General features: G+C 34.7%; 1 protein-coding gene across 2 annotated transcripts; it reads right to left on the bottom strand.

The window, feature by feature from the left end:
• Positions 1-15,060: 15,060 nt before the first annotated feature.
• On the bottom strand, positions 15,061-44,502 carry LOC100929873 (aromatase). Of its 2 annotated transcripts, XM_031955196.1 has the most exons (9): positions 44,149-44,501; positions 40,560-40,710; positions 34,198-34,352; positions 31,901-32,077; positions 29,862-29,976; positions 26,485-26,599; positions 24,326-24,488; positions 23,529-23,770; positions 15,062-21,935 (listed from the first exon to the last, which is right to left on the bottom strand). In XM_031955196.1, exons 1-9 carry the CDS (start codon positions 44,354-44,356, stop codon positions 21,687-21,689), a joined length of 1,575 nt encoding a protein of 524 aa, XP_031811056.1. In that variant the 5' UTR covers positions 44,357-44,501; the 3' UTR covers positions 15,062-21,686. The 2 variants fall into 2 exon arrangements, with proteins under 2 accessions (XP_031811057.1, XP_031811056.1); XM_031955197.1 differs by lacking the exon at positions 31,901-32,077 and having other exon boundaries at positions 15,061-21,935; positions 44,149-44,502.
• Positions 44,503-72,089: the final 27,587 nt, after the last annotated feature.

Here is a 72,089-nt window from a genome sequence, read left to right on the forward strand (position 1 = left end):
GTCATCATATAGTATTGTTGTTGAAGTATATAATGATCTCCTGGTCCTGCTCATTTCACTCAGCATCAGTTTGTGTAAGTCTCTCCAGGCCTTTCTGAAATTATCCTGTTGGTCATTTCTTACAGAACAGTAATATTCCATAATTTTCATATACCACAATTTATTGAACCATTCTCCAACTGATGGACATCCATTCAGTTTCCAGGTTTTAGCCACTAAAAAAGGGCTGCCACAAACATTCGTGCACATAAAGGTCCCTTTCCCTTCTTTATAATCTCTTTGGGATATAATCCCAGTAGTAACACTGCTGGATCAAAGGGTATGCACAGTTTGATAACTTTTTGAGCATAGTTCCAAACTACTCTCCAAAATGGTTGGATTCGTTCACAATTCCACCAACAATGCATCAATGTCCCAGTTTTCCCGCATCCCCTCCAACAATCATCATTATTTTTTCCTGTCATCTTAGCCAATCTGACAGGTGTGTAGTGGTATCTTAGAGTTGTCTTAATTTGCATTTCTCTGATTAATAATGACTTGGAGCATCTTTTCATATGACTAGAAATAGTTTCAATTTCTTCATCTGAGAATTGTCTGTTCATATCCTTTGACCATTTTTCAATTGGAGAATGGCTTGATTTTTTATAAATTAGAGTTAATTCTCTATATATTTTGGAAACCCACACAATGTTAAAAAAAAAAAAACAAACCCAAAACCAGGGAATAATTCTCAGCCTAGGATTTTGATCTGCACCACTTGATAGAGTACTAAAATAAATGAGATCAATCAGTTAATAAGTACTTATTAAACCTCAACTATGTGCCAGATATTGAAATCACAAAAATATCAAAATATTAAATGAATAAAAATAATCTAAGAAACTTAACATTTTATAGATAGAATGTATACTTCTTGAGGACAAGAATTGTTTAGTTTTTGTCTTTGTATTTCTCCCAACTACCAGTATCAGAGACACACTAGATACTTAATAAATATGTTTCTTGATTGATTATTTAATATTAATTCCAAGTTCATTTAAAATTTTTTAAGTTAATAAGCTTTTTAAAAAGAGAATTTGTGGCAATTTACTTAAGAATTAAAAAAAAAACTTCCAAGGATTACAAAAAAAGAGGATATTTTGTGCCTATAATTCTTACTGAAGTTAGAAATCTTCTATACTCTTCAGAATGCTATCAGAGTTATTGAGGTCCCTAAGATTCACCTTCAATGTCCTCTTCTCATCTTTTATTTTAGAGACACCAAGGTACTTCTATGCCTGATGGTGCACCTGGTAGTAGTTTCTCATGTGACTTGGTGCATCTTATCTCCCTTTCCCCAGCATTGGAGTAATTTATTTCCTCAAATAGATATGTCTTGAAACAGGAATGTATAACCCCTATGAGGGATAAGAAAGAAGGTATATAATGATTCTTGACATTTGATCATTGAATGAATGATGTTCCTTTGTAGTAATGTAGGATCATAGATTTAGATCTGGAAGGGACCTTAGAAGCTTCCTCATTTTACAAATAAGGAAACTGAGGCCTGGGGAGAGTATGATCCACTCAAAGTAGTGTCAGAAGTGGGATTTAATACCCAGTTCTCCGGCTTCTTTTTCTTCTGATCCATGCCATAGATAAAGAGTGCGATTGGGGGAAAAATTTAAGAGCAGTGTGGTGATTGAACAGTAACTGTACATGGGAAATAAATGTGTATTGGAAATCTGGAGTTGCCAGAAATGATAGTGTGAGCTGGGGTGAACAAAGAAATATTTCATACTCATTTACTTTTTCAATATCCTCATTCTAAAGTTTTTGGAATTAAATTCAATACAAACATTTATACAGCACCTACTCTGTTCCAGGGGCCAAGATGAAAACCAATGTAGTCTCTATTCTCAGAGAGTTTGTAAATTAATCTGACATATACATCATTATGATGAGAATAATGATGATGATGAAGATAACAACAACAATAATAACTAGTAAGCATTTATATAGTATCTATTACATGCCACACACTATGTTAAGTGCTTTACAAATATGTCATTTGCTGGCTGTGTGACCATAGGCAAGTCACTTAACTCCAATTGCCTCAGCAAAAAACCCTCACCAAAAATAAATATATCATTTGATCTCATTTGATATGAAGGGCTACGACATATATATATATATATATATATATATATATACACACACATTAGTATGGTTCAAGATGAAAAGGATAGGGGCAAAGGAGCTATCAAGGTGGGGTGTTCTAGGAAAATCTGAGAAAAGAGAGATCATTTATAGTTGTAGTTCATAGAGGAGCTGATACCGAGTTTGTGTCCAAGAGAAAGAAAAAGATTTCAACAAACTGACATGAAAAAGGAATAAATTCCAGGTATCACCACCAGGTGGTAATGTCTAGCAAGATTTGGAGATTTAGCAAAAACAAAAGCTAAAGAAAAATCATTCTCCTTTCCCCCCTCTCCCGTTGTCACCCCTTCCCTTTCTGAGTACAGTTTCCCAACTCCTACTTAATGTAGCCTAAAGTGTGCGATGCCTTCTTAGATCAACATCTTCAATCTGTCCTTGCGGAAAGCTTTTGAATTGTTAAAGAAAAGACAATGGAGAGGGCGTAATGAACTCTGAGTTATTTATCTTGAGGAAAAGTTAGAGGTCTTTATTATCTAAATCAAACCACTAGTGACCAAATACGATAAGATAAATATTTGTCTTGAGGAAAAGTTAGAGGCCTTTTACTATCTAAATCAAATCACTAGTGACCAAATACAATAGGGTAAATATTCCTAAATCAAGTGGTTCTGCTATTTAGAAACTTATGTTATTGATTAAAATAAAATTTTCATTTTCAGTTTAGCCTCCAGCTATGGGAAAAGGAAAACCTGTGGCATTTCATTTCTGTATACCAAAAACTATTCAGTGGTTCTCTTCATTGAAATTCTCTCTGTATGCAATTAATAGGAGACAAAAATTGCATAGAAGTTATGAACAAATGTAGTTTTATATGAAAACATTAAACTTAAGATGTTAAGAAACAGATAAATTCATTAGGAAATGATTGCCAGACTTCTGGCAGGGGAAGAGGAATTCAGTTAATAAACATTTATTAAGGGTCACTATTGTCCCAGGGGCTTTTCAAGGTATAGGGATACAAAGGTGGGTTTTTTAAAAAGTCCCTGTCCTCAAAGAGCTCATAGTCCAATGGTAGAGAAAACTGCAAACAACTATGAACAAACAAGATACATATGAGATAAATTGGAGGGAATTCAGAGGGAAGGCACTAAGATTAAGGAGGTAGAAAGGTTTCTTACAGAAAGTAAGATTTTAGCTGAGATTTGAAGGAAGCTAGGAAAACCAAAAGGCAGAAGTAAGAACGGAGAATATTTCATGTGTGTGGGACAGTTGGCAGAAACTTTGTATAAGGAATAGCAAGGAGACCAGAGCAAATGCATCATAGGGTATATGGAGAGGAGGATAGGATAGAAAACTGGAAAGGAAAAAAGATGATGCAGTGGATGGAGGCCCCTTCTGGTCCGGAAGACCTGAGTTTAAATCCAACTTCAGACACAAACTAATTGTGTGACCCTAAATAAGTGACTGAGACAAGTCACTTAATCCCATTTACCTCAGTTACTCCATCTATAAAATGACTGGTGAAGGAAAAGGCAAATCACTCCAGTATCACTTCAAGAACTCCATCCCTTTATGCTCCCCCTCCCCCAAAAAAGTCACAAAGATTCAGGCAGGACTGAAACAACTGAATAGCAACAACTACAGGAAGGGGCAAAGTTACCAGGTTATGAAGGACTTTAAATATCAAACAAAGAATATTTGAATATTTGACCTTGGAGATAATAGGGAGATACTGGATTTTACTGAGCATTTGGAGAGGGAGGGAGGGTAATTGAATGGAAAATGGAAGGGAATAAGTATTTATTAAGGGACCACTATGTGCCAGACACTATGCTAAGCATTTTACAAATATCTCATTTAATCCTTGCAATAACTCTATGGAGGCAGGTATTATTATTAATTCCATTTTACAGAAGAGGAAACTGAGGCAGACAGAAGTTAAATGTCTTGCCCAGGATCACACAAATATTAAATGCTTGAGTCTGGTTTAAAAAGTCAGTTCTTCCTGACTTCCTGACTTCAGTGCTCTAATTACTGTGCTACCCACTGGGGAGAGATTTGTGACAGATTATATCCACAATGAAATCACAGTAATCCTCTTGCTAAGTAATGGGATAGAACTACAATAGCCAAGAGTGTCCATCCATTCCAACCCAGTTCTTTGTAGAACTCTGAATAATGTGTGTGTGGGAGTGGGGGTGGGGGGCCCTGGTTGCATCAACATTCTCTGTTTAAATCTCTATTCAAAGCATACCCTATGACATTTCTGCCTTTCAGACTGTCAGACCAGAGCTCAACACTGCACTTCTGTGTTCATATATGCTTCTCTAGAAACTAGAACTGAATCTCCCCAGTACTGAGTTTCATCCTCAGCCTCCTCAATTCCACTTACTTTCCTTCAAATCTTTCAGGGAGTAAGAAAAAAGAAACACAGTTTTTCTTTACTATACTTCCCAGAAGCCTGTTGCACTGAGTTCCTTAGGCATTTTCTGCTCTTAGGAAAGTCATCCTGAAGACTTATTAAAATAGGTTTAGGAGCAAAATGACCTAGTTATGGGTATGTAACAGTGACTGACTACTCTCTCACTGTCTGAAAGCTAGCTGTATTATATTTTACTTAGGCCCCCAGGATTCTCCTATACTCTATTCTTTGTCTTTGCCTCAAACTTCTATAGATTGTGTAACCCTAATTTTAGCAATCCAAGCACTACAGTGTCATTTAGCTAATTTACACTCAGATTAGCTTTTACAAAGAAGTATTTACTTCAAATCTATAACAGAACAAATGGTTCCCTCCTCCCAAAATTTGGGGTGCATAATTCTTCCTTTCACCTTTCACCTTGTAAACTCCTTCAGTGTCTGGAGAAGGAAGGGGATTAGATTCACAGTTTAACTCAGTACATCAAGGCATTAATCCCACCAAATTCCTGGTTCTTGACTTGATTTTTCAGTTTCCTAGTTGAGCTAGCAACACCATCTCTCCTAGAATGCTGACTTCAGGGGCACCATAGCTCAAGTTCCCAAGACCTGAGGCTCTATCATCTAAGCTTAGAATTGAAAAGGGCAATTGAAACAACCCAACATTCTATTTCTTGGAGCCACAGGGCCTAAGGATGGACAAGCTGGTCCCTCCCCACACTGAGTTTAATTTACCCCAAATAGTCTATGATCAAACAAGACCTAACCCTTGGACATTGGACACTGGACATTGAACACTGTAGAGAGAGACTGAGACTCAGTCTAGTAATTTTAAAGACACAGCCTATTTATGACCAAAGAGCCTATGGAATGAGGCTACTTCCATTCATGTGATAGGAGAATATAGGATGTCTTCTGCCAAAAACCCATTCCCTGCAATCTCTCACATAAATGTCTCCATCTTATATGATCTAGATATATACTAAAGTTGGGGTAATATGGGTCATGAATGAGAAGAATACGAAATTGAGGAACAGCTATTATTTTGGGTAGGCTGAATACTCACCTTTAGGTGAATATTGTTGTTTGATCATTTTCAATTGTTGTCTGACTCTTTGTGATCCCATTTGGGGTTTTCTTGGCAAAGATACTAGAGAGGTCTGCCATTTCCTTCTCCAGCTCATTTGATAGATGAGGAAACTGAGGCAGACAGGTAAGTGCTTTGCCCAAAGTCACTCAGCTAGTGAGTATCTGAGGCCAGATTTGAATTCATGAAGATAAGTCTTTCTGATTCCAAGACCTGTGCTCTATCCCCTGTGCCACCTAACTGCCCCTGTAGGTGAATTAGAGTAAGATAAAACTGGAAAGGTAGGTCGGGGCCAGACATATACAGTGTTACATGCTAGGCTATGGAATGATCCCTGAAAGAATCTTGGTCTGGTGGTCAGTTAATCTGGTGGTTGTAAATAGAGACAGAAACAAAAAGAGAAAAAAAGAAAGACTGAAAGGGGAGAAGAGAAGACATTTATTGAATACCTACTATGTTCCAGTTACTGTGCTAAGTGCTTTGATGTACTATGTTAAAATCATTTGATCCTCATAATAACCTTGGGAGATAAAATACTATTATTTCAATCTCCATTTGATACTTTTGGAAACTGAGGCAGGGAGAGGTTAAGTGACTTGACCAAGATTACATAGCTAGTAAGTATCTGAGTAAGAAGAAAGGAAGAGGGGGAGGAAAGGAGAAAGAAGGAAAAAAGAAAGAAGAAAGAACAGGAGAAAGAAACAAGGAAAGAAGAAAAGGAAGAAGGAAGAAGAGGAGAAAGAAAAAGAAAGTTCCTTTAAATTCCATTGGAGGGAAATATCATTCACACATACATAGACACAAAAGTATATATGAAGTAAGTTTACAGTACAGAAGCAAGGGGGAGATGCTTGCAGTAGGAAGGATGAGAAAAAGAATCAGATAGGCAGGTAGCATTTAAGCTAAGATTTGAAAACAATTCAGGATTCTAAGAAGCACATCTGAGAAAGGAGCACATTCCGGGTATAGAAAAGAGCATCTTCAAAATCATGGAGATATAGGAGAGGGAGTTTCATGTGTGAAGAAGCAAGTGAATCAGGCAAGAGAATTGGGTTTTAGTCCTTTGCTTCCATTATCTATCTATGTGACAGTAAGCAAGTTCCCTTCATCTTTGTGGCCTTCAGTTTCCTCATCTATAAAAATGAAAGGCAGAATAATCTCAAAAGTTCCTGCCATCCTATAATTCTATGTTTGTTTGTGGGGTTTTTTTTTTTGTTTTGTTTTTTTGCTTTCTAGCAATAATTTTTCACCCAAGTGCTACTTGGTTTCCTTCCTGTTACCATCTGGCATTTGATACTGGTCTGAACTTCACTTTGAATTCAAGTTGTTGATTGAGTACTTAATGAGTGCAGAACACAACAAAGATAAGGAATGCTGAATTTCTGCCTTCAAGAACTTATACTCTAGTAAGGAGATGAAGGGAACACACAAACAATTATAATAATAGTATAGGGTTAGAGATAAATGCCATAAATACAAGAGGCATGCTGAGAGTTCAGAGAAGAGAAAGACTAAACCTAACTAGGGAATTAGGGAAATTTCATAGAAGAGGTGAAATTTAAAGGGAACTTTGAAATAGGGATGGAATTTTGATTGGCAGAGATGCAAAGATTGGACATTATGGGTGGAGGGAATAGTATGATGAAAGATGTGGAGGCTAGAAAATATTTGGCATATTTAGAGTCTAGGGAGTTCTCTGTTCTGTTCAGAATAGCCATAAAGGCTAACCAATTTGGTGAAGGTCATGTCATACAAAAATAGGTTAAAGGAACTAGGGTTCTGTGGCCTGAAGAAGAGAAGACCTTGACATCTGTCTTCAAGACAGAACTGTTCAGTGAGTTACTTGAGTTGGTACAGAGGGCTGAATTTGGAAAAATGAGTAAAAGGGGTAAAGAACTAAGTTTAGTTTTATTTAAAAACATTCTTCCAAACAATCAGAACTATCTCAAAGTGCATTGGGTGGACTTTGAAGGTAGTTGCTTCCCTCTAATGGGAGGTTTTCAAGCAAAGAGTGGAGGACCACTTGTCAGATATGTTGCAGATGGTATTTTTGTTCAGATGTGGTTTGAATTAGTTGGCCTCTGAAGTGCTTTATGAATCTGAGATTTTTTTTGAATCTTTAAGTATAGAGGGATTTGTAGGGGACTAGAAAAGAGTAAAAAACAAGGCATCTTTAATGAGAATGGAAGAGGCAAAGCCATAACCTTTTATTTGTCAATAGTTCATTACATCAGTCAAAATACATTCACAGAAAATATAATGGTCATGTACATTGATAATCACTGAACTCCAAAAAATGGCACTGATATTTTTAACATACTAAAACTACTATTTTTTCACTCCAAATTCAAACATTTTCATAATACTTAATAATAAAAGCACAGTAACTACAATAGAACACCATATTTTTAGGCAACCTATCTTGAATCTTCAAAACAATGTTAAACTATTTATAGACTGCTTAGGGGACCAAGAACACAAGTTTTTGTTGTTTGTTTTTTTTTATAAAAAGGAAACCGTCTGAGATTGGTTTATATTGTACAGATTAATGGTGAATCTTTGGGTTTGTCTATATAACAGCTTACCCCAGAGACACACCAGTCCATGAAAGTGTGAATCTCTTTGATACTGCTGCCTGTACAGAAATAGTCTTGGACCCAAAACACTCACACTCTCTCTCTCTCTCTCTCTCTCTCTCTCTCTCTCTCTCTCTCTTAATATATCGTTGTTTGGCACAAAATTCCTTTTTAGTAAAGCACCCAGTACAGAACAACACTATCAAAATACTAAAGGAAACATGAGTCTGATCTAGCTGCTTACCATAGTTAGGCCAGTTTCTCACCCAACTTTGATGACAATATGCATTTTCAATAGGTCTTTTCATTATTTGCTTATTTATGGCAAGGACTCAAATTCCCACCTCTTGAGACAAATAAAGTGAAAATAACTCTAATTTGAGAACCATACATGGAACACATTCAAACAAGGGTAAAATAAATTGTCTGGATTTGTGGTCTAAGAACCCTTAAAAGGTCCTATGACCCTTTCAAGGGGTTCACAAGGTCAAAAGCATTTTCATAATAGTACTAAGATATTTTAATTTCTAACATGGCAAAAAATATAACTTATGTAAACAAAAGGTCTCTTGGGAGGGAGTCCTCAAAAATTGTTAAGGGTGTAAAGTGCTGAAGCCAAAAAGTTTGAGAATCACTGTTTTGTAGAATTTAAATATTGTACCTGGATGACTCTGGTCATCACTGATTATAGTGCTTTGTCTAAACTGCTTGAAGTCTGGGCCTATGGATCTACAAGCTACTGATATCTGTAAATATCCTAAAATATCACTTTTCCTAATTTGTTCTTAAAAGAATTTTTAAAAAGTCTTAATGTGATTTCATTGGTTTAGGAAGCTCCAGATAGCTGAGGAAATTCTAACCAAGGTAAGTAAAGGTTTACTTACCTCAGGATGCTGGTAATATTAAACAATTTGTCTAGATTCATTTGGGAAGTATTTGTTAGAGACAGGTCTTCATGAACTCAGTTCTTCCTGAACTGAGGTAGTTTGCTATCCATTATTCAACATTGACTCCCAACAAGATATTGGAATAATTTATATGACTATCTCAACTTTTGGACTGATTTTGCCTGGGCAGACTCAAAATGAAATGTTTTTTGGGCTATCTATTATAAAATAAATGATATATTTTAGCTAGATGAGAAAATAATCATTTCATGAATAACCTTCCTGGTCTCAATTTCCTCATCAGCAAAATGAAGGGGCTGAACTAGATAGCCTATGGCATCTCTTCTCATCTTAGTTCTATGATCTTTTTTTTGATTTATGATTTTTTTTTTAAAAAGTACACAATGCTTTAGACCTTTAAGGAACATCTGAAAAAGAAACATTTCCATTGTAGATGTTAGTTCAACAACATCTGTCTGCTTTGTATAACAGTTGGGGATAGCAATGGCTGTGGGTTAAAAAAAAACCAGATATGTTTGAAGCATTAAAATGTCTTGACTAAAAGTGATGTGGGAAACTGCCTATATCTTTAGATCCGAGGAGGCCTGCAGAGGAAGACTGTGCTTTAGGTATAGAGGAAACAATGAAAAAAGTAACATCACAATGCTTTTTTTTTTTTTGATAGGAAAAAGTTGCCTAGCCTATTGGGCATACTCTGGGCATGATCACTGATAATCTGAGGAGAATTTATATAAATGGATCTATTTTGAAAGGTTCAGTTTTTTGTTTTGTTTTGTTTTTATCTAGATATAAACTCACTTATATCCCTACTCCAAAAGTTCTTATTCTCTATGAGGTTGTATAAAAAAGGAGGAAAATAAGACATGGAGATATCATCAGCAAAACCGTTGCACCTATAAAAAAAGAAAAAGGGAAGTGTGTGTGTGTGTGTGTGTGTGTGTGTTGGGGAGGAGGATTTAGAAGCTACTGGTATTAATGGAAGTAAGACTTAACTTTAGTTTCCAGATCCTTTCAGGTTTAGGTAGACCTATCCTTGCCCACATTGTTCCCTTCTTTACTTTTCTTTTCTCTCCCTTATCTTACTTTCCCCTTTCTCTACTTTATTCTTCTCTTCCTCCTCTTCTTCTCTTTCCTTTCTTCCTCATTTTATACTTCTCTTCCTTCCTTTTTTCTTCCAGAATCTCTTTTGGTTCACTGATAATTCGAGGAGAAATGCAAATGGATCTATTTTTAAAAGGTTCAGTTTTTGTTTTTATTTAGAGATAAACTCACTTAGGACCCTTGTGTAGTTCTCTCCTCTTGTAGGTGTGGCTCAAACATATGCATTTATAATGAAAGTGAAAGGCAGAAGTGAGGCAATAATGCAAAGATAACTCAGCAAAATCACCAGCTCCTGAAGAAAAGAGTGACTGGGAAAGGATCAGTACTTGAATTACCTGAATTAATGATATCTATACAATAGAATCCAATTTAGGAGAACTCAGATCTCCATTTTTCCTTTTCCTCTTAAACAAAGATTATGATTATGTTTCTAAGATGGAATTTTTTTGCGTGTGAATCCAACTGGAGAATATTGATTGAAATGGCATCTCTAATTCATCACTATTTAGCTACATGGTTTAGCTATGAAAATTATTATGATCATATAAAGTCCAGTAGAATGGATAGCAATTATTCAGAAACTCAAAGTGTTGTTTAAATCTTTGTTCATCATTTTTCCGTTATGAAAGAAATAGTTATATGAATATGTATATACCCCACACTCCCCCACAGACATATACACATATAAAAATAAACCAAGAGACTAAAGTTAAAACTACTTTAGTTAAAACTAGAACCTCCTTCCATATGCCAAGTCTAGACACAAATGATACTCTCCATTGAAATGAGGAACTGAATTAGTTGGATAATTCAGGAGTACAATCAAGTAAGAGACCATAATCCTTTCTCTTTACTTCATTTTGACTGAGTAGATAGTGTAAAATGTTAATTCTCCTATCTGGGCTCTGGAAGTTGATAAATCTGTCATTCTGGGCCCAGAGGGATGAGAAGTTGTTTTTTTTTTTTTAATCTGTGAATTTAGTGATCTGAGTAACTCTTTCTACCCATGTAGCTTTATACCTATATTGATAGATTATTACTAAAGTTGGAAGAAAGCTACTCCAACCATCTCATTTTAGGGATTAAAGAAATGGAGGGCAGAGAAATTAGGATAGACAGTGAGTTAATGGCAAAGTAGGGACTAACACCCAGTTGACTTTTCCAAAATAACTCACATTAATAGTTTAAAAATAATTTTTCTCACAACAACCCAATGAGGTAGGTAACACAAGTATTATTATTATTTTAGTGTTGAGGAAACTGAGGTTTAAAAAGATTAATCAGGGGTAAATGATAGTCAAAATTTGAACCCAGTTTGCTCTCATGATTCTAGGTCTAACATTCTATCCAGTATAATACAAAATGTATCACATCTAAGGTTCCTTCCCAACTCTAAAATTCTATTAACCATATCACTGCAACTAAAATTTATGAGAATGTTGATAGTAATAAAAAAAGACATTTGTTATATTTTAATTAAGTGTCTTTTATTTTACTTATAAGTCCTATTTCATGACTTATAAGTGAAATTATTTTGGAGGTGGAAATTGAAACATAATTTTTAAAAATGTATCCTCATTGATATCACTCTTTAAAAATTACTACACCCATTTTATTGATTTTGCTGGTATTTTATTGAATTGTGAATAAATATCATATATAACACACTATAACTTTAGAGAAATAAGGATTGATGATTCATCTCTATGACACAGAAAAAACCCAAAGTAAGTGATTCATTTCAGTCTGGCATTATTTAATGTAAGATCAGACTACTCCCTGCTCTGATGCTATTACTGACTGGCATGAGAGGTTTGACATGCTCTGTTTTCAACCTGGGCTAGTTTGTCTCTTTTTAGCCAAACTGTTGCCCCCTTTCCCAGTTCCAGGAGGCTCACTATATTAATGCCAAACTTCATGCAAAAGCCAGTCACTGTAGTTCGGAACTCCCAAACTCAAAAGATTCTCAGATAAAATCTCCCTGGTATTTGGTATACAGGCACAATTCACCAAGCCCAGCTATTAAACATTTTTAACCTTAGGTTACAACAACTCTTATTTGTGGAGTGCTTTAATGTTTGCAGGTCACCTTTTGAGGTAGATAATGACAGTATTATTATTCTCCTTGTATAGATGAGAAAATTGAGGCTCTCAGAAGATCTTTACAACTTCAGCAAAAGTTTAGGTAACATCTACAGGATCTGAAGATCAAGACAAAAGATCTGGTGGTTCAAATGTTCTCAGTCTCATTAAATTGATCATTCTACACCAATCCAGAAAACTCTGACCCTATGCCTTATAGGACCTCAGTAACAGCCTTCAAATGTTTCAAGGGACTTAGCATAACAGAGCAAGAAGAAACTGGAGAAGATATATTTCAGTTTAGGAGATTTACCTTTGAAGATTGTTGGTAAAGAATTCCCAGCTCTGAGCACTATGGAATGAATTAATGCAATGCTCAGAAAATTTGTAAAATCTCTTTTTGGAGATTTTAAAGGTGACTATAGCTATTTACAATTATGGGACAAGAAGAGTAGGTGATTATGAGAAAGCAAAGAAAATAACAAGATCTCTTAGTCCTCTAAGATCATGGTACATCATAGTGAAATGGACAGAGTAATTTGCCATATTGGATTCTGCTTATTTCAGAACCCATATTAGGCTAGAGGATTGGTAATTACACTAACCAACTAGGAGATTCAAGCTGGAAATCCCATTTTTTTCTATGTAACTAGAAAAAAAGATTTTATTAATTTCTCTTTTGAATCACATAAGTGTGTGGCTCAGGCTCATTGTGTGAAGATGAGTTAAACCTATTTTAATAATTCGAACTATCCAGATAATATCTAAATCATCAGAGGTTAATGTATTGTCAAGAAAAGTGTTCCATGTCTAAAGAATAAAGAAATAGAAGCATGGTTCCCAACCTGTTATACACTTACCCCTGAAGGATACAAGAAACTTGTCAAGGAGGCATGGGGAAACTTTGGCAAATAATGATAGTATCCTACTGAAATTTTATCAAAGTAGTACTATTAGTGACAAATGCTGTTATGTACCAAATACACTTTTTTCCTTTATGAAAAACATATTTATTTAATTTCCTATGTGCAGATGCATTGCAAACTTTAGAATTTTTTTTCTTTTCATAATAAATAGGAAGTATGGAAAGGTTCGACAAGGGAACAGATTCTGTAAAATCTTGGGAATTCTAGCCATAATTACTTCTTATAAAATTTGGACTCTGGGGAGAAAGCACATATCTGTGCAAAATTCCCACTGTTCTGTAATAATCAAAAGGAAAGAGGTAATATAATAATAATAATAATTAGCATTTTGTAGCATCTGCTTGTGTCAGGCCTTGTGCTAAGTACTTTACAAACTGATCTTATTTGGTACTTTTGGGTCAGCACAAAAACCAAAGATAAAAGACCAGCAGGATCCATCCAAAACACATAAGGAAAATCACCTGATGCTATAAGAAAGAATGATGAATGAGGACTTCTGAGAAGAAAAAGAGAAAGGTCTTATAGCCAGAAAGGACCAAAGAGGTCATCCTCTTTTTTTATAGATGAGGAATTTGAGACCCAGAGAGATTTAATGCGTAAGATCATGTAGGTAATAGCATAAAGATAGTTTCAATCTAATTCCAAAATTGACACTCTTGATTATATATATTATACTGTCCTTCATAGAAAAGATAGATTTCACTTTATGATAGGGAAAGAGGGGAGGAAATGACAGAAGGTCGTTAGAGTTGAATAACAAGTACAACAGAACAATATCAGGAGATGATCACTTTTGCTAAGGAGAGGACATAGAATAGACCTGTTTCAGAGGAAAAGGCCTTGCCTGAGATGCTATAATTCAGTGTAGATAGAGTTTGAAATTGAGGAGAGGATAAAGACCAAAGAGAAGTTTAAAATCTTATAGAAGGAAACCAAGAAAAATTATAAGAAGTAGAAATACACTAGGTGGGAAGTCAAGTCAGTCAAGTCAAAGCCAGGTACTGTGCTTGACGCTGGGATAGTTTAGACATAGAAACAAATGGAAGGAGAAAGAAAAATATTTTAATAAAATCTTGAAGAACTAATGATATAAAGCACAAATAGAAATAGTAACAAGTAATATGATTTGCATGAGAATATAGAAGGAAGCCTATAAAACTGGAAATAAAGAACTGGAAAAGTAGGAGAAGGGAAGGAAATTTTAAAGAAATTTGTGCATTGATAAGGATTGAAATGTGATTAAATATGAAAATTTTAAGACATTTATTTATTTTTAAGGGAAGAACAGTAAATATGTTGAGCAATGTCTATAGGGGAATAGAGAGTTGGCTTTAGAGCCAACTCTCTGGGTTCAAGATTTATGTCATTAATAGTTGTGAGGTCATGGGCAATTTATCTAATTTTTTAGTGCCTCTCAGCCTGATCTAGAAGACTTCAAATTACCTGGGAATCATTGAGCTACATCTTGGTTGAGATCTAGAACCCCTCCAAATATACATAATACACTTACACTCCTATAGCTTTGTAACCAAAAGCTACAGTGTTATACTATGGCCCTTAGCCTTAAACCCAGAATGAGTGTGACCTCAGGCAAACAGATCTATTGAAAACCTTAGCTTAAAAAGGCTAAGGCCTCTCATTGCATGTAGGGCCATCTCCAGTCTTCTAGCTCTACATCTGGCCACTGGAAATAGATGGCTCTGGAGGGCAAAATGAGGCAGGTGACCTCACATAGCCTTCCCTCACTTAAATCCAATTCACTTGCATGTCATGGAATCATCTCCTTGAAGTCATGGTCCTCTTTGAAAACGAAGGACAAACAACAATATCTTATTCAATTTTTAAAAAGTCTGTGAAGCTCATGAGCTTATGGAAGTACTTTGAAAAAATGTAAAATACCACATAAATTTCAGTCAATTAGTCAAAAAGCATTTATTAAGTGCTTACTATGTGCCAGGTACTGCAGGGATAATTGCTATGACATCGTGTTTACTAAAAGATGGCACTAGGATCAGAGATCTAGCAGGAGGTGTATATATGTGTGTGTCAAAAAAAATGGCTGAAGTTTGATTATAGAGTATGACAAATGGGCATTAAGACAGCCAAACCTAGGTTGTCAGTGTTTATATTTAGACTTGACTTAAAGAATTGCCAGATGACAAAATCAGATGTGTCTCCCCTATTCCCTAGTCAAGAACAGCTGATCTTGAGACTCTTCAGCATAGATGAATATGATTAGCTTAGTACCCACCTCCTGTTATACAGGATTTTAACCCCTTTCCTTTCAATACAATCTTTTCCCACTACATCAGGATTATTGTTTTCATGTAAGGTTAGCAAACTTGACTGAAGATGGGAGCCAGAATTCATCAATCTCTTCAATGGGGGCTGCAATCAGATTTTTTCAAAGTCTTCATTCTGATTCATTATGCTAAATAGAATAGACATATTTCTCAGGGGACTTTTGATCACAATGTGATATGAAGAGGTAGAAGGGAACTCAGTCATATTGTATAGACAAGAAAGTGGAGATCCAGAAAAATGAAATTAGCTCACCAAAGAACACAAAGGTAGTTGTAGTGTCAGAATTTGAATCCAAGTCCTCTGTCTCCCTGTTCAGTCTCCATTCTACTCTACTAGCATCACAACAATTGAAAATGGCATTTGTCTTTTTTTGCACTTGCTTTGGAATGTTGTCCGCAGTGCCAGACCTATGGATCCTCTATCCCTGTTGCCTTGACTTTTTTTTTCTAGAAGTCATGGCTTTTCACCACCTTGTGTGTAGGTTTTTGAAGAGTCTATAAGCATCTGTTCTAGAAGTAGGAAAGAGGATTTTGAAATGAAAACATCAAGAGGAGCCTGTTGGCAAGGGAATGCGTTAGTGTCAGTTTACAGAGGGGAGATTCACATCTTTGGTGATTTAGATGGTTTGACCATGGAAATGAGGGCCATCTGTATCATTCCTCATTTGCTCCAGATTAATTCAAACTATGTGATTGCTCCTTATCTTCCTCCTTCCCATTTTCCTTGCAATTAGGCACAAAAAAATACTTTTTTGAAGTACTATCTGAAATGTCTCATAAGCAAAATGTTTATATTATGTAAATCTGGCTAATGTCACTCAGCAGTAGCAAGTTAAGAGATATATAGAATTGTATAAATTATTGCTTTAACTTTCAGGCTTGGAATCAGAGAATATCAGATAATCTACTTCAACTCATAAATAAGCAAAAATTTCCTTTATAATATTTTTAAAGTGGTCATTTATTCTCTGCTTGAAGACTTCTAGTGCTCAGTACTTCCCTAAATAGCCTCAGGGAATTTCGCTTCTTCCCAGCTAATTCTTAAGACTATTGCTTTATATTTGGCTAAAACCTGTCCCTCTATAACTTTCACTCATTGCTCTTAATCTGCCCTTTGATGCCAAGCAGAAAAGCATAATTTGTCTCGACATGACGATTTTTCCCAATAATTGAAACCATCTAACTTATTCCTGATACCTTCCCTTCACCAGTCTAGGAGATTTTACTGTGGGCAAGCTACAGCTTGTCAGTCACTATCCTTCCTGATACTTGATGACTTCAATGAACATAATAATCAGGGAAGAATATAGTAATTTTAAAACTTCTCTCTTTTTCTAGACATTATACTTCTTGAATAAAACCTATGATCACATATGATTGCCATATATTACTGTTGTTTCATATTGAATTTATAATCTACTAAAATCCCTTTTTTTTTTTTGTTTTCATAGGAACTGTATCTTCAACAATTGATTTTTTTGAACTCAAAGATGGGAGAGGAAACATCAAAAGGAGAGATATTTTAGTGTCAATGAAGTTTTAATTAGTTTATTGATAACTGCTCTTAATTAGAGGGAGGGAAAAGCAACTTTGGTAATGTGAGTGATGACATAAAGGGTTATATACAAGGCAATGGAGTGAACAAATAAATGGTTTGTAAAGAGTGCATAAAGCAAATTTCCCAATTTTTGACCAAGATCTGAAACAATTAAATATCTTACCCTAATTTTCCAGCTTACTAGTAATAAAATACTACATAATGGAGATACATAAATCTGTAATTGGCCAACAAGCACTTATTTAAGTGTCAGTTCTGTGCCAGCACTCTATTAGCTGTTAGAGATATAAAATAGAAAGAAATAATCCGTACTCAGTTGCTTGTGCTCTTTTAATTTATTAATGTGTATAAAACTTCAAGAAATGGGTGTATAGATAGAAGTGATTTTAACATACAGTTTTACAGAAATAAAAAGTAGGTATGTGGTTGTGTTTACTTGATGGCAAATATCTGAATAACTGGAAAAATCTGTTTGTTTAACAACTGAACATTTTAGCTTTTACCAAGCTGTGTAGTGTCCTGGTGTCATTGTTGACCCAGTTATCTTGGCTATATTAACTACTGATATGATGGATTGCTCCGTCACAAGGGACTGCATTGTTTTGTGGCCTAGTTTGTTGACTAGATGTTGGGATATTAAAAGTACAATTTCCCCCCTATATTATGACTTCTAAAAATCATTAACAATTGGGAATGTCTGTAGTTGTTAGATTATGGATTTTACATAGATTACAGGATTTTAACCCCTGATAATTCACTCCTGAAAAAAGGTTTTTCCAAATTAATAAAATCACTAACATTGGCATAGCATTTTCACACATAAGATTTTATTTGAGATCCTTTGATCATCACAATGACTGTGTAGTGGTAAGAGAGAAATTATTATTTCTGTTTTACATATGAGAAAAATAGAACCACAGAACTTAAGATCAAAAAGCTAAGTATCAGCACTATACTAAAACTTGGGTCTTCTGAACTTTTAGTTCAGAGAAAACCCCCCAACTTTTAAAGGATTGATCAGAATGTGCCATATATCAATCATAGTATTGTTAAAGAAACTTCTGCTCACAATACACATGAAAACTTTTGATGAACATGAAGGAATTAGGATAAGGGTAATATTTGATTTTTAGGTTTAGTCATTGACTAAGTTTCTTTGAAATAAATCCAACTAAAAATACTATTTCAAAACCAAGCAATTCATTATTTGTATCAAATCTAATTTGGAGTTGCTCTCTGGAAACAACAAGAAGGTATGAAATACCATAGACTTAAGATATAGGTACAGTGGAAAGATTACTAATTCTGGAGGCGGGAGACATAGGCTTAAATGTGACTGTCATTTAATTCACCTCTTTACCTTTCTACTCTTTGAGCCTCAATTTTCTCATTTGTGATATGAAAGTACAGGACTAGAAAACCTTTCAACCTCTAAGACTGTGATCCCATACTGGAGGAGAGCCTATTTAGCACCCTCAGATTCTATAGAATAAAAGGAGGCAACAATGAAGAGGCATTGAACTAACTGTGAGAGGATCTGGATTCAACACATACCTCAGACTTAATAATTATGTGACCATGGGCAAGACACTATTTCACAGAATTATTGTGAAGAAAGTCCTATGTATCCTTTAATGTGCTATATATCCACGCTCTGTATTCTTACAAATGGATCAATCCCATGTGTCAAAGGTAGATAACAGGGCCATGAAATGTAAAGGTTATTTCTTAGAAAATGCTAGCAGGAATTTTACTTGAGTAAAGTAAATTTCTTCTGGGTAAAAGAACATGGGTTGGGCCTAAAGTGGGGATTTCTAGTAAATTATTAAATGAGAGAGAAAATCATTGCCCATATGTGCTATGTTGCACAGTACAATTAATGCATCCACCAACACCCTGGGCTTAGGGGACAAGGTCTGATGCAGAATAAAGCAAACTGACTACTCTGTAAGAGGTTCACCAGCTCATTTTCTCCCTGTGATCACGATATTTTGTGAGTTTTGTACGCTAGAGTGCTAGTGATGGCAGGAAACTAGAAGGGTGTGTTTGTGTGTATACATGCATGTACATGCATATGTGAATGTATGTTCTTCACTTCAGTCCTTACTGTTATGGAAAACAAGGAAGAAGAAATCTTCTTCTCTCTTCTGTGTCAAAGAGATAACACTATGAAACTCCTTGAGTGCCATACATGATGGAAGATTTATGGCATGCTCAGGAGACTTAATTTGACCCTAGAGAAAGCCCTTAGTTCATGCATTTCATTGATACCATACACATTCAGATGCTTATAGAATTATGATAAAATACAGTTCATAGCAAATTCAAAGATGGCCATTAAGCTTTTGAAAACATAAGGCAAAATTTATGGAGAAAATTGAATTTTCAAGTTTTTGACTCTCAACAGTCTTTTGAAAAATTAATGCTACTTCAAATACCTGGGGCCAGGCCGATACAACATACAAGTATTGTCTAGTTAGACAAAGTATAGCAAAGATCCGAACAGTCATTTCAGATTATTTGGTTTTTACAGAGTCAATGCTGATAAGATGGAAACTTCATACTTTTTTCCTCAGTAGGCTTTTGACTGCATTATCCATAAAGTTGCCTCAGCTTTCCATTATAAATGGATGTGTAAACATAAGCTCTTTCTAGATTGTAAAACATCAACACATCTGGTACATCTGATTTACCATGGCTGGCCTCTAAAGCTCTACTTTGTGGCAAGAAAACAGTAGTAATTTGGCTCCAAGCCTGCTCAGCCTGCATTATGTAGCTCTAGAGAAAAGCTAAGAAAAGATGAGGGCAGTAAGCACTGAGTGAATCTAAGCATGGCAACAATGAATAATGCAAACCTAAAACACCAATGCTCCTTTTGAAGGTTTGAATTATTTAGTTAACTGTGATTGTATGACTGGCTTCAGATATATCCATGTTCACACAGACATAAGTAAGTGAATGGTTGGGCAATTATCTAGTGAATCTGAGTCATGTAGACAATCTAAACAATTTAAGTTAATAAAATTTTCTTTTCTTAAGTAGCTGGTACTCATTCCCTGAATTCTCTGGATAATTGCCTCAACTCTGCACTTTTATTTGGCTCCTGGCATCAGTCAAAGATGCTGATTGAGTACTCAATGTGTGTACTAGATGCTGCATGAAGGATACAAAATAAAAATAGGCAGCATAGTCCCTGCTCTCTAGGAACTTACAATATTTTCCTTCACATACATTAGATCTGTACAATGCCAACCTTCAGGATAAAAACTCAAAATTCAGTCAAATATCAAAATGGTTGGTCTATTTGATGCCAAATATCTGGATATTTACAAATGTCTAGATAATAGTGAAAATTTTCGGTTTTATATTTTTGTTTGGTATTATTTAGCTGTAGCCACAATGTCTGCAGGGTAGGAATTCAAGTGGATTTTCAGTAATTACTCAGTTTGATTACTGTAGACAACTATTCTCTACATTCTAACTACAAATTTTGTTCGTGGCTATGCAGTGGAGAAATAAACCACATAACTGCCAAGTCTCTAGTTATTCTTTGATGAGGTAGAAAAAAAAAGACTGGAATAGTTTCCACTTTAATTCTGTTCCCCATTCATTTGCCACCTTAGATTTGGGGAGTATTGAGAGAAAGGATGAAGAAACTTGGGGGGAAAAGTGAGACATGAGGAAAAGGAGGATAAATGATGGTGGATGAAGAATATGGGAGACAGATTCTGGAATGATTTTATACTAACTCAAGAGCCAGGGTACTGAAGAATTAAAATTCATTTCTCCTGTCTCCCCTCCAACTTCAAGGAATGAGTATGGAGACATAAGCTAAGTGATTTCAATATAGTTACAATTTTAATATTTCATACTTAACTCTCCAAAATTCATACTAGTGCTATAAGATTTAGATAATTTTTAAGGTCTTCATATTCAACTTTGGATTGCTGCCCCCTTCTCCCAAATAGATTTACTTTCTACAATGGATAATCAAGAGTTAACTGTGTATAGTTTGTGGCTATTATACAAAGTCAAATGCTGCATTTCTAAGCATTTTCCCATTACATTTAATCTGTGTAGGAAAAGCTGGATGAGTCATGCCCCCAAATCTTTTTTTATCCACAACAGATTTCTTTTGCCCAAATTACTTGGATAGTTGTTTGAGTTCTCCAATTCATGCTGTTGGGTACATACAGCAGTACATACAGCCTTAAATAATATCTGCAATATCCCTTCAAAAGCTCTTAAAGATAGGTCACCAGAGATCCCATGACAATTCAGAACAGAGATTTACTGGGGGCCCATCCTTCACAAAATACATCTGTGGAACTGGGTCCTTAAAAAGGCTATAGTTTTTCTTGGTTAACAGTTTCGCCCCAAACAAAAAATGTCTTTTTCCTGCAGTCTGTTGTCCCTATTTGAAGATGATAGAATTCCAATTTGTTGATAACCTATAGTTTCTGGGCCTGCAAAACATTATAGGCAGCTAAATATTCATCATAAGAATGATACTACCTGGGAAGGGTGGTTGTTTGTCAGATGGACTACAGATGAGGAATGTTCTCAAGAAGATGCTGAATAATCATCTTTATTGTTCTTGGCATTTTTCTTTATTTCTTGGAATAAAAATCATTTCCAGAAAGTCCCTAGTTTCATCTGGATGCAAAGACAAGTCATTTTTTTTCTGAACACGTTCAAGACAGCATCCTGTCAATGTCTGCACACGAAACCTCTTCAGAACTGTAACAAGGATGACTTTCATCATTACCATGGCAATGTATTTTCCTGCACAGCCACGGGGCCCAAAACCAAATGGTTGAAAATAACGATGAGGAACCTGTGAGAATAAACAGAAAATTGAAGAAGTATGTGAAAGGCAAGTAGCATTTATCTAACACTAAAAATTTGGTTGGTCTGATTTGTTAATCAAATCTTAATACAAGCATCAAGACCACTGATTCGGGGTTCCAGTCATTTAACCTAATAGCTCCTTAGAAGATAAATTACAGTGAATCAAGCTGAAAAAGTTTTTCCAGTTGAGTTTGATTTATCTAATAATAGCTTCAGTACTGGATGGTTCTTGCCATCCGATTTTTTTTTCAGGTGAATGTATTTTAAAGAAATACAGCATAGATCATTTCCTAACAAGATGGAAGATATCTCAGATTCACATCAATTTCTAAATGAATGTTCTAAGATACCAGATACCTGGATAATTTAAAAAAATTAAATAGGTAGAATTTTGATCTATATAATGTCAAACTTGCGTGATTCATAGAATCATTAGGTTTTTGGGATCTAGATGGGAACTTGAATATTATTTACTAAAAGTGTTTCTTTTTATAGAACAGGCAAGAAACTCATAATCAAAGGAGTTTAATGATCTGCCATATAATTAGAAAGTGAAGCCAATCAATTACTTCCGTGTAAAAAGATAGTAAAAACACTTGTTTGGCATAATATAAACAAAACAATGCATTAATTAGATTTTTTAAAAAATGTTCAACCATTTCTACTCATATATCAGAGAATCACATAGGGAGCTAGAAGGGATCTTTTAAGTTATCTTAGTTTAATGGTGTCAAATTCAAATGGGAACTGATATCCGCCAGCTATATGACTAATAAAACCACAAATTCATATTATCTATGTCATACTCTATTTTAGTTTATTTTGTTAAATATTTCCCCAATTACATTTTTAATCTTGATTCCAGTAACACTCAGGAATTTCTCTGGGCAGTGAGTTTGACACCTTGTATCTAGTCTAAGAGGCTAAATGTTACTTTTTCGGAGCCATAGAGGAAGTAATAAGCAACAGGGCTAAAAACTGGGTGTCTTGGGCAAGTCACATAACCTTTGTCTGCTTCAGTTCCTTCAACAGCAAAAAGAGGATAATAACAGCACTTACTTTTCAGGGTTTGAATGAAGATCAAATGAGATATTTATAAAGTACTTAGCATAATGGTACCTGGCACATAGTAAGGACTTAATTCTTTTTCTGTTCCTTTTTTCCACCCTCCTTCCCCATTCCCTTTCCTTTTTCTAATGTGTGACAAGGTTGCTGGTTTGGGATGGGCTGTAAGAATAGGGTAGATCAGATGCTACTCCAAACAAGGGAAAATGTACATTTCTTGTAGGGAAAGGGGGAGTCAAAAAGGATGATTTCAGATTTGGTGTAAAAATACCTACTCAGGGGGCAGCTAAGTGGTGCAGTGGATAGAGCATCAGTCCTGAAGTCAGGAGAACCTGAGTTCAAATCTAGTCTCAGACACTCAATACTTCCTAGCTGTGTGACTGGGCAAGTCACTTAACCCCCATTGCCTTAGGGAAAAAAATACCTACTTAGAATATTCATCATTTTAATTTTGTATTCAATTTAAAAGAGAGGTACATTTTAGTTTATTAAATGCCCAAGAGAGATATCTTACATTCTTTGCAAAGTTTTCAAGAGTAAATTCATTTGGCTTGGGAAAAAACTCAAGTTTATGCATCCTTCCAATATTCAAGATAATGTTAGTTCCCCTTTTCACTGGATAACCATCAATCACATCATCTTGCAAAGCCTTGCGCATGACCAAGTCCACAACAGGTTGGTATCTCATGCTCTCATAAATGAAATTTTCAACCACTTTTAATTTTTGCACATCACCGATCTTAATGTCTCTCTCACCTATAGGAATATTACAAAAAGAATAAAGGAAGTTAATGTTACAATCTTCATTGTAATAGAAACCACTTGAGCTATTTCAATTATACAGATCAGTTTTTGAAGGGCTTAGTTGAATAATTTTGAAATTTTATATTAACAATACATTGTATCTAAAACCTAGATTTCAAGGTACATTGTTCCATTAGAAAAATGTAAACCATCTAAAAAGATAAATGTCTATCTTATTCTTGAATCTTGTGGACATTTGGCCTTCATGGTTTTACATGCCATCTACTTTACAGTTGGGAATTCTAATATGATTTTTTTTTTATCATACACATAATTCCATTCTGAGTGGTAAAAAAAAACAAAACCTAAATTCCAATATCCCAAGATATCCCTAAAGTGTTTGAACTTCAGGTAGCAAAAAGATTATTTCATTACTTTACTCTCTGGAAAAAAGTTATTTAAATCTTATGTTTAATTTCAAGTACTTTGGCTATAATAAGAGGACCTTCTGACTAAACTATTTTTGAGAGCCACTGATTTAACTGAGGCTTTCTTTTAAATCCTTACCAATAACAGTCTGTATTTCATTCATTACTGCTTCTTCAACCTTTGGGTGCTTTGCAATCAACAATAACATGAAGTACACAGTGACAGACAGAGTGTCAGGGGCAGCAATCAACATTTCCAGGATGCATTGGTTCACATTCTCCCCTGTCAAGTCTCCACGCCCCTGGAAAATACAAAGACATTTTTTAAAAAATAAAGTGACAGTAGAAATCAAAGTGCTGAGGAAAGTAGGAGGAGGTTTAACATTGAGAACAAGAATCTGAAAAGTATTTAGGAATGGTTTAAAAAATAAAAAATCCATATTTTCACTGTAATTAAGCAGTAAAAAATATTTACCAGAAACTAAGGATTTAGATGAGACCTGAAAAATTCAGCCTTCCAGCCTATTACTTCCAAGTACTTGATTATTTGCTATTGTTCAGATACCTGAATGTCTAGCTTAAATATTTGCCTTTCTTCTGTTTGTTATGGTTATATATATTCTGTTTGTTCTGCTGGTTATAATTTCAATCCTAGAATAGAAGATAAGTGTGTGTGTGTGTGTGTGTGTGTGTGTGTGTGTGTGTGTACACACAGGTGCTAACCCTGGGGGAAAGGGACACTATTGCAATAATAAAATGAAGATGTGTAGCATCTCCAAGATAACCAGATTCAGAGGTTATGGGATTATTCACTGAAGATTTTACAATCCCCAGTACAAAACATGTCTTGATAGTGGTTGGGAACAGGGTCAAAGTTAACAATTGTTGTGTACCCTAAAGCTTGGCTTTTAAGAGTAACTAAAAGTAACCAGACTAATGAACACAACATTTTCTGATCTTAAGATATAATAGGAGTAAAAAATACAATGGTTCTGGAGAGACTACTTGAATTCAGACCTTGCTTCTATTGCATTATTACCTGTGAGTTAACCTTTGCCCTCTACTTATTTATCATATTTCTAGTCTGGTTTCAGATTGTATCTGGATAATACTAGAGCATAGAGTCAGTTGGGCCAATTCATATCACTTGCCAATTCAATGAAAAGCAGTCCAATTAAATGTTTGGAATAGTGTATAAGACACAGCTGGTCAATGTTCACTTTTTGACCAGTTTTTGAAGCATTATATAGCCATAACTTCATAATTGGATGCCAGTCCAAATCAAAATTTTCTTATCTCTAAAATTAAAAAATAAGTAAAAAGCTTGAACTCAGATTTTCTTAGTAGTCATAAAAGACACTTCTTTAAATTTGTACCCTTCTCTCTTTAATAAGTCAATCAAAGATATGGTGTTATACATCTTAAGAGAATAGCTATTCACTCACAGGGAACATTTTACTAATGGCATAAATGTCTTGATGGTGGGACAAAGTTTCAGCGATATTTTGTTTTAAACCTTCTCATGACCACTAATGTAACCTTACTTATCCATGACAAGTTTTCACATCCATATTTTGCCATTATCATTAAGCCTTGCTGGTTAAATTAAGAAACAATCAGATTTTCACTTTTTTTTTCCTGGCCAATAGAGCAAAATTCTTTCATATAGCCATTAGACTGCCACTGTAACAATTATCAAATTGTTAACTGAGATCAATAATTTTTAGAAAAAGAAATCCTTCTGAAAAAGCAACTAAAGAATTTTTTTTCAGCCCACTTATTGAATGGGTAAATGAGCTTGCACTGGCTGTTCCTTCCTTGCTTTGTTACAGAAATGTAGTGACTTGTACTAACTAGAAAACAATGTATTTTGAAATTTGATTTGAAAAGAGACTAGTATATGGTTAAGCATTTTCAGCAAGACTACATCTAATGTTCATAATTATCTGATTTTTAATGGATATATATGTATATGCACATATGTAAACATATATGTATATACATATGGACATATTTCTTTCTATGTTCTTTACACATATATATTTTACAAAAACAATTAGTAATCATATTAAAATTGTTTTTTACCAAAATGTAGGGTTTATATAGTTACTTGGATGGTTTAGATTTTTAAAAAATCTACTGAGGAAAAAAGTATTTTTATTTGAATTATATAGATCATGAGCTTCCCTCTAACAAACTTAGATAGTAAATTTATCTATCATTTTACTTTGACTAAGTAGACACAAGTAATAAGAACAAGTACAAGAGCCTATTTCTATGATAAATTGTTGACTGTACCTGGGCAAAAATTAATTGTGAAGCAAAATCCATGCAGTCTTCCAGTTTGTCATCTTTGGAAAGTCTGTGTCTTTTTTCTTCTATTAAAATTTCTAGGGCATCCTTCAAATCCTTGCTAAAATAAAAATAAATAAAATTAATCTATCCTGGTTCATTTCAGTTCTGGGCAATCTATCTGTCATTCGTTTAAATAAGGGGTTCTTGGTTAATACCATTTGTATCACTAAATAAATGAAATTGAATTTTTACAAATATGTTTGAATTCCATATATCTTGCATTTCCTAACACTGATTTAGAATCAATTGACACTTTTTTTTAATGAGCTAAAAGCTATGGATAGTGTGTCTCAAATGTTTTAGTGTAACTTTATAATGGCTTAAAACTTCACTAAAATTTCAGGACATTCTGAACATTAACACATATATATTTGAATATGTATAAATGACTATTATGATCTATCATTTATGAACTAACATATACACACATCTCTATAGTGTGTATGTAAGTTTATATATTTATGTATATATAATCCTAGAAAATTCCCTAAAGCAATGCAGTCAAACTAAATAGAAATGATCTGACAGCATATTGACTTAGAAGAGTACATTAACATTTCTATGCTCTATTGTATTTTTATTTTGTTAAATATTTTCCATTATAATCTAATTTTGGCCTTTCTTAGGAGACTTTTCTCAACTCAGCCTCCAGGGTGATACATTTCTGGCCTAGAGAAATGAGAGGGTAAGTGATATAAATGGGGATATATATATGCATATAATATGTATGTATAACCATATATACATTCAATATATATGTACAATATGTAAACACACATATACATGACAGGGAATATAACTCTTTAACAGATTAGATGATGGCTAATTAATTTTTCAACCACAGCCCCTCTTGAAGGCTATTTGTAGTAGGGGTTGGGTCTATGTTGGAGGAGTGAGTACTTATATTGATGAAATTGCAGGTAATTGAAGTATAAAACACACAGACATAATTTGTTGGTATTCATTTTTCAATCATGTCAAACTTTTGATGACCCCATTTGGGGTTTTCATGGCAGAGTTACTGGAGTGGTTTGCCATTTCCTTTTCCAACTATTTTAGAGATGAAGAAACTGAGGCAAACATGGTTAAGTGACTTGACCAGGATCACCCAGCTAGTAATTACCAGAGGCAGGATTTAAACTCAGGAAGATGAGTTTTCTTGACTCTAGGACCAGACCTCTATCCCCTGGGCTTTCTTGCTGCTACATATACATACACAGTACACACAGATAAGTGTGTGCACATATATATCCGGACACATATACATTATATACAAACACACAGGTATAATATTCATGGTGATAAAGTAGAATGAGAAATACATTAATATTTAAGAGACTTAGGTATTAATCTTATTTTTGTCACTAATGAAATAATTATATATGCTTGAGTAGGTCCCATAACTTCTCTTGGCTTTATTATCTGTAAAACGAATGTGTTGAACTAAATTATATGTAATATTCTTTTTTGGATCTATCTATTTACCTTCAGGATGAAATCATCTTTGGGTAAATCATATTTATAAAGTCATGTGCTGGGGATATAAAGAAAAAAGTCTAGCTCCCAAGGATTTTATAATTTGACGAGAAGAGACAACACATATGTATATGTGGCAAGTACAAAAAACACAAATTATATTTTTGGGAAGGCACTAGCATTTGGGGTGATCAGGAAAGACTTTAGTTAGAAAGTAGCACTTGTGCTGAACATTGAAGGAAGCTAGGCATTGGAAAAGGCAGAGGAGAGAAGGGATGAGTTTCAGGTAAGACAACTAGTGCAAAGTCTTGGAGAAGGGCATGGAATTCCAGATGTGAGAAGCAGTAAGAGGGCCAAGTTGGGTGTACTGCAGTGTTTGTGAAGAAGACTAAAGGAAGGATAGGATCATATTGTGAAGGAGCAGAGTAGCAGTTGTAATAGGGAACTAATAGAGTTGATTAATTAGGAAAATGATGTGATTCAACCTGCATTTTAGGAAATCATTTTGGCAGCTGGAGGATAGATTGGAGTGGGGAGAAAACTGAGGCAAATAGAACAATTAGGCAGCTGTTGTAATAGTCAATGAGAGGTTTGGGGAACTTGAACTGAAGTGCCATGTGAGTGAAGGGGAGGTCAATTATAAGAGATGTTATAAATCAGAAAAGATGTGATTTGGCAACTGTCTGATTATGAGTAGTAAGTGACAAGTGAAAACATTGTGGTTGAGAGTTGGGGGATTAGAATGATAGTAATGCTCTTAACAAAAAGAGGGAAGTTAGGAAAATATATAGATTAGGAGGGAAGGGAGAGAAAAGATAATGAGTTTTGCTTTGGGCATGCAGAGCTGAAGATGCTTATAGAAAACTTAGTTTGAAATATTTAATAGGAAATTGGTAATATAAGACTAGAGCTCAGGAAGAAGTTGCTTTCTCTCATATGAATATGTGCCACATAGCCTATGATCTGCAACTGTCAAATTTCTAATGGGCTAGGCTAGTGTAAGTGATTGGGCACAATCAAAATTGCTAACTATATACATTCTATTTATTTATATTTTCAAGTCCTACCAAAAAATACCAAACACACAATATAATATTTCCTTCATAGATAGTCCCATGGTTTTGTTTAGACTTTCAGTCATCTTCTTTTAGTATATGTACTGCCACAGCAACCATTCAGTTATTTTCTTTTAACTTGAAGTATTTCAGTCTTCAAAAGTATTATAAATCCCTTCAAATTGAGTTAATGAAAATTAATTGTGAAGTAACAGAATTGTAACTTGACTCAGTAGCTCCATTTCTGAGAGTAAAAACAAAACAAATAACCAAAAACATTGCTCTAGTGCAGGGATTGTAGAACCAGAGTACACAGATTGGGATGTTTATAATCTGGACTTTTTTATATTTTGGTGAGTTTATTTCAATATAATTGATTTCCTTTTTAAATTCTTTTTATTCTGGCAAGTGTTCTATAGGCTTCAGTAAACTGTGAAATGAATTTGTGACAAAAGATTATGAACCCCTCCTTTAGAGGAGGAAAAAAAAGATTGTTATGGAATAATAGAAATGGGGTCAGCCAGCCTTTTTCTCCAGATAATCAATGTGGTGCTAGCCTCAAATTCCAGAGCACACAAATCATAGAGTTAGTTGTATATAAAAAACATGCATCAAGAATATTCTTCCTTTGCTTTGTGATCTGATCTAAGACAGCTAAAATGATATAATCTATTTAGGGTATAGTTCGCAAATCATTTATAACAGAAAATTTATTAAAAGGAAAACAAAGCAAAGTTAGAAAAGAAGAAATCCTACTATCTCCCAAATTTTCAAAGTAATGTTACTTACACAGACTTTTCATACTTTTTGTATAGCCAAGATATCTTAAAGTAGATGTCTGGTTTGAGAAGGAGAGCTTGCCAAGCATTAAAATAGTTCTGTATTTTGATCACAATTGCATTTTCTGAAAATAAAAATGAGAAACCAGTTTAGGTAATATAGTAATCAAAAAAGGCTACTTTGAACAGAGCATATTCCCCAAATACTCTCAAATAGTAGGCTTTTAGCTACCTGTGATTCTTTATGAAGCAAAGCAATGATAATTTCAATAGGAGTTTTAACCAAGTGAGAATGACTACATGATTCAGGCTTTCAATTATTCAGTTTGCCTATCTATATCTCTCTGCATTAGCCAAAACAATTAAATAATTACCAGCTTTTCACTTTGACTTTTATTGACAAAGGCCAGAGTTTCACATATACACCACAGGGCAAGCCTCCATGGTCACACAATTTAAATCTAAGCTATTCTCTAGGAGAAGATGGAAATCAGTAGTTGTATGAGGAATGGTACCTAGTAATAGGAAGGGCAAAGAATCACCATTCCTTCTGCTGTTGAGTAACTGTAAAATCTTCACTTCATTTGATGCTGTTGGACAAACATAACCACGAGGTAGCTAGATCTACACAGCCCAAATTACACAATAGCATATGGAGAAAGAACATAATTTTCTTAAATTACACCTGGTCTCTTCAACACAGGCTGAAATGTGAAGTTGATGTTTATTTGATGAAATACCTGAGAAGACAAAGGAATGTAAATAATCTATTTGACATTACTTAGGCTTTCTAAATTCATAATAAAATTGCAATTGCTTCATTTCCTTTTAAATATCCTCTACAAAAAATGAAGCTGTTGCTTGACTTAATTATCAGATACTTATTAGATCTATTAGACTATTGAAAATTAAATAATTTCTATATAATGCAGGCAAACTGGGCATCGTGTTCCCTATTGAAAGGAAATTTGAATGGGAGAATGGCTTATAGAATTCAGACTCTTAGATCTGGACAGAATCTTAGTGGTCATTTAGCACAGCCTCTATTCACAGCAAAATCTGGCTCTGCTCTGAAGGTTTCTAGCGAAAGGGTACCTGAGGCAGCTCTTTCCATATCAGATCAGCTCTATAATTAAGACGCTTTTAGTTATATTTAATTGAAATCTACTTCCTTGTAAATTTAATAGGTCTTAGTTCTAATTTCTAGTGCAAAGCAGAATAAGTATAATTACTTTTCTGTATTACAGCTCTTCAAATCTTTTCAAATAACTACCATTCTCCTTTTTTCCCTTCTCTCTTCCAGACTAAATACTCCCAGTTCCTTCAAATGATCCTCTGGTTTGAACCCCCTTAGTATTTTGGCCATTTGCATATACTTGCATGTACTTTGACTTGTCAAAATCCTTTCTGAAACAATAGTTTGGATGTGATACAAAAAGAGCAGGGAACAGTGAGACTATCATTCTCATCATTCTGGCCCCTGCTTCTGTTACTGCAGCTTATCATTGATACAGGTTTTTGTTTTTGCTAAAATGACATGTTGCTATCTACATGTAAGCTACTTGCCATTTCATATAATACAGATAAAGTTTGTATATATCTTAGAGGAACTGGGGAGTAGATATTTGCACATATACAAGCCCCAAATAATGGGCGTATATAAAAGTTCAACTTGGTTGGCAGCAGGCTATCTCAGCTAATAAGTGGAACACACTTATTTGTTTTTAACCTTTGGTCAAAATAGTATTACATGAATTGAACTTCTATTATGTACAGAGCAATATTATAGACCTGAATAGAGTTATAGAATGAACAGAAGACATAGTTTCCATCCTAGCACAACTCATAGTTATATAGGAAGTAAAGCAAACACACTTGAAAAAACAAAACCCATAAATTCAGTTAAATACATAATCAAGGACAAATTCAAAAATAGAAAGTGTTTACAGGAATCTTCTCCTATCTCTCCCTTCTCCTTGTAGAGGGAAGATTCTGGCTTTCTCATCAATAAAAGGAAAAAATGTAATGTGACAAGAAGATTTTCAGTACCATCCAGAGGGATCCCCAAGAAGAGGATATTGGAGGTATCCAACATAATGCGTCTCATGAGGTTCAGCACATTGATATAACCCAATTCATTGGTGACATCCTCCAGTTTGTCCAGATGAATTACAGTTGAGTTAACACAAATAGCCACCATGCGCACAAGGCCTGGCCCAGACAAAGCTAAAAAGCACACATATATAAAACAGTCAGTAAACCAAAATTAGAATCAAAATAATCCAGTTAGGTGATGTCCACAGTCCAGAAGTAGAAGTAAAGACTCTCAATTATTCAATGATTTGAATACATCTAGCATTTAGAGTTTTGTCTCTGTGTTAAGGAGCTTGAAACGGTGTTTAAGACAAACTTTGGATTTATTTACAAATAGTAGTCAGGAGCAGACATGGATTTAAGTGGAAATTGTTAAAATGCTTAATATTTGCTCCAAAAGACTGGATCAATACAGACAGAAGGAAGTTGAGAGTAGAATAAGGAAATGGTGCCTTCTATCAATGTAGATAGATAGATATCTAGAGTTTCATGGGAAAAATTCCTCAGAAACAAGAATTTTGATCCAATTTCCTGAAATACTCACTCCCTCAGCTACCCTTCACTATCATTAAAAAAGACATAGCCAGACAGCCGATAGATCTGCCACAAATGAATGTTCTGCTGGGACAGAGAATATGAAACTGTTGCCTTGGGGGCTGAAAGAGTTTCAGCCATAAATGCAGGTGATCCTCAGTGATTATTTAAAAATACTAATACATCAGTTTAATTTCAATAGGCAATGCAAATTCACTTGATCTCATAAGACAGTTAGGTAGGATACAGTTTTGTGGATTGTTAATAATCTATGCCTCTCTTAAAGCTTCTTATAGGCCTAAGATAGAAATGTCAAAGGGAGCTTGATAATTAACTTAAAATTCTATTACCTCTTTAGAGTCAGGAAAGTTGTTGGTGAAGGATAACTGCTCTTAATAAGTCTGAGCAAAGAACATTGAATTTGGAATCAGAGATCTGAGTTTGAAAATTCCAGCTGTCATTATAGATATGATTTTAAGCAAACTACTTAAAGTTTCTGAGACTCAGTTTCCTCATCTTGAAAATGAAGGTCTTAGACTTGGTAACTTTTAATAGCCCTTACAACTTTCAATCTATGATCCCTTGATTCTTTTTTTGAAAATACAAGAATTATGCCCTCTCCTCCATAGTCTATATCTTTCCTTAGATCAGTGAAGTCAACCATTTTCCCCAATATATGTTAAGTCTGGGAGAAAGCAGGGTTTTCTTCAGGATAGCTCTTGTAATCTTATAATTTTATAACCAAGCAGATGAACATTTGGGTGAGGGGCTGCTTGACACTTGCATACTTTTCTCTTATTTTAGAAGCCATACCAATGGAGTCTATTCTACTATATAGGTTAGTGAAAAGGGAGATAACCATTGGGTACAGAACACTTGAGCTATGCTTATATAACATCTGAATGTGGAAATAAACATATAAGCACAGCTCTGCAGTCTATCTAGAACACTCTTCTGTCTTGGGCATTGAGAAATGAGTAATGCAAATGCATACCTAGCTTCTTTAATATACACTTCAAAGATTAGTAATGTATCCTTAAGATATCTCAGTTTACTCTGAACCCTCATGTGGTCACATGGCATAAGCACTGAACTGGGAATTCCTAGGTCTGGGTTCAGGTATCTGTACCAAAGTGGAGGTTTTTTCAGGAAAAGTAGTATGGCTGTGATTTCACAGATACTAGGAATTCTTGGTGAAGAACTTTCCCAGTGCAAAGAACATCTTCGCAACTTAGAGTCTTAAGATATTTGCCTGGGGCATTGGGATGATCTTGCCCAGAATCATACGACCAAGATGCTCAGAGACAAAAATTTGAACCTAAAAGGAACATATCTCTTAACCTCTTTGTTTCTCAGTTTTGTCCTATGTAACATGAGGAAGTTAGATTATATCACTGTAATGTCCTTAAGCCCTGTGAATTCTATGATGTCTCATCCCTGAATCTATCACTATTAAAAGATCTGATCATTCCATCAAGCCTGTTATTTGGCATCGTATAGAGACAACTTTTTAGTGATAGTTCTAAATTGAACTAACTAAACATGCAGAGACTCTCTCTCTTTCTGTCCCATGAAGGAGTCATTCTGATCCAAAGAGAAGACTAAAACTCAGATTGGTACCTCAGTCCACAAAATTAGAGGGTTGAACGGAATTGCCAAAATTCAACAACAGAGGGAAAAAAGAAAGTAAGGCTGTGAGCATAGAATAACTTGATTACCTTTTGTAAAGAAAGGTCGAATAACTTTCCAGAGAGCTGGGTTATTATTAAATATGACACCATTTTCATGCATTCCAATACACTGTAACCCAAGTTTGCTTCCAAACCTAGAAATATAGTGACTATGTTTCATTATATGGAACATACTTGAAGATCTGAAAAGAGAGAAAAATTATAGAAAGTTTTTATTAGGAAATGCTCTTTAACAAATATAACAATCTTATAGATATAAACCGATATACACATATGCTTTCCATCTTTTACATACCTGTTTAAGTAATTTTCCTTAAGCAACAAGTCTGAGCATGCTACTTCCCTACTCAGTAAACTCCAGTGACTCTCTATTACCTCAGTAATAAAATTTTAACTCCTCTGTTTGACACTTTCCAACCTAGTCTTAACCATCTTCTCATACTTATTATACATTACTTCTTTCTTCTACTTTATGGTCCAGCCAAATTGGCTTTCTTTCTTTTACAATCAGATATAGCAATTTATTTCCCATCTCCATGACTTTTTACTGTCTGTCACCCCTATCTGGAATGGATTCCATCCTTATCTCCACACCATGGATTCCTGTTCTTCCTTCTAGGCATAGCTCAAATACCACTTTCTACACGGAGCCCTTCCTGATCCCTTCTACTTTCTAGTGACCTCTTTATCTAAGAATCCTGTATTTAGTTAGCATGTATTTATTTAGTAAATAGTTATCTGTTTACATATTATTTCCCTCTGAGAAAATAGCAATGAATATAAGAATTGTTTCATTTTTAAAAAATCTGTATATCCAGCAGCTAGCATGGTACCTGGATCATAACAGATTCTTAATAAATGCTCTTGATTGATACTGAAACAATCCTGTATGAGGATGTATTCTGATGGAAGTGGATTTCTTTGACAAAGAGAGATCTAACTCAGTTTCAATTGATTGATACTGAAAAAAATTGATTGATACTTTTTTTTAGGACACACCAGGAAAATGTTCTATGATGCTGGATAATTGTGAAGAGATGTTAAGAGATGGGGAAAGAGTTTGGTGAAAAGAATAATAAAATAGAATGCAAAAGAGTCTTGAATTTATCCCAGCATATTTTATTAGACAAAAAAGCAAACTAAACCAAACCAAAACTCTCAGAATGCTCTCTGCTTTGTGCAAGATGGTGTCCTGGCCTCCCTTTATGCTTTCTGACAAATTGGAGATCTCTATATTAAGATAACTCAGAATATTCTCTATCCTTTCTTATTCTTTTTTTTCTTCCTTTCACAATTGATCACTGATCCAACAATTCAAACTACTCATCTCAAAGAAAGGCAAGAATCTAAAATTAAATTCTACCAGGTTGTTGGGCCTCTAACCTTTCCCAATCCTATAATCACTAACACCTATACTTATCTCCCCACTCCCCCATTCCTAATATTCTTCTATAAGAGTGGAAGAGATGTAAGCAGATGCTAGCGTGGTTAAGACCTCATTGTCTTAGTCTTCTACCAAAAATTGTCCCTCTAATATCGCTACCCACCACTCATAATTCCTAGTCAAATTTGGCTTCTTTTGTTCAGTTTTGAGATAGATTTTAAAGAATGATAAAGACAGATAAAATAAGAGACAAGAAAGGGGGGGGGTGCTTTGTCAATGTTGCAATAATAGCCATCATATTTTAGCTTTGAAGGATAGTTGAGGAATGTTTTTTTGTTTCCTTGGCAACTTGCCTTGTCTGGTGGCTCATAAACTGAGCTAGAATTTTATCTGGAGGACCTATCTTATGAGCTAGGCTTGACAAGGACAAAGTATCAAGATTCCCATTGCGACCCATTGGTTATATTCTCCCAATGTGCAGTAGGTGGTTCATGATAATGGTGCTCATGTCCTTTATAGCAATGAGACCTTGAATGATCACTCTGTTGTAGCAAACTAAAAATAAAATAGTAAGGGCAATAACTCAGGTAATTTTAAAGATAGACCCATATAGTCCCATTATTTTCCAACTACAAAGTACCAGCTGTTGCCAACTAGCAGTGTATAAAGTCAATCATCTTGCATGATGAAGAATTGAGAGTGAAAATAAAATACTGTGTAGTATATACTATTATGAAAATAAAATACTATAGTAGTCTAAGAAGTAAATTCCTGGAGAGTAGGATTTGCTTCATTCTTTGTGTTTACATTCCCATGTCTTAATATAGTGCCTAGCATATAGTAATTAATAAATGCTTGTTGATTTATTGACTATCCTATTGAAAAAATTTTTATGGAAGAGATCAGTCAACTTGTTGTCATATAACAGCTTTGTTCTGGTTGAATCAAGTAATCAATCAATTAATATTTATTAAGCACTTATTATACTTAACAGCACTACTAAGGATGAAGGCTAAATTCCCCAGAGTGCTCAAGGATACAACTCTGTCACAAAATAGGTTAAACAAACTGGTAGACCCAATCTTCCGCCAACTCTCCCAACCTCCATAGGGGAAGATTATAGAAGAATTAACAGAGATTGATTGACATCAACAAAAAAGCGGGCAATTCTTCCATTGGACTGGCGATTAGGCAAAGGAAGTTAGAGCATAGCTAACTCTTCACGACTAAAGCAAAGAGAAAAATGGCAGTAATGATTCATATATTGTGAAAAAATAGTATGTGGGCATTTCTCATATGCCCTAAGAGTTAAATTTTTGGCAACATCTCACTTATAGATTATTTTTTTTTTGATCTTCCATTATCATTTTGGCTGTAGGGACCTAGACAATGTTTTAAGAAGAGCAGTTATAGTCATCAGATACTTATCCAATCTGGGCATTATTAGAAATGAGTAGAATTTAAATAATACAGTTACCTCCTCATCACAGAATTCATTACCATTATGATAATACCAGTTTCAATTAATTCAATTAATAATAACGATATTGATAACAATAGCTAGCATGCATATAATGCTTGGAGATTTGCACATGTATTAGCTTGTTTGAACCTCAGCACAACAGTGTGAAGTGGATGATGTTCTTATTACCATTTTATATATGAAGAAACCATAGCTGAGATGCGATAAATATTTGATCATGTCTATACAGTTAGTTATGTCTTTTCAACAGCCCTCACCACACATTTTTGTTTGACAATGTAAACTGAGAGATATTTTTTGCCTGCCTAAGCCTCAACTTAAGTAGGGGTTATAAGCTTTAACAATTTCATTCTATTTAATTAACCACACTAAAATGTTTCATTTGATAAAACATTTTAATTAATAGCAAAACAAATAAAGGAAAACAAGATTTTTTTATGTAAGTATTGAAAACATAGGTAATCTAAAATCTAAACCAAAAATCTTTCAGAAAAAGATTTCATCTTTAAATCAAAGCAGTCAATGAAAAAGATAATATTTTCCTTCCTTTATCACAAATAACCCAATGCATTAATACAGAGTCTTGTAAAGTTTTCCCTTCTCTTTAACAAACAAAGATAACAAAAAATTCTGTTTCATTATAGGGTCTTCCTTCAATGTAGACAGTGCAATAAACAGCTATTTATAATAATAACTATTGTCTCAGAGAGAAAAGCCAACCTCCAGGGGAGCTGGAAACCTCCAAACAGAAATCAGAAATCCCAGAAATACTTGCTATCTGCCCCAATATCTCTTATAATTAAAGTATAGACTTGCTGGCAAATTTCCTGCTATCCAAATATGTGTGTGTGTGTGTGTGTGTGTGTGTGTATGTGTGTGTGTGTGTGTGTGTATAATAAACTTTTGGGGGGTTGTATATTTTACACTTGCTTAAATTAAATTGTTCAGTGCAACTCTGTTAGGGATTTGTTGATAATTTGTTTTTATTTTGTCATCTGTATATTTCCTTCGGTAGGTAAATTGTGCTGTTGGCTGAAAAAAATATCCAATAGAGGGAGCTAACACCTTATAAATGCTGAGCCAGAAACCAAACCTCAAGAATAAAGAACAAAAAAAGAGATTATAGGATTACAGATTCAGAATTGGAGCTCGATGTTAGAGATACTCATAGCCCAGGCTCCTTATTTCACAGATAAAGAAATTGCAGCCTAGTTTAGGGAAAAAGCTTTTCCAAGATCATGAGGATTATAAACAATGGAATGAATCCCTATTTGAGCTGAGGTCTTCTAACTTCACATCCAGTGCTCAAATCAAAAAGTATGTTTTGGCTATTAAGGTGCTTTAGGACGACCATTTGTGTTAAATCACATCCATATTATCTAATGGACATTTCTGGAAGCTCTACAACAACATTTGAAAAAAAAGAAAATAACCCAAATAGTCAAATACTTGTAGACTAAGTTCAAATATCTGTATATAAACCCCCACCCCCCACCCACAGTATCTTCCCCAGTTTTTCTCCAAACAACTAGTTCAAGAAAAATATATCTAAACTCTAGTTCTAACATTTGGTAATTCATTTAGACTATAAAGGTCTTATTTACTATATTTAAGCAACAATTTATTAATTGATAGTCTTGACCTGAAGTAAGGCAATTTGCAACTTAGCTACCATGAATTTTTAAAAATGAATAAACTATATAACAAAGGAAACAAATTATATTGAAATAAAGTTATCAAAAGAGACTCTGAGATCTTGCTCTTGGAGTAGATGGTATTTAAGGTCCCTTCTAGTTTTCCATGTATCCGTGATTTTTGTTTTTACATCACATTCACTTATCAGTTCCTCTCTTCAAATTGAACCTTCCATTGAGACAAAGAAAAACAATTAAGTAAAAGTATCTGATAATAGAGATCAGGTCTGGTAACATTCTGAAATATAATACTCTTTCCTGGTAGTTTTTCCTTCCCAACCCTCCAGGAGGGAGGAAATAAATTTTATTTCTATTTTCCATAGAACTTTTCTTGCTTTTCTTATTATCCAGGATCATCTTCTTTTGAGTGATCTTTCCACGCACACCATCATAGTCACATACACAAACAAATGTTCCTAAGCTTCTCTAAATTGCTCATTCATAATTTCATACTACATCATAATATTAAATTATATTCATATACCATGTGTTTTTTTTTCACCATGGTTTGCCTTAGTGATGGCTCCCTACTTTGCTTCCAATTCTTTGCTACAACAAAGGATGTTTCTATGAATATTTTGGTATATATTCAATCATTTTTGTCTGATATCTTTGATGGTACGTATCAAGTAGGAGGAATGTTGGTTCAAAGAAAATGGATAGTTTAGATAATTTGTTTGTCTAATTCTTTAATGAAATCTAAAAAGGTTGGACCACTTCAATACCAGCAATATTTTACAGATGAAGAAATTGGGCCAGAGAGAAGCCAAGTGATTTTTCTACTGTCATACAGCTAACAAGTATATGAAGACAAATTTGAACTCAGGGCTTTTTGACCCCAAGTCCTGCTATTCTATCCACTGCATCACCTTCCCCCCCCCCCTGTTTTTTGCTGCTTTCTAGAGCATGAAATGAAATCTCAGTTTTAAACATTTGTTCTTTCCTTATTCTTAGTGGCTTAGAGCACATTTTCAAATGGCCAGTCATAGATTGCAATTCTTTTGAAAACTGTCTACATCCTTTGACTATTTCTACTTTAGACAGTTACAAATATTAAAATTTTTTTCCTTATAAGTAGCCTGAATTTATCTTTTTGCAGTTTCTATTATTTCTAGTTCTGTTCTCTGGGGTCAGGAAGAACACTCTGCCTCTCTTAATGCAGCTTCAAATCACATTAATTTATTTTAGCCACAAATCACAGCCAAAAGACCAGTTAGACCGGCAATTTGGACAATTCAGTCTATTAAAACTTTTTTCCTCAATAATTTATTTTTTTCCTAGATTTATTCAGAAATTGATTTCTTCTACCCATCATTTGGACCATGTACAATCTTGTTTTCCACATAAACAACTTAAGCTATAAAATGCAACTGACTTGTTTTTCTGTGATCAGTCCTTTTGGCAGAACAGAGTAGTACAGAATTGGAAATACATGAAGCTACTCCCTCAAGCAAACTGGACCAGCCAGATTTGTTTTTGTTATAATCCATCAATACAGTTAATTCAGCTTTCAAAACTGTCTTTTAAAACCCTCATTAGTATCTGTATTATATATCTACAAATCCTCTGTCAAGATTTTCTTAGAGAACTACTCAACTTTCCAATTGATTTGCCTATGAAGGTCTTGACTGGAGGAAAACCTAAATTATTTAATCTGTCTATACTGTTGAATTTTTTCAGGTAAACTGCTCACCTATGCACCTTACTTTACTTGTGATTACACAGGCATAGAAAAATCTTGAGATAATGAAATAACTATTAATTCTTAATAAAAGCCCAAATTAGAACACTGTAATGTTATTTCTTAAAATAGCAAAAAAATATTTACTTGCTTATAATGAGTGTCTCCTCTCCACAGATCCATACTCTCATAAATTCACCATACATCTTGTTGTAATAATTACAGGCACTGCCAATTCCCATCCACAGGAATCTACCATGTGAAAGGAGGGGTCCAATTCCCATACAGTAACCAGGACCTAGAAAAAATATTCAAAATATAATCACCATCTTAGCCTGCATTAAAAATCAGATGCTGTTTTTATTATGCAAATTTTTTACATCTGAATTCTAATGCAAATTCTTGAGTTCCCATGAAAATAATTTAAGCAGTATTACTTTAAAGAATTTTCTCCTTTCATAACTAAGGGATAATTAAGTAGATGAAGCAGTTCAGTTTAGTACCAGTCCTACCAAAACCTAAATGAACTAGAGGTTTGTGTCAAATGTTGATTTCTCATTCTAAATAATTTTGTCTTTTATCTGATTAGGTAGCAAACACAGAAATCTTAGTGAAAGATTAAAAAAAAATTTAATTGTTTCATAATACATAAGATCTCACTTTTGTATTAAAAAAAGTGAATCAAAATTAGTTTGAATGGTTATCTTGGAGGAACCATTTTATAGATTATTGAATTGACAGATCAGATAAATAATACAACTTTCTAATGATAATGTCTATCAAAGCATATAATTTCACTTTTAAATACTACTTCATTGGAAAAGAAAAATCTTAGGCTAAATGAAGTAAGAATTAAATGATTATCTAATACTTGATTAATGCCAATATCAATGTCAGCCAATCTGTATAATCTGGGTACAATAGTCCATTCTCCCCTTTCCCTCAAGAACAAATGTTTTGGTCAAATGAATTCAAATAAGTGACTCAATTCTCTAAATTGAGTCAATGACTTCACACTACTTAGGCAACTATATGTAGATATGCAAAGGCATTTAATTCATCAAACTGATGAAAAAAATTCATGTACTGCTCATGCCAAAGCACCAAAAGAGGTGATCTGAATTTAACTAGCTGTAGAGTAATAACATTTTAAATTTTGAAATAGTTTCATGATTTTATCATAAAATATAAATTTTTTAATTTTAAAAAGTTTTGTGATTTTATTATAAAATAATCTTTCTAGTTTTCTTCTTTTTAATCTCAAAATTAATGATGTTAAATCCTTTCCATCACTAGAGCAAGTGAACTTGAGCTTTATAGAATTAAATGTACAATCATAAAATCACAAAATTTTGAAGCTGAATGACTATCTAGTTCTATCTCTTTATATAGTAAATGAGATAACAAAGGATCTTTCATTTTAATTTCCTTGCCCAAGGTCAAACATGTAGCTGATGGCAGATTTGATATTAGAATCCAGGATGTTTGATTCTAATTTTGGTGTTCCTTTTCTCTCTTTCTAATTTTGGTGTTCCCTTTTTTTTTCTTTCCTTCCTTCCTTCCTTCCTTCCTTCCTTCCTTCCTTCCTTCCTTCCTTCCTTCCTTCCTTCCTTCCTTCCTTCCTTCTTTCCTTCTTCCCTCCCTCCCTCCTTCCCTCTCTCTCTCTTTCTCTCTCTCCCTCTTTCTTTCTCTCTCTCTCTTTCTCAGTCTCTTCCTTCCTTCCTTCCTTCCTTCCTTCCTTCCTTCCTTCCTTCCTTCCTTCCTTCCTTCCTTCCTCTTTCTTTCTTTCTTTCTTTCTTTCTTTCTTTCTTTCTTTCTTTCTTTCTTTCTTTCTTTCTTTCTTTTTCTTTTCATTTTTAAACAATCTTAAAAATATAAGCTTTGCTTTGAATTATCTTGTGATATGGTTCTCTAGTTCTAAATTCACTATATAACTATCAATATTTAGTTTTACAGACAACCTCCCTCCTACTTCCTAAGAAGATGGCTGTGATTTTATATCAGATGAAAAACAAGGAAATAAAATGATAATTTTCTATATGTACATATACACACATACATACACATACATATAATATTTTTTTAAATTTTTAATTAAGAAAGCAATATATGGTTATTTCCCTATAGAAGTTTTTTCTTTTAAATAGCACAAATCTTTGAAGTCAGTAACCAGCTTTTATATTTAAACCATCCCACACAGTTCTAGCAAAGAATTGACTAACCATTTTTCATTAATTTTTCAGAGTGGTAATTATTTTATAACATGAACAATAAAAAATTCCAAAGGCATTTTTGTAATTAGATTTATGCATATGTCCTAAGAGATAAGATTTCCGTGTATTTATTCTTTAGGGAGCCTATTTTAGACTATTTCTACATGGTACTAAACATCTGGAGGAAAACAAAAATCCATTCAAATATCTGGATGTTTTAATCTACATGATTGATGGAGATATGGAGATATGGAAAAATGATTAAAATCTTAAAATTTTCACTTTTCATACTAATATTTGGCATTGTGTCAAGATAACCTTAATAATATACTTAGGAAAATTACTTGAATCTTTTAAATGGAGACATATAGCTAATAAAAACCATACTTTGATTCAGCAAACCAAATAAAGCACAAGGAATTCATAGACTGTGGAACTAATAATTACAATGAAGTTTAATTTACTTACTAATAGTTTTACATAAATATAAGAGAGCTGATTAAGATTTTTCATCATTTTTATGATTAATTTTATGTCAACTAATCAAATTGTACTTTTGTCACAATCAGCTGTTAAACTAATGCAAGTACATAATTATTTAGCTGCTCTGCCAAAACTAGGTTTTTGTTTTACCTTAACTTACCTAGTTATCTCTGACTCCACAGACCAGACTTTCAAAAGCTTAATAAACCTGCTTATGAACCACAATTATGCATAATACATGACACAAGTTTTGAGAGTCCTACCATGAGAAGTTTTAGCTGAAAATCAAAGACATAAATTACTCACAGGTAATCATCTGGGTAATACCTAAAACAAGAGTTTTGTAGGGCTTATTACTTGCAAAATCAGGAAAATCATCTCAATTTTCTCCTCCTATGAATTTCATTGTGATGATTTATAGCAGAACTTAAGGTGGAAAATTAAATGAATGTAGATGATTCTTCCCTCCCTTCTCTACCACAGTGCCTATCCAGCCTTGACCACTATGCCTGACTATACCTTTCTTGAGAAAGAGGAAAGGGGAGAAAGTGTAGGATAGAAGAAGGGAGGGAGGGTGGAAGCAAAATGGGAGGGAAAGTTGAAAGAACTGCTGAAGACTGTCCAGAGTTCATCTGCCTAGAAAAAGTGTAATGAAATGGAAGTCTGTGATTTTAAAAAAAAGAATTGAAATTTAATCTCTCAACATCCCCTCAACTCTACCTCATTTCAAGCCTCAGTTTAAAATACTCTTGCTGAGTGTATCTTAGGAAATAAAGTATAGAACTGAGGCATTTTTATAGATGGTTTTAAAGGGTTGAATGAACTTTAAGTGTCCTGGCAAGTGATTTAAAAACAAAAAGTTGGCTTGGAGTATGTAGAAAACTACTTCAGTTCTACAGTTCACTAGTAGAACCCTGGTTATAGGTTTCACATTATGCCTTTTATTGTGCCTTTAAAATTTTCTTCTTCTCAGGTTCCTGAAAGCCCAAATAAATTTTCTGCTAAGCTACAAAAATAAATACTTTCCACCTCTATTTTACCTGGTATTAAGGAAGTGTCTTCATAACTCCAAATCAAGAGGAGAAAGCAGGTGATGAGGAGAATTGGCATAGTAGCAGCTGGCATTGCCTCGGGTACCATGCCTGTGAAGTTGTAATGCATTGGATTGAGCATTTCCAGGATCATCTTGTCTTTCTTCAAAGGAATACAGTTTAAAAACCTATGGAATGGTAGAAATAATGGAGTCATCCAATATAACTTTAAGTTGCAACTTACATCCCCACTGCAAAGTATCTTATAGTATAGATATCCCCACCAAATGCAAGCTTTGATTTATAATATGATTGGACATTTAGAGAAGACACATTTGTGGTTACAAGTCAAAACAAGAGAATAGAAGATAGACTCCTTGACTTGAAATAATTTCTGACCTTGGTAGTTGCTCTCAGGTTCTTTAAGACACTTGACCTGATAAGATTTGGATATCTTTAAAATTGCCCTTGAGTTAGAAGAGTGACGTATGTGCACACCAGCTAGGGCACCAAATTTCTAACCAAAATAAAAGAAGTCCAGAGACTGAATCATCTCATAAGTTCAGCTGAAGTTCCTATTTTGAAAATCTGCCTTTCAAAACAAAAACCAAATCTTTTCCCCCAGCCCCTTGTCCAAACCCAGGTCTATAAACTGTGAACTCCCAAGATAAGATATTGCTTCTCAGGGTACTGAAGGGTTTTTTTTCTGGGTACTCAGTTTATTTAATTTGAACTCAGTTCTATAGTTCTCACTCAGAAAAATCTCTTGGCTTCAATGGGAGCCAAAACCTTTTTGACATTACTGAATCTTAAGCAATACCAATGGGAGCCACTAGTAGGCCTAAAACATAGATAAAAGATAATTTTTTTTTTTAAAGGGAGAAACAAAAGAGGGGAGGAAAGAGTAGAAGAGAGGGATAAGAAAAGACTGATTATATTCTAGAAAATGGTAGATGGCCAATAATATGCCCCTCAGTGAAATCAATGGTGCATGCCCTCTCTACTACAGCAATCACATTTTATTTTTTACTTTATGGTTATCCTGTGTTATTTATCAGTATACTACTCAATCTGTCTTTTCAATAGACATTTCTGCCATCTGTGTATGAGAATATAATGTTACAGGCCTAGGTCTAAGAGACTCAGCTGCTCGGATAGATCTGTGTACTGAGGAAAGGTACAAAATTAAGATCTGTAGCTTTTCTAAAATGGCATATGCCATATTCCATGATATTTGACCTCATTTAGGAATTGTCTCAGTTTGGGTAATTAAAAGTAACTTTAGAACAGAGTTAGGTAATGTCTATGAAATACCAAAAATATTCATGAAATCTAAATTAACCATGTGCTATAAACCATCTTGATTGCTTAAAATATAAAGATTTTAAAAATCAATCTGTTTTTCATTCATTCATTCTATGAACATGTATTTTGTACTTATTATGAACAAGGCACTGTGATGTACTCGAATCTAGGCTCACAGACAGTGCTGGAAAGGATCTTAGACATCTGATCTAGGCTCTTCATTTTACAAAGAAGATTCTGAGATCCAGAGAGGTTAAGATCATGTAGTTGGCAGAGTTGACGTTCAAACTCATGTCATTTAACTTCAAAATCCAACATAATTTTCATAGTACAAGGCAGGATACTTTTTTCTCCCAATGAGACCTCACTGAAGTACATCACAGTTACATGGTATGCTGTTGTTCAGGCCTTTTAGCCATGTATGACTTTTCATAACTCCAGTTGGGATTTTCTTGGCAAAGATAGTGGAGTGCTTGTTTAATTAAGGTTTAGTTTTTGTGGTTGTTTTTTGTTTGTTTGTTTTATGTTTTAATTTCCATGGTGAAATTATAGCTGATTTAGAATAATTTCTTTATGGTACTATGATGGTATGGATTTTCTTGATATTTCTTTTAAAATGGATTAAAATGCAACAATTTGGAGGGGAAGACAAACAGGGGCCTATGAACAATAGTATTAGGCTCCCATTTATGTCATTGACATCCTACAAATTTCAATTTTAGTTCCAGTAAGAGAGAGAGATAGGGACAAGAGGATTTTCCCCCTACTTTCCTTTAATATTTCTATATTCTGTCTCACCTCATCAAGGTGTCTGTGTAGTGTCAGTCTTAAAGCAAGACTATGAGGGAGTATGTGGTTTTTTTTTGACACCTCCCTAATCCAAAATTTTCTCTTTTCAACTTTCTGATTACTGTTGAATACAACACCATCCATCCAACTAGTCACTGAGAATTGGTGTTATGCTAGGCTCCTCATGCAAACTCACCATCCAATCTATTGTCAAATCTTGCTAGTTTTATTTTCACAGTAACTCTTTCTCTGACACTGCCACCTCCCTGGTAAGGCCCTCATTGACTTATGCCTAGGTTATTTCAATAGATTTGTAATTATTTTCTCTGCCTCAAATCTTTTGCTTCTCTAATCCATTCCCCTACTCGGTTGCCAAAGGGACTTTTCTAAAAGTCAGGTCTGATCAGGTCAACCTCAGTAAATGCTATTAGCTCCCTTATTACCTCAAACATAAAATCCTGAGTGGCATTTAAAGCCCCTCACAAACTGGCGCCTTCTTCCTACTTTTTAACTCTTTTTACACTTTTCTCCTTTCCAATGGGAAGTATGCTCCAACTAGTCTATGCCAGTCTATTTGCTGTTCCTCACATGTAACATCCCATCTTCCACCTCTGTGCATTTTTACCGGCTCTCTGACATAACTGGAATGCTTTCCATCCTTAATCCCAACTCAGAACTTCTCTGACTTGCTCATAAGTCAGCTTGAAACCCACCTTCTGTAGGAAGCTTTTATTTCTAGTTCATATTCATACTCCCAGGATACCTGAAGAATACCTTCCTTTTACATTGTAAATGTATGTACATGGTGGTTTGCATGATGTATCCATTAGAATGTGAGCTGCTTGAAAACAAGATCCGGAAGGTCTGGTGTCTGTGCTGTCGGAATGAGCCGCTTGTCCATGCAGGGCTCCCTCTCTGCAGTGCAACCCCTGAACTGCACCCTCACTCTTGCAGGAGAGAAACAATGGCCTGGCCAGCTGGGTTCTCCTTCCCCACTACTGCCTGCCCTCCGCTGCTCCTGGGGTTGTCGGCTTAGATCTAGAAGGGATCCTAGAACCTGGGAAGCCCTCAGTTTACTAATGGACCATTATGTGTTCAGTCCAGGACCATCCGCCCAGCTAATTAAATGATAGAGCTACAATCCACATCCAGGTTCTTCATATTCAGCATGCTTTTCGCTTTGACTTGAGTCTTTCGATTGCAACCAAGTTCAGAGCCCCCCCAGCTTTACTTAGTATCACAAGATTTAGAGCTGGAAGATCCCAAAGGACATTGAATAGTCCCTCCCCTACCCTGTTGCTTTGCAGATATGGAAACTGAGGTCTAAGGAGGGTTAGCAATTTGCATAATCAGCGCTGCTGTTAAATGTATTTCATCTTATCACAATGAAGTTGTGATGAAAGCTGAAGAAAGTGACAAAGGGAACCATAATTCTGACCCTGGTTCTGACCAGCAAGAAGAACTGGCAACCTTGTGCTGTTTCAAAGTTTGGAAACAACAAGAACTTTGAGGACAAGCAACTACTCCACTAGAGTATTTGTGAAAGAGGAGAGAAAAGTAGTGATATTTGACTTCTACTCTAGGTTTGGAGAAAACAGATTTAAAATGGTTCAGGAAAAAAAAGGGGGATCCAATGATCCAATGGCTTACAGAGGTCCTCAAACTACGGCCGCGGGCCAGATGCGGCAATTGACTTTTATCCCCCTCACCCAGGGCTATGAAGTTTCTTTATTTAAAGGCCTACAAAACAAAGTTTTTGCTTTTACTCTTGTCTGGCCCTACAACAGTCTGAGGGATAGTGAACTGGCCCCCTATTTTAAAAGTTTGAGGACCCCTGCAAGGAAATTGCCTAAAGGGGGATGGGATGCTCTCAAGAAAGAAATGAAGTTACACAGAGACAGGATTCTGATAAGGAGGAAAAAGAAGGGCTATCCTTCTTCCTTCATAGCACCCAGGGCTACTAGACAAAGTATCTGCATAGAAACTCATTTTAAAAAAGATTTATGTAAGAGAGGGAAACAAGGGCAAATTATGGAGTATGAATACAACAGAGTCACATGATCCTAGAGGCATTATGTCGAGATTGTGGAAGCCCAGAATGATCTGATATTAATGCTGAATGATAAGAAGAAAATTAAATGAATGAATATATGGATAAATAAGCTTTGTTTGGGGGGCTGCAAGAAGGATCAAAGAAAGAATAAAAATAATGCTTGGAGAAGGTGGAATAATGATGATAGCAGATGATAGTTGGAAGGCTAATCTACAATTGTTTCACTTTTCCAAGAAGAATGATCTTTGTACTGGGGAGGATAGAGCAAAAAGGACTAATAGAGAACAGAAATCAAAGATAAGAGAGTTTAATTCACAAGTCCTGTTGAACATCATCCTAGAAAACTGAAAGATAGCTAAGCCATTGTTGAAAATCTTGAACAATATTAGGAGAATAATAGAAGTGCATATGACTGGAGAAGAGCAAATGTCTTAACTTTCAAAAAAGAAGAGTGTAGATTTTTTAAAATTACATCATATTTTATTTCTAAATATCTAAAACATGTTATTAAGAGATTTTTATTTTTTGGTGAGCATTTAGAAAGGAAATATCAGGGATCATTATGAGGGGTTCAGGGTAGTTTCCTAATTTTTTATGATTCTCACCATTATGTAATGACTGTGAATTGATATCAATTAGCCAGCCAGACAATTATCTTTTAGAAGCATGTATTTACTAAGGGACTATATTGTGTAAAAGACTGAGTGAATGAAATTCTATAGCGACAAATGTAAAGTCCTAGCTAGATTTAAAAACAATAAATAGTATACTACAAAATGGAAGAGATATGGCCAGATAACAGTTCCCATGAAACAATATCTCACAGCCTTCATAGAGTTCAAGTCAACAGTGTGATTCAGCATAAAAACTAATGCTGTTTTCATTAAGATGGGACCATACAAAGGGAATGATAGTCCTATTGCATGCTTTCTGTTCAAACCACATATGGAACACTGTGTTTAATTCTGGGGACCACATTCTATGAAAGATATATACAAACTGAAGTATATCCCAAAGTGAGTAACCAGAATGGTGAGAAGACTGGAAGATATGTCAGAATTTTCTTGAAAGAATTAGAGTGGGGTTGGTCTAGAGAAGAGAACTAAAGGGTTCATAATAACTGTTTTTCAAGAATTTTAGGAATTTTCATGTGAAAGAATGAAAACACTTTTTTTCTTTTCCCTTATTACTAAAACTAGGAGTAATAATAAGCAAGAGCTGCAGAAAAGCAAATGTAATTTTGATATAAGGAAAAATTCCCCAACAATTAGAGAGCTACCCCAAAAGTAGAAAGGGCGGCTTTGTGAGTCCTCCTCATTGGAATGTTCAAGAACAGACTAAATGATCACTTGTGGCTACAGGTGAATCTTATTATTATTTAATTAAGAAGCAAAGCAAACTGTATATAATAGAGATCTGTAATTTAATATGCAATTCTCTTCCCCTCCCCCCTTCTATGTATATATAAATATATGTTCTTTTTGGCCTCTTTCTTAAGTTCAAATAAAATAAATATTATGTGCAAGTACTTCTTGGGAATATTGTACAATTGATAGTTACCCAAGTGTAGGTTGAATTAGATTGATGATCCATTTCTGGTGAAAGTGAACACTGCATCTCTCTCTCTCAAAAACCTCACTGGCTAACCACCTCAGCAAGGAAATTTCTTTTTACCACCTCTCTCCTTACATTTATTCTTTCAGCTCTTTCTCCCTCTTTCTGGTGCCTTTCTCTTCCTCCAGGTATCAGATGATAAACTTAGTTAGCTGATAATAACTTAAGGAAGTGTTTCCCAAAGTGACTTAGCCACACAAAGTTATTTGGGGGCATAACATCTATTTATGGAACCAATAAATGCCAGTTCAGGGGACTTGAAGATTTGGAATAAATGTTCCTGGGATAAAAAAAATAGATTGGGAAAACTCTTGAACAATATGAAAGAAATTAGTCTTATTTCCCTATTTTAACATTGCTGCAGTAGCACTTTTTGATATATAATTTCACAATTAATATTTGAGAGAGGAAACTAGGTTAACATAAAATGTGATCATTTTATATATAATGGTGTTTTCATAAATATCCTATTAGGATTTCGTAGAACAGGGTTCTGGTTAACACCATTTGAGAAATTCAAGCTTAAAGGTATTCTCCCTCACCTCTAGTAGCATCTATATTTTAATAGAGGTTCTCTTAAATATTGAAAAGTTTTCAATCAATTAATCATTAAATATTTATTAAATAACTACTATGTGCCAGAAAACTTGGTAGGTACCTGGGACAATGAAATGATCACTACTTCAAAGGAATTTACATCCAAGACTCAAAGGAATAAAATCAATGGCAGAATGTCAAGCCATCTAAAACAATAAGGGGAAGTATGCTTTTGGAGATATGGAGCTACCCTACCCATTGCCTCTCAGATCATAGGGTAGGCAGCTGCTATCTTATTAGGCTAGTACAGCACCCAAAAGTTTCCACTGTTCCTAATACAGCACCTACTATTCCTACTTTACTCTTGGTCATTGCTACCAAATTCAGAAAGTAGCAGGAGCAATGATAGGTAGCCTTTGGGCATGGGGGTAGATAGGTAAAAGAGAACTTATATATAAGTATACTATAATACCAATAATTCTTTTGAGATGGCCTTTCTTGGAGGAATAAGTGATAGAGATTTAAAAAGCAGCTTTTCAATTGTAGATTGGAGGGAAAGAAGGAAGGAGGAGTATGGTAAATAAGAGGTGATATTTATATAATACTTTTAAGGTATGCAAAGCATTTTATATATATAATCTCATTTGATTCTTCCAACAATATAAGGTAGGGATAAATATTATCCCCATTATACAGGTTGGGAAATGGGTAAAGAGAGACTGAAATTCACTCAGGGTCACACAGCTAATAAGTGTCTGAGGCAAAATCTAAAGTTAGATTTTCTTTATCCCAAGGCCAACAATTCATTGAGACACTCCTTGTCCCAGCTGTCAGTCATACTGGTAGTTTCCCATCTAGGCAAATGATTATATGTACCTAAAACAGTTATAGATATGGCCTTTAAAAGGCTTATAGTCCAACCACCCCCCTTATACTTATATAATCTTTTCCATTAGAATGTAAACTCCTTGAGGGCAGAGATTTTTTGCTTCTCTTTCTGTCTCTCTGTTTCTCTCTGTGTCTCTCTGTCTCTGTCTCTCTTCCTCTCTCTGTTTCTGTCTCTGTCTCTCTTCCTCTCTCTCTCTGTCTCTGTCTCTGTCTATGTCTCTCTTCCTCTCTCTCTCTGTCTTTGTCTGTGTCTCTCTTCCTCTCTCTCTCTTTGTCTGTCTGTCTGTCTCTCTCTCTCTCTCTCTCTCTCTCTCTCTCTCTCTCTTTTTCTCTATTTCTCTCTTCTTCTCTCTGTCTCTGTCTCTCTCTTTCTCTCTCTTCCCTCTTTCCCTCTCTCTGTCTCTGGTACTACAGCCGCAATGCTTGGCACAAAGTGTTTAATCTATACTTGTTTAATTGTATTGTGTACAGGAATCTCAATTATACTACTAAGGATAAATTTTGGCCCAACTCACCTTTTTTTTTTTTTTTTTGCAATAATTGGGTTAGTGTTCTTATAAGATTTTGTTGGTTTATTTAAAAAATACATATTGTGTATGTATATATGTGTATATATGTATATATACATATATATGCTCTTCACGTGTGTATATGTATGTATATGTGTATTATTGTGTATTATTATATATATAAACAGTTCTAAAAGGCAAGGATATAGCATTTCAAATTATAATTTCTCTAGTCATTAAAGACATTAAATACAGGCACATACCCTCAGATAAATGTTTCTCCAATTCTATCTGACATTACAAATCCTGAGTCCTAGAAATGCAATTGCCTCATAGCCACCACCCAAACAGTAAGATAAAATTGCAAATGTTTCCAGCCTTTCCTTGCTGGTTTATCTGTTGTTTAATGAACAGGGTGAGACTAGATAGCTGTATTAGGGCAAGGGGTAAGTAGACAATCTATGGCATCCGTTGACTAAAGAAACAACGCAAGCATTCAGGGTACCTCACCATTTGCCACATTTATCTCTCCTCTCCGTTTCTGTATCTCTGTATCTGGCTCTTTCTCTCCCCCGCTGAGAGACAGTGAAGTATAGTGGATAGAAAGGTGGTACCAGAACCAAGAAGACCCGAGTTTGAGTTCTGTCTATTCATACTGGTTATATGAAGCAGAGCACACACCTTAACTTCCCACTGCTCTAAGAAATTCTAGGCAATTCTTTAAAGATTAAGCTGCAGAGAAAGTTACAGTCTGCAGTGGTAGAGGGAATTTCCTCATGCTGGTTTCTCTATGTCCCTAAATCATATCTCCAGTACTCTATTACTCTATTCTCTTCTCCTCTCCCCCCCACCTTTTTTTTTTTTTTTTTTTTTTTTTTTTTTTTTTTTCTCCCCCCCCCCCCCCCCTTTTTTTTTTTTTTTTTTTTTTTTTTTTTTTTTTGCTGCTAACTCTACTTGCCTTTCTCCTATTTTCCTTTTACCTGCTCCCATTCCTATGTTTTCTATCTCTCAATAATCTCTATGGATATCTTTAGCCCAAGGAAGGAAAGAAATATATGTTAATCACCTATGTATCAGGCACTCTAAAAATTATCGAGTGTGATCTTCTCAATAACTTTAGGAGATAGATGCTATTATCATATTTTATAATTGAGGAAAATATGACAAAGACAAAATAAGACAGTTAATAACTATCTGTGGCCAGATTTGAAACTCGTGTCCTGTTGACTCCAAGTCCAGGACTATCCACTGTACCACCTAACTGCTTCTGAAGGCAACTAAATTAATTGTTAAATAAACAAGATTTAGCTTTATACTCCCAATTCTTCCCATTATATGACTACCTCCCTTCATATGTACAGAGATCTCAGATTTTTAAAAATCTATTCAAAAAAAGGATCTGAAAGTTGAATGAAATCTATAGAACTGATAATAGATTAATAAATTCCCCAAGGGAAATTTATATTTTAATAAGAATCCAAGCTTCATATTACAAGGAAGAAGTCCCTGTGTTATCCAAATTGAGGTGTAATCTAGCAGATGGAGAACAGATTTCAAATCCTTTGAAGTTAAGTCTGGAGGGCTACAAATGGTGGCCCAGAGTCATTTTTCAATTCCTGATGGTTCACATCAGGAATAAAAGAATTGCCATATATAAACCAGTGATATAAGCTAGTAGAGAGCACAGATAAGATATAGTACTGGGTTTGGAGTCAGGAAAACTCATTTTCTCAAGTTCAAATCTGGCTTTAGATACTTATTAGATGGGTGATGCTGGGCAAGTTACTTAACTCTGTTTGCTTCAGTTTCCTCATCTGTCAAATGAGCTGGAGAAGGAAATGGCAAAACTATTCCAGTATCTTTGCCAAAAAAACAAACAAACAAACCCAAATTTGCTCACAAAAATGGAAACAACTGAACAATTCACAATATACTCTTTTAAATTAAAACTTTAGCATTCTTGAAGCCACCAGTCAAATGCAGACAATTACACTAACTTCTTTAGCATTCTCTCCACCTCCATCTTTTCCCTTCTTCAATCCAACTCACAAATGACAGATAAATTTTCCTAGTGTGCAACTCCAATCATGAATTAAAAGAATTAAAATTCTTTAATAAAAGCCTTTCAGTAGATCCTTATTACATATGTTTTAAAGATCTGATTCCTTTATCTGGCATTGATGACTATCAATAATTTAATTCTAAGCACACTTTTTAGGCTTGTCTCTACTATTATCCCCTTGGGCTTCAGTTTACCATAGCTCATAGAACACACATATTTCCTCAATATTGACCGTTGTTCCTATAGTCCTCTAGATTGAAATGCCTCTCTCCTGCTATCTGTGCAACAACATTTCACATCTGTCAAGACCCAGGTTAGATAGTATTTTCCCTGTAAAGCTTTCCCTTATCTCAGATCCAAGTGATCTCTCTTGTTCCTCTAAGCATTGATCATGGGGCCATAGACATAGAGGTCACCTAGATCAACACTATCATTTTATAGGTGAGGGAACTGGGGCCTAGCAAGGAAAAATCAACTCCTCATAGACACATTGACAATAAGTGATGGAACTGGGATTTGAACCCAGACTCCAAACCTAGTGTTTTTTCCACTATGCCATGCAGAATTCCACACATATAAAATATAGGGAAGAAATAAGGCAAATAGTGGTGAGTGTATTAGTTGAAGAGTTAGGAGACTTGGCTTCTAGTTCTACCTCAAACTAGCTAAGAGCAAGTCACTTAACCTTTTGTGCCAGTTTCCTCATCTATAAAATAGAGAAGAGCATCTCTAAAGTCTAATTGAATTCTAACTTTATAACATTTAATTTCATTCCTATTCCTACTTTCTATTAACTTATTAGTCCAAACAAAAGAAGTATTTTTAAAGAGATACCTGTAAAGAGATGATAAATGCTTAATAACCAGATCCCTAGATGGGGAAATGTACCCCCTTGATACTCTTTTAAGTTTAATATGCATTATTAACATCACTTTCTTGTGTTGAGAAAATCAACAAAACAATGTCAAACTCAGACTTGAAGTTTTTGCTGATTTCTGAGATGTAAATTACTCACTGAAAATTTTAAAATTTCCTCATGAGAGTTCAAGTGATATGACTATATATAAAGGATGTTTTAAGTCTATAGGGAAGGATGACAAATTGAAAAATACTTTTAAGAACTATTGTTGTCACTTTCCTACCCATAGAATTTTATTATCTTGTTAATTATAGGCACTCGTACTTACAAATTTTCACACAAAGCAAATGATAAAATAATATATTATTTAATATTCACAGCTGAAAAGGAATAGCCTCATAATAAACAGCATGAGCAAAACTAAGGAGGCAGGAATGAACATGTCATATAGAGAAAAGCTGGAATGAGGCTGACTTAAACTAAGAATTTGGAAGGGAAAATGAGGGGAAAGAATGAAAAGACTGAAAGCATGGGACCACATGATAGAATTTCAGTCACTGTGAAACATCTTAGTGATGAAGAATTTGAGGGGTTTGATAAGGGAATCACCATATCCTCCTTTACCTTTGAGGAGCTAGGGTCTGAGGAAGATCTTAAAGAGAAGTTGGAATTTTAATAGCCATTTAATAGACATTCTAGTCAGGTTTTCATATATAATTTTGGCAATTGATACATACACACATGCATATACACACATATATGAACTTGTATACAACACAATCTATATTTTAAAAGAAAGTAAATTATTTGTATTATAAATTTCTTTGATTAATATATATACTCTCTCTCCTTCTTAAAATTATAAAGAAACTATTAATAGACCTGAACTTAATTATTTAGTGCTGTGTAGTATAGTGGAAAGAGCTGTAAGAGTAAGAAGACTTGGATCTGAAACCCGGTTCTGTTAATTACTACTCCTATGATATTGGAAAAATCATTTAACATTTCTTAGTTTCCTCCCTTAGAAGATGAAAGAGTTGTTTGTACCAGTTAAATTATTTTATGCTCAATCTTAGTACTTGAAAAAAACAGAACTACCTCTCTTCATAATGATATAGGATCATAGATCTTCATTTAGAAAGGACCCCAGAGTCATGATCCAGCCCTCCATTTTAGAGGTGAGAAATCTGAAACCTAGAGAGATTGTAACTACCAGAATCACAGGTAGTAAGCCTCTGAGGCAGGTTTTAAACCTATGTATTTTTGTCTTTAGAGCCAGTGAACCATAACTTGTTGAAAATACAACTCTAGTTTGAGAGCCCTTGCCCACAATGCAAAAAAAAAAAAAAAAAAAAAAAAAAAAAAAAAAAAAGAAAGAAATCTTTAATGGCTTTTATTGGGACTTGTAGAAGACTCATCGTTTCAGATCCAAGATTCTGAACAATGGCATTCCTTTTTCTGAACATAATTTCCTGCCATTTCATTCCTGAACCTGATGTTCAGTATCATTGGAAACTCCAGTCTACTCAATCTTCTCATAATTTGTCATGCCTGTACTATATTCAATTATCTTCCCTCAGAGCCTGAGTATTAAGTCAGACATTTCTATACATTGTCCTCCTTCCCCCCTTCCTAGATTTCCTTGTCCTCCAACATTTCTATGGTGATATTCTCCAACCTGGAGCCAACTCCATCACCTGCTGAAACTTAGTTTGCTAGGGCAAGAAGTCATAAAACTCAACCTAGTAGACTCTACAGAATTCATCTCTAGTTCAAAACTGTACTCCTTACAATATCTATGCCAAAAGACTCACCTCAATTCCTATATTCCTATTTCTGGACCTCTTCTCTTATCATATGAATTTATTGCCAGAAAGGTAACAGAAAAGTAGTGAAGAGAGTGTACAACTTAGCCAGAAAGACCTGTAAGTTATGGTCTTAGGGATATCTGGGATAGATTAAATGACTTGCTGATGATCACATGGCCAGTATGAATAAGAGAAATTTCATCCAGACTTTGGGGTTAAATTGCTATTATATCATGATGCCTCTCATACAGTATGTACATTACATGGTAGGTGCTTAATAAATGTTTTTGACATGAAGAAAGGTTGAAACACCACCAAAAATATTTCATTGTATTATATCTGACTTATTTCTGCATGTGCCATGCTCCTTTTTATATTGTAAATGGTTTAAGGGCAGAAACCAGGGTATTTTCTTTTTTTCATCTTTGTATCCCTAGTCTATATCTCTGTCACTTATTCTTAGTTAAGATTCATCAAAGTTTGTTGATTTGAATAGACCATTATAATACAATAGCTTAATAGTCTTGCTCATGGGAAAGCAATATGGAAAAGGTATATGATATATATTCATAGAATAATATTATGTCAGAATTGGAAGATATTTTAGAGATTTTATAGTCCTCCTTTCATCATTTTACATATGGGGAAACTGAGGCTCAAAGTGGTTAAGTGATGTAGTCACTGACCTGGGTCCCAAACCCAAGATTCCTGACTCCCAATTAAACATTCCTTCCAAAACACCACAATGTCCCGTTAGCCCACATCGCCCTTTCCCACTAACCTGTCAGAGCAGATATTTTCACCAATAGAAGGGTGTCTTGGGTGGATGCAAAAAAAAAAGTTAGGGGATACCAGAATTCAGGCTTTTGCCCAGGACCGGCCCTTCTTGTCTTCCCTTTGTGGTTGTGATTGTCCTCTCTGCTTTCAGACACACTTGAGTCAGGGTTGAACTTAGAAGGTCACAGGACAGTACTATATACTACCAGGAAGTGATTTCTAAGTGTAGTTTTGGCTAAAATCTGGTTTATCGGCTCTTCAAGAAGTCTGAAAACAAACTTCAGCCCTACAACTGAGTAATACTTACTTCCTGAAAGCAGAGGAACTGGGTCAGAACTTTTCTCTCCTCCATTTCCAGGGCTTTGGAAATAAGCAGCTGCTTTGGGGACTATGAAACCTGAGCCAGATAGCAAAGTTCCAAACCCAAGCACAAGCCAAAAAAAAAAAAATCACTGGTTTTAGTATGATTCAGAAAACTTTGCTTATTTCCACTGGGGGACAGGCAGAAGAATAGAGGTCAGCAGTCTATCCCCCACTTCTGAAAGGTAGCCCACCTGTGATATGGAAGCATAATCTACTCTCAACTTTGGCTAGAGAAAAGTTCTGCTATGGCTATTCCAGTGACATCAATTTTTACATTGTATCTTCATAAAAAGTCTTAGAAAATCACTCAGGAAAACAGAGGGTTAACCTACAGTTTGCTGAGATGGGATATCTGTAATGATTTCATAGCAAAGTACCCTGGAGGCGAAATTCTATTTAATGAGCAGTGGTGTGATTACCAGCGAGCTCTCTATTCACACACATGGATTCTCTGGGAAATAGTTATTTTTTTCACGGCAGGAACTATGTTATTGAAAATTATGGTCCTAGGGATGACAAAACAATGCTCTGCATAAAGCTTGGTAGAGTTCAACTGCTTTAGTCTCTGGTTTTTATGTTGACCTCTTCTTAGCTTTCCAAGCTTTGCCTCATCCCTTTCCCCACTTCCTCCTTCAGAATTATTCTCAGTCCCTTTTGTCAATGGATAGAAACAGCTGGTTGCAAGAGTGAATTTGGAATGAAGAAGACTGGACTTCCAATCTTATTTCAGATACTTAATAGCTATATAGTTCTAGTAGTCTCTAGTAGTCTAGTAGACTCTACAGAATTCATCTCTAGTTCAAAACTGTACTCCTTACAATATCTATGCCAAAAGACTCACCTCAATTCCTATATTCCTATTTCTGGACCTCTTCTCTTATCATATGAATTTATTGCCAGAAAGGTAACAGAAAAGTAGTGAAGAGAGTGTACAACTTAGCCAGAAAGACCTGTAAGTTATGGTCTTAGGGATATCTGGGATAGATTCTTCTTTTGCCAATCACCTAGCTATTTTTTCATTTTTGGAAAATTTCCTTTTTCTCATGGGTATATATAGTTCTATAAACCCATAGTTCTATATAGTATAGTATAGTATATATAGTATATATAGTATAGTATATATAGTTCTATAAACCCATAGAACTAGATGGGTTTATATGAAATTTATCGCCTGGTCCCTCCTTCCCTCCCTCTCTCTACCTCCCTCCCTCTGTTCCTTCCTCCCTTCCTCTGTCTCTCTTTCCCTCCCTTCCTCAATCTCTCTCCCTCCCTCCCTTCTTTCTCTTCCTTCCCTTCCTGCCTCTTATGGGTTCTATAAACCCATAAACCCATAAACCCAATATATAGTTCTAGACAAGTCACACCTTCTCTCAGTACCTCATCCATAAAACAAGAATAATAACAGAACCCACCTCTCAAGATTGTAGTGAGGATCAAATGAGATGTTATATTTGATATGCATTGTACACTTTAAAGTATTATATAAATATTAGCTAATATTGTGGATCAAATATTTATTTAGTACCTAACCATAGGCAAGAACTAGTATCTTTATGACTTTGATCAATCAAAACTGATTGAACAAGAAGTTTGCTTCAGTTCTGTGAAGCTCACTTTAGAGTAGCCCTCTGAGGTGCATGTGTTTGTGTGGATGCAAAAATTCTAATCCTGCCACTCACAGCTTTTGGGAAAACTGGAATGATTGAATCATTGTGTTCAATTCTGATCCAGTATTCTTCCTATCCAATTATCGCTCCTCCTCTGACTTCACTGCCTTCCCTTTACAGTCCTGACCTTGTAATTAGTGGTTTCCTTGAGGCACACCCTTCACCCTCAAATCCCTGGTCCCCAGTGATTCCATTGTTTTCACCTTGCTAATCCTTAAATTGGGATTGCCTGGATCCTCTGCTTTCTCTATCACTACTCCCCAATCACCGTAGATACTGGGGAAAGTATGAAACTGGGTTTATATGAAATTTATCGCCTGGTCCCTCCTTCCCTCCCTCTCTCTACCTCCCTCCCTCTGTCCCTTCCTCCCTTCCTCTGTCTCTCTTTCCCTCCCTTCCTCAATCTCTCTCCCTCCCTCCCTTCTTTCTCTTCCTTCCCTTCCTGCCTCTTTCTGCAATTTTTTTTTGGTTTTAAACTTCAATACAAAGTGTTAAAAGAAAAAAAATTGCCACAAATACAGTACAACACAAGAATATGATATAAAACAAACTTTCATTTCAAGAAAACCTATATGATAAATACTACACATTGTTTTCAATGTTTTCTTTGCTTCCATATTGGTTTTCTTTTGTTCTCTGCTGTGCACTTTTTATTTTTTCTCCTCTTTCCACCTCCAATGAAGGCTAAAATTAAGCATGTATATATATATATATATATATACATACATGCATACATATATATACACACAGTATGTGTATATATATGTGTGTGTATGTATATGTATACACACATGGACAGCCATAATCATATACATATATACTTATATATGTAAGAACATACTATGCTTATTTCCTTCTTCATAAGTCCAAGTCTTTTCATATTTTATATATAAACAAGCTCATCATTTCCTACACTTCAGCAATATTCCAACCCAATCACATCCCATCTGAAAGATTGTGTATTAAAGTTTCCCCCCTAATTTTCTGCATTCCCTCTATTCTTGACTATATAGGTTTTATTTATATAAGAAAAAAATTTAATTTAAAATAGTATTAGATTTTAAACTACATTATGAGGTAAGAGCATTGTTGAAATGTAAAATCCGAATTTATTTCCTTATATTTTTTCCTCCTGTTTTTTTGAAGTTCCTAGACTTTTGTTCTTTCAAATGAATTTATTATTTTTTCTAATTCATTAAAATAATTTTTTTAGAAATATAATTGGGGTAATATTGAATAAATGAATTAGATAAAATTTTCATTTAAAAATTATATTGGCTTTATCTACCCAGGAAGAATACATACTATTTCAGTTTTTTAGATCTGAGTTTTTTTGTATAAAAAGTAATTTTATGTTTATGTTCATATAATTCCTATATTAGCAGTTATATGCTCAGGTATTTTTTACTAAGTATCTAAAATGGGCTAAAGTAATATTAAATAATACTGCTGACACATCATGTGGTTTCTCTACTTTTCACTTTTGATCAAATCTATTTAAACTTTAATTTTATCATTATAATATTATGATTACTACTCCTGCTTTTTTTTTTACCATGCTAAATTCTACTGCTGCCCTTTATTTTATCTTTGTGTGTATTTTTCATTTTTATAATGTTTCTTGAAAGCAACATGTTGAATTCATATTTTTAATCTGCCATCTATTTCCATTTTATGGGCAAATTCATGCCATTTACATTCTCAGTTACAACTACTTGTGTATTTTCCTCCCTATTTTTCCTCACTATCCTTCTTAGCCTATTTACTCTATTCCTCCTCAATCTTCTCTTTTATTTCTACTTAACTACTTTGCCTTTCTATTCCTAAATCTATCCATCCCTTTAAAAGTCCCTCCCTTAACCTTTCCTTCAATGCTTTCCCTCTTAATTCTTTCAGAATTTAGAAGTTTTATACCCTTCTATATGTATGTGTTCTTTCTTCTTTCACTCTTGCTTGATGAAAGCTTGCTCTCCCCTTACTAGCTTCTTCTGTATCAGTTTTTCCTTTTATGCCTCATTTGAATGAGATAATTACCCCTCTTTATGTCTCCATATACATTTTTTAAATCACCCCATCATACTTAGCTTAGTCTGTGACTTTTTTTAAACTATGCAAATAAGGATGACAATCATAAGTGTACTGCTAATATTTTCACATATATGAATCAAGCATCACCTTATATTTTTCTTAGATATTATATGTTAAATTTTCCTTTAAATTCTAGGGTTTTTCCAACAAAAACCTGCAAGTCTTTGAGTTTGTTTAATGTCTATTTTAAAAATTCATAATTATCCTTAATTTTGCTGGGTAAATTACCAGATCTTAGTTCTACAGATTATCACACTCTTAAGATCTACAATCTTTCCATGTAGTAGTTGCTAGGTTTCATATAATTCTTACTGTAGATAAATTGATATTTAATTTTTGTTGTTATTGTTGCTTCCAATATTTTCTCCTTAACCTGAAATCTTTGAAACTTGACTATGGTATTTCTCTAAGTTTTCCTCTTGGGATCTCTTTCAGATGTTGATCATTGAATCCTTTATTTTCTACTTTGTCTTCTTGTTCTAGAACTTCAAGGAAATTTTCTTTGATAAGTTCTTATATTATTATGTCAAAATTAATTTTTTAATCATAATTTTCAGGTAATCTGACTATTTTTATATTATTTCTTTTTGACCTATTTTCCAAATTAGTTATTTTTCTGATAAGATGCTTCACTTTCTCTATTTTTCATTCTTTTGATTTTGTTTTATGATTTCTTGGTGTCTTGAAATGTCATGTTTACCCTTGCCCAAATTTTCAAGGAATTATATTCTTCCTTAAATTTTTCATTCCCAATTTTTAGTTGGTTGACTTTCTTTTCATAATTGTTTTGATTTTCTTGCATTATTTTTTATCTTTTTTTCCCCCCAATTTTTTTTGATCTCTCATTTGATTTGTCAAGTCCTTTTTAAATTCTTCCAAGAACTCTCTTTGTGTTTGGGACAATTTGATACTTTTCATTGAGAAATGAATGGCTTTTTTTTTTTAAAAAAGCTTTATTATATTCCTTTGAATATGAACCCAGTTCTCTATCCCTATGGTAACTATCTGTGATTGGGTTCTTTTTCCTTTAGTTACTCATTTTTATTTATTTATTTTGGTTTTAGCAGCTACTAGTTTAATCAAGTTGTATATCCAAGATATGGGAAATGATGTCCAAGCCTCAGGTCCTTCTTATTATCTTATAAGGTATGTTTTAGGACCCTACCTTGCATGGTCCTCTCTACTCCTAAGCCACAGCAAGAGTTCCCAGTCATTCTGTCCAGCAAATGATCTTGCTCCTGTGGTTACAAACTACATCGGTCCCAGAATTGAAACCAAAGACTCTGCTGTCTTGCAAGTGCCCACAGCCAACAGGATCTCTGCCCCTCACTACTGTACTCACCAGATATGTTTCTAGCATAGCTGTGCTTGGCACCCCATGACAATGGATAGTCCTTCAATCTTCTCCAACCCAACCCATCAGACCCAAAACTGTCTGCAAGAAGAAAATTTCTAAGGCTGAAGCTGCCTTTCAACTCAACTACTCCCAGGGCTTATTGTTTGTTGATTTTTCAGAGTCAACCTAAGGAGTTTACACTTCATTCAGGACAAACTTCCTTCTTTGGAGGTCGTCTTTTTGGGGGTCTTCTCAAATTGTTTTAGGAGAACAAGTGCTTTAATCTGTGTTTATTTCTGCCACTCTGAAGTGATGTTCTGTTTCTTTGTAGAGGAAATTTAGACAGCCTAAAGTTTTCTGACCTACAGTGCTGTATTCCCCAAATCCTTTCTATCCTATCTCATCTCCACAAGTATTTTTTAATTTTAAAAAATATGAAAACTTCTTATCCAAAACATATGCATGGATTATTTTTCAACATTAACCGTTGTAAAATCTTGTGTTCCAAAATTTTCCCTCCTTTCCCCCACTTCCTCCCCTAAATGTCAAGTAATCTAATATATGTTACACATCCACAAATTTTTATAGGCATTTTGAATCTTTCCTTTGTCTCAATCATAGTATCCCTTTTATACTTCTGTGAATATAATTGACCCTTATTAGAATGGAAGCTCCTAGTGGGCAGGTCTGTTTTGCATTATTGTATCTTCATTGCCGAGAACAGTGTCAAGCACATAGTCAGTGCTAAATAAATGTTAGCTAAATTGAATTTAATTGAATTCTGTTGGAGGCCTATAGATCTGCATTTATATTATACAGAAAACCACTGAATTACATTGGATCTCATCTAAAAACTGAAGTCAGATTCAATTCAGACCACATTCATTCTGTAAAAGAAATCACACATGTGCACAAATAATTACAGTACAGAACAGTATGTAATGAGTGAGTACCATCGGGGGAATTAAGCAGACAGAAAAAAAGAATACACAGAAGATCTCAAGAGGTTATGAACCTCCCATTTCTGAGGGTTCAAAATCTCAAAATCCATGTAACTCCTTTAGCCCAATTCTCTGTGAATGGGGAGAGAATTTGTACTAACGCTCTTACCTAACAGGCTTCAGGGCTGTCTCTAGATGGGAGGACTTCATTTGGAGGGGACTTCTGTCAAAATCACATTGTGTTCCACCTGTTAACATTTTGATTCCATTGAAATCAGGTGAAAGGAAACATCCAGATTAGAAGCCTGGAAGGGAAAATCACAAAAGCAAAACCAAACCAAACAAAACAAACACAAAACCCACAAACAAACTCAATATTCAGCCTGAGGGGGATTGTGTGTGGAAGGGAGAGAGGGTCAGCCTCTCAATTTGCTGATGGTGGGTGGGTTTTTTGTTTGTTTATTCTTGGTTGTATTTGTTTCCTTATGTGTGAGATATTAGGTGTGGACGTTATGTTTGTGAACCACCGATCTTTTTCTTTTCTTTTCTTTCCTTTTTTTCTTCCAAAGCTGCATTCTCTTCATGTTTTACCTCCCAGAATGTTTGCTGCCCAAAGGAGAAAGTTTCCTTTGCTTTGGGGGATGGCTCAGGTAGCCAGTTTCTACACACCTGCCGGTGAATAATGGCACACCCCTAAAAATCTTTCTAAAGAGGTATCCTATAATCCCTCATTTTATAGCCAAGGGATCTGAAGCTCAGAGAACTCAAGTGAATTTCACCGAATAAGTGTATATACATAACTGGGATTAGAATACTGGTCCTCTGATTTTAGATCCAGCTCTTTCCACTATATCATCACTAATTATTATTTGCTAAAAATCCAAGTGTAGCTATCATCAAATAATTGCCCTAACCTATGAGATTGACACAGAAGGGATGTGAAAAATGTGAAGCTTAATTGAACTATCTCTCCCTTTTATGACTCTGAATTGCCCTATTAGCTCAGTAAACCTGACAGTGTTGTAACATCTACACCAATGCTACTGTGACACTAGCATTCAAGTCCTGACTGTACTATCAGGACCTGTTTAAACCTAATAGAACTGGGTTAAACCTGCTTTCAGAGACCACCACTTCCCCTGCTGACCCATCATGTAGACTTTGGCCTCTCTAAATTAAAGCTTTCCCCAAATCTCAGTTTGTGTGAGGCAATGGCCATTTAATGACTAAAGGCTAAGACTCTGGCATGATGAATTTTATGGCTTTGTGCAGTTCTGTTTTACTCAAATCTAATTCAGGTGTTAAATCATGATGTCATTGGTCATCTTCAAGAACAAAAGACTAACAACACCACCATATAGATTATCTCTCCTCTTAACTCTCCAGTATTTCAAATGACCCTATGTTCACTTGCTAACCCATCAGTCTATCCAAAGTAATAAATAGCTAATTATTCACTATCCTGTCAATTTATCTTCTTCTCCTTTGCTCCTGAGTGTATTAAAAATCTTTTGTACTCCTTCCTATGAAGTGAAGTGTCCCAGCTTGTCACTCTCTTGGTCTCAGTTAAAGACATTTTTTTCTTTATATGTGAATTTTGATTTGTTTTCAGATTTGACAGAAACATAATTAAACTAACCTTTCTTTTGTAAGAAAATGGAAATTTTTTTTAACAAACAAAGCCCTAATAAAGTTATTTTGATGCTCAATAAAAGATGATATCATTTATACCCTAGTAAAGAATCAGTGATAAAACAATAACACCCCCATTTCCTGACTTTGTATGTTTTGTTGTTGTGTTTGTATTTTGTGAGTGTATATTATTTTTTGGATTATGGATTCACCTTGAGGATTAGAATAAGAAGCTGGAAAAATACTACAAATGCTCCCTAAAATGGGAACATTTTCCTTCATTTGTTTTCCTGTCTTCTAGTAGCAAAATCCTATCCATCTTTCAAGGTCCAATTCAAGTCCTTCTTCCATGAAATTTTCTGAGATGATTCCCAACTAAATTGGTCTCTCCTTTTATTCTCAGAGAAGTCATTGTTTATACCACTCACCTTGCAATTCATGATGTACTGTTCTGTGTTCCTCTTATGTTATTGTCTTTATTGTTCAAATTAAACAAATTCATATTTGTTTAATGGTTTGAAATGAAGTCATATATAGAATAGGCACTTAAGAGAATTTTGCTGTGTAGTAGGGGTTGGATTCGAATATACTCTCAAGGAATTATGAAGGAAAAGTGGTAAAAAAAGATTTATTCAGGGATATTTATGATCAAAAGAGATGAACTAATATATGGCAAAATAAGGAGATAATCAATATATAATTCACTGCTTCCTTTGGCATTTGGGATGTTAAAATTATTTGAGAAAGTTTTTTTGTATGGACACTCTTGAATTTATGAGAGGAATGTGATAAAATATTACAAAAGTTACATAGGAAAATGGACTAGATGGTTTGTGATTTGCATTACTCAAAAGAGATGCATATTGATGAAAGCACAGATCCAATGGGATATGAGAATATTGTAGCATATCATATAAAGATGAAATCTGTCCCTCAAGTAGTCTATATTCTACTGCTTAGAGTGGGAAGAATGCAGACACTACATGTACACAAATAAAATTAATATACTCTAAGGACCAATGGGAAATGTACTCCCTTTTCACTGCCATCTCATAAAATTTGTCTTTTACTTCAAGATGCAGCTCAATTTCCACCTTTTACATGAAGCCTTTTCTCATCCCACTTACCTCTAAATGTTACTATCCTCTCTCCCAAACAACCTATATTTCATTACTCTTTATTTATCCTTTTGTAGCCATACTCTGGATTCCCTGTGCCTAAACAAAGCTAAATCTCCCCTTCAAGATTCTAGGGTACCCTTAAGAGTCCAGAGTTGATTTTTTAAATATATTTTCATTTTAATAGTATTTTATTTTTTCAAATACATGCAAAGGTAGTTTTCAACATTCAACTTTGCCAAACCTTGTGTTCCAAAATTTTTCTCTCCTTTCTCCTGCTCCCTCCCCAAGACAGCAAGCAATCTGATATAGGTTAAACATGTGCAATTCTTCTAAACACATTTCCATATTTGTAATGTTGCACACACACAAAAAAAAATCAGATCAAAAGGGAAAAAACACAAGAAAGAAAAAAACAAGCAAGCAAATAATAACAACAAAGGTGAAAATACTATCTTTGATTCACATTCAATCTCTATAATTCTCTCTCTGAATGTAAATGGCCCTTTCCATCACAAGTCTATTGGAATTTCCTTGAATTCTTTGAATTACCTCTTGTTGAAAAGAGCCAAGTCTATTACAGTTGATCATCACATAATCTTACTATGTACAATACTCTTGGTTCTGCTCACTTCACTTAGCATCAGTTCATATATTTCCAGGCTTTCTGAAATTGGCCTGATTATCATTTCTTATAGAATAATAATAAATTATTACATTCATATACCATAACATTCAGCCATTCCCCAACTGATAAGCATCCATTCAATTTTCAGTTCCTTACCACAACAAAGGGGCTGCTAAATGTGCAAATATTTTTGTACATGTGAGTCCTTTTCTATCTTTTATGATCCCTTTGGTGTACAGACCCTGTAGAGACACTGCTGGATCAGAGTTTGTACAGTTTTGTAGCACTCTGAGCACAATTCCAAATTGTTCTCTAGAACAGTTGGATCATTTCACAACTCCACTAATAATACATTAGTGTCTCAGTTTTCCCATATCCCGTCCAACATTTATCATTATCTTATCCTGTTATCTTCGCCAATCTGAAAGGTGTTAAATGGCATCTCAGAGTTATCTTAATTTGCACTTATCTAATTAATAGTGCTTTAGAGCATTTTTCATATGACTAGAAATGGCTTTAATTTCTTTATCTGAAAATTGTCTGTTCATATCCTTTGACCATTTATCAATTGGGGACAGAGTTATCTTTTTTAAATGCTATCAGTTCTTCAATATCAATTGTCTGTGATTAGTGCCATGTGATATCATTTAACCAATTAACAACTCTTAAAAAGAGATATTTGCTGAGAAAGCTATAGCAAGAAGAGAATTAAAATATTTCTCCCCAATATCTGGGGTCACACTCTCCCCTCTATCACTTTGGTATAGATTCAGATTTAAAGTGCTTGCTACACAAGACATGCACCCCACCAAGTTTACTTCTAAATGAGGAATAACCAATAAATGCTACAGGTGTCAAAATCAGGAAACACTGTGAAACATTGTGGCTCCTTCTTAGCTACCTATTAACTATCCTGAATTAAAAAGTTTACTCTGGGCTTCTCTTGACTGGCTACAAAATCTGGCATAGACTAGTTCCTAGACCCCTTGTGGTTTGCCATTCCAACCTTTCAAAGCTCACAAAGTTTTAACTACCTATAATATTTCTTTGCCTCTTTGTCTGGAAGAAAAAAGTGGGAATGAACAAATGCCAAGATACAAAGAATAGAAGCTTATCTTCACTTGCCACATAGATGCTCTGGGTGGGGAGGGTTCAAACCTTGCCTCTATTTAAAAGGTTATGGCATGTGTCTCTCCTTTAAATACAATCAAGAAGGAAAGATAAAGGGGCTTGTTTTGGCTGGTTAGTGTCTTTTCAATGCTTTCTAGTTTTATTCAGCAGACAATTTAAAAAGTTCCTCTTTTCACTATATAGTTAGTGAACCAGAACAAGTTAAAGAATATATGTTCATGCTCCAGAATCCATATACACTGTGAATATTTAAGATGGAGATGCTTTTTCCCAAGATTTTGCTACTGACTTGTCTACCTGGAACTGTTCACAGAGAATTCTGGAAGAAGGTGAAGTGAGATCAATAAGTAGAGATTTGGGAATTATTATTAAATAATCTTGATACCATATAGATTTTCTACAGTTGTGTATGTACTTCCCTGCTTCTCCCTAGAATTGATATTCATATAATAGTTGCCATTGCAACTGCTTTTAGAATGTCAGCAAAGGTTGTTGTATGTAGAGAGACTGCTACAGACAATTGTTAATTGGTAAGATCTACCTTTTACCCCTTACCCTCTTGTCCTTTTGTCCTCTGCGTCTAAATTGGGAAGGATATGACCCTAGAAATTGAATGCCTTTTCTGAGAAAGGAGTTGAAGAAGAGAAAGACTAAGCAGAGTAAGTCATTTCTGCTTCTTCAATTAAGAGTGTCTGACTTTGGCCTCTGTTAAATCCAGTGCATTAAACCTATCCTTCCTTTCACTTTTATTCTATATTTCATCACATTGGCTATTCCCCTTTAAATGAAAGAAATTAATGACCATTGTAAAGTGTTTAGAGAATATGTGAGATGGGAGAGAATACTTTCTGTTTCTATTTAACTTTGTCTTTTTTGTATTAAGAATCATAGAATTTCAGAGTTGAGTCTCCTGAGAGCATCTGATTACATGATGTTAACTATTTGGAAGAAAATAGAAAAATCCAGGTTTGGTAGAAAATGTTTTGTAGCCTTGGCCTACTGAGCATTCAACTGAAGAATTGACTCCTGAGTGACATGGATCACTACATTTTGTTTTTTATCATTAGACCAATTCCAGATCTATATGACTCTATTATCATCTAGCTCTGTGGGGCAGCTGGTGGTACAATGGATAGAACCCCAGACCTGGAGTCAGGAAGAGGTTCAAATTTGACCTCAATTACTAGCTATATAACCCGAGATAAGTCACTTAATCTTGTCTAAATTTCCTCATCTGTAAAGTTAGCTGGAGAAGGAAAGAACAAGGCACTCCATAATCTTTTCCAAGAAAACCCCAATTGGGGTCATGAAGAGTCAGACATCACTTAACAGCAACAACTATCTATCTATCTATCTAGTCTTTGGGATTTGATAAAACACTTTATTTTTTTAAAAAATTCCTGAAATCATCTATATCTCTGGATTTTTTTTACTCAGTCAAATAAGATAGTATCTGTAAAGCACTTAGCACAAATCCTGGTAAATGGCCCTTAAAAAATGGCATTTATTCCCCGACATACCAGTGTAATATCTCTGTGAGAAAAAAAAAGGAAATGAGCTTAATCTGGAATGATCTATTCTTAATGGTTCTTGATTCTTATTACTACCTTCTAATATCTTTTGAATGTATCCTTTGAATAATCACTTCTCAAAATTTTACTAGGAATCAAAGTTGGGGTCATTGTACAGAGGATTCTTTCCCATTCAGCATCAATTAGATAAGATAACTTTTCAGTTCTCTTCCAATTTTCAATTTCTGTGATTTTAGGCATTTGCCTTCATTGAATTTCCTCATCTATATATAATACCTGTACTTCTTACTTCACAGAGACCTGTAGGGAGAGAGCTTTGCCATCCTTTAGAAGCTATCCAAATGTGATCTGTACATAAAGAAAACTTTATGAAAACGTGTTAAGGAAAATTTAATAAAAATATATAGCAAATAATTGGGAATGCAGAAGACAGCAAAGGATATGCATAGTTTGAATAAATGGAGAGGAGAGATTTCAGATGCGAGGGAAACTATACTAGGCAGAGAAATAACATGAGCAAAATTACAAATATGGATATGAATATGAAATAGTCAACTACTTTGTGGTTTGATTATTTAGAAGATGTAGGTAATTGAGTATAAAAGTGACAGGAGAGAATCTCTCCTAGAGGACATTGGAGACACAGAATTGGACCACAGGGGAAAGTTCAGGACTAGATTTATCTTTGAAGTAGAGAAGATAGTTGAAATTGGGAGCCTAGACGAGCCCACCAAAGGAGAAGGCATCAAGACAAAAAGACTTAATACTGAAGACTGAGTTGTGGGAGATAGGTGAGGGAATAGAAACCAGAGGAATGGAAAGGAAATTAGGACAAGAAACAATATTTCACAATGTATCAACACCAAATAAGGAGATCTTTCAAGGAGGTAGTGGTCAATAGTGTCATATGTCCCAAGGATCAAGAAAAATGAAGTTGAGGAAGAGATTGTCAGATTTGAAAAGAAGAGTGTGGGTAACATTCAAGAAAGTTTCAATAGAGAGGTAGAATCTGAAGCCAATTTCAGGGGACTGAATCTGAGATTTTGTGAGCTATTTTCTCTGGCTCAAGGTGTTCTAGTTCTTTTGAAAAGGCTCTCCACCAAAGATTATTGAAAAAATTAAGTTACCCTGAGATTAAGGAACTCTTTTGTCTTGGCTAGAAAGCTGGCCCGAAGATGGAAACAAAGAACAGGTATAAAAGGGTTATTTAAATGGAGAAATGTCAATATTGATAGAAGCTAGGATCTAGTCTTATTTAAAATTTTGATAAATGGTCTGAAAGAGGGAGTACACTGTGAAATCTCTGTTTGCTAATGATACTGAGCTCTTTAGGATACTGAAACTAGGAGATAAATTGAAGAAATCAGAAAAGTGGCAGATACATTTCGGTATGAGTCAGGGCCTGAGTTTTAGGCCTTCTATCATAGTAGAAATCAGACAATTGGACCTCCCATAGATGAAAAGGAAGGGTCATATATAGAACCCTAGAGAGACCCTTCTCATCATCCCTTCAGGATCAAGGCAATTTACTTGTGCAAGGGAAATACTCAATCACTTCATTAAATAGCCACACTTTCCTAAGAATCTCCATCAACATACCTCATCTCTCCTTGAAGAACATCCAGAAGTTGTCAACAATCTGAGAATGGTTTATTTGATTGATATCCATTGTTGCCCATGATCTCCTTGTAAATTCATCTCAATGAGGAAAAAGGACCCACCTTCCTTTGTTTTGGATCCTTTTCTCCATTCATTGGTCCATCACCTAGAAGACTAATAATTTTTGCCCTTGTACTTTGGTCTTTATGCTAGAATCCCATAACATAAAATCAAAGAATTAAAATCATCCATATCCACAGAGTTGACCAACGTCAACCTGCCATCTAGTTCAACTTTCTTTCTCCCAGTATAAAGTAAGTTCCTTGACAATAGGGGTTGTTCTTTTCACATATTTGTATTCCCAGGTGGCCTTGCAAACAGTAGGTACTTAATATGTATACCAGAACCAACTGAATTGGCATATTCCTTACTGCCCAGATTTTGTAAGAAGAGTTTAAGCTCCTAGAGTGTAAACTCAGGTTATTGGGTTTTTTTATATCCAGAGTACTTATCATAGTGTCTTACATAGTGTCATACATCAGAGTGTCTTACATAGTCTATTATGCTAAATTATCTACACTTTGGATCACTGTACAGCATTAAATCCAGGTTCTCTCTCACTCTCTCTTTTTTTTTTAGTGAGAGCAAATGTGAGGTACAGTGGGGCATATCTATGTGGAAATTCTCATTCTGGCACTGAGAGTCATAAGACTT

Source organism: Sarcophilus harrisii, chromosome 2 (genome assembly GCF_902635505.1).
Source record: "Sarcophilus harrisii chromosome 2, mSarHar1.11, whole genome shotgun sequence".
NCBI lineage: Eukaryota > Metazoa > Chordata > Mammalia > Dasyuromorphia > Dasyuridae > Sarcophilus > Sarcophilus harrisii.

Bases quoted from the DNA above. Each gene is read 5' to 3' on its own strand.
- LOC100929873 (XM_031955196.1), bottom strand. From the start codon at position 44,356: ATGACTCCATTATTTCTACCATTCCATAGGTTTTTAAACTGTATTCCT. The intron at 40,711-44,148 runs GTAAAATAGAGG...TATTTTTTCTAG, and splicing joins AGACACTTCCTTAATACCAG to GTCCTGGTTACTGTATGGGA. The intron at 34,353-40,559 runs GTAAATATTTTT...CTCTCTTTTCAG, and splicing joins GAGACACTCATTATAAGCAA to ATCTTCAAGTATGTTCCATA.